Source organism: Rhipicephalus microplus, chromosome 4, assembly GCF_043290135.1.
Source record: "Rhipicephalus microplus isolate Deutch F79 chromosome 4, USDA_Rmic, whole genome shotgun sequence".
Taxonomy (NCBI): Eukaryota; Metazoa; Arthropoda; class Arachnida; order Ixodida; family Ixodidae; genus Rhipicephalus; species Rhipicephalus microplus.
The window spans coordinates 138,388,174-138,460,262 of NC_134703.1; positions in this window are offsets into that span (position 1 = coordinate 138,388,174).

Consider the following 72,089-nt stretch of genomic DNA (forward strand, 5'->3'; position numbering starts at 1 on the left):
CAGTGTCTGAGCGGGCATGCCATCATTGTTCAGTATTCGCAATAGAGTGCGGAGACACAATGTAGAAGCCGTGACGGAAACGTCGGGGAATGCAAAACCGCCTTGATCTCGCGGTTGAGCTAACGCTGGACGCGATAATAATTCTGTGCCACCAGACCAAAAAAATGAACTGATGCAGCTTTGCACTTTTCTGCAAACGTGAAGCGGTGGTTTACCAGAATGGCAAAGGTACCAAACTTTTGCTAGGTACACCGTTTGAGTTAAGTATCGGCGTTCCAAGAGGGAGAATTCGAAGTACCTGGCTGCTTAGATACCACTTCGAAGAGTTTGTACAACGAATGACCAGATGCTATCCTGTATACCAAATGCAGTGAAAGTAACTCCGAGTATTGAAATCTCAGGAGACCACTGTAAAGGCGACGTGATGTTGATACGACCGCTGGGGTTGCCAATGAAATAATACTGGGTTTCAAAAAAGTTTAACCTTGCACCGGAAATAATACCAAACTCATCAAATGTATCAAGAGCATGTTGCAGCGACTATTCATTATGTACATATAGAGTAATATCATCTGCATATGCAGTGACCTTTACTTAAGTGTTACCGGGTAGAAGTAAGCCACGAATCTGCGGGTGATGTTCAACGGCCCTTAAGAAGGGTTCTAATGCAAGGATAAATAACACTGGGGAGAGGGGACACCTTTGACGGACGCCACGCGTGACTCTAAATGCGTGACTCTCACGGGAATCTAAGTGAAGGGTACTTTCTGAATTAGTGTACATCGCGTAGATGAGGTCAATGAACTTATCCGGGAATCCGTATGCACGTAAAACATTTAGTGTGTAGCCATGTTCTATAAAATCAAAAGCTTTCTCTTGATATAATGAAACCAACAGTCCTTGCACACATCGGCTAGGGGTGTATTGAATGATGTCACGCGTTAACCACGTATGAGTGTGTATTTCTCGGCCTGGAACAGAACAGACCTGGTGGGGAGTGATTACTGTTGCAAGAGATGGACTGATTCGGCACACCAAAATGTTGGCCAAGAGCTTGTAATCTACATTGAGCAGGGTAATAGGGCACCAATCTTCTGGTCGCGTGGACATTGGGCCTTTCTTGGGAACTAGTGTTATACGGCCTTTGCGGAAAGAGGTTGGAAGTGTATTATCTTGGAAACACTTGCGAATGACGCGTGACACAGTTGGACCAATGATAGGCGAGAACTGTACATAAAACTCTGCAGGGAGTCCGTTAGGCCCTGGGACCGATCCTTTCTTCATTGCGTCTAATGCGCCTTTGATTTCTTCATCGGATGGCGGTGATAGCAGGACGTCATGTGACATGTTGGAATCATGAGCTAAATCTTTCAGCAGAGGATGCGAAGAAACGGATCCTGGGTTACTGACATTAGCACCAGATTGAGCCATTGACTGAGAGTGTTGAGTGAATTCCTGAAAGTCGCGCGTACCCGCAGCAGCTGGGGCAGGAGAGTTCAGCGAGTGGGCAGGTGAGCCTGGTGGACGAAGCAGAGCTCTGCGTGCATACCTTAGCACCTCAGTGTGCGCACACGGTGCATGTCTACAGCGCCAAGCTGCAGCCGAGAATAGAGAAACGCACACAATACCTTGGTACCGTTCAACGAGCTCCTCTTGCCATGCCCGCACTACAGTGGAAGGACTGGGATCTCGATTGGCAATGCATATTTTCTTGATTAACACTGACGCATCTTTGGACATACGGATGCAAAGTCCTCTGCCCGACGCACTGCAATGATGGCGCCACTGTTCTTTGAGGCAATCCCAATCAGCTATATCCGCCCCAATGAGCGATGCGCGTAAAGTTCGGGACAATTTCTCCGTAGCCTGAGAGTCCTGGAGGACGCGGCAATCGAGACACCATGGTCTGTGAATCGTTGGCGTCCTCACTTGCAGGTGGAGAGAGAACATAACCGGCCGATGTTCGCTAATGTACACTAGTGTCGGTGGCAATGACATTACCCCGGTATCGTGAACGTAGGTAATGAGACTTGGGGATGCATACACGCAATCAATTTGGCTGCTCGACGCTGCTCGTCGCCAAGTATAGGCATAACTGCTGCCATGCACACTTCATGAATGTCACTCAATGCCAATTGCTGCACAGACGTTCGAGTTCTCTGGCATTCCAGTTTGATCGGCTGCGACCCGGACCTCGAACGTCTGCGTGTGAGTCTAAGACACAATTTAAATCCACTAAAAGTACCACATGTTTGGAATTTAAAAGGATCGCATCAAGAGATTGGAAGAATGCGTTAGAGTTCACACGCGCCGATGGGGCATACACGGCAACAAATCTTATTCTTAACGAAAAAAAAGTGCAGTCGAACGCCAGCACGCGTCCAAAGGCATCGAAGGAAACATGATGGTCACGTAAAAGACCTCGGTCAAAAATAATGACTCCGACGCCAGTCGAACGCGTGCTGGCGTACGAAAAGAAACAATCAATGTTGAACGCGCGCTTGAACGCGAGTACATCAGAAAGCTTTAAAAAATTTGTTTGTTGCACGAACAGCAAATCACAGTGCACTGAACGCGCAAAAGCCAATACCTCAGCTTGTTTTTGTGAATTGCGAAAACCTTGAACGTTAAAAGTAATAGCTTTTAAAGTAAGAGCTATGGGGAAAATTAAAACATAGTATAGGACCACGCAAATGCAGGGATACCTTTATCAGGCGCGGGAGCCGGTGCCCCGCAAGTGGCTTAGTCAATTTTTCCAGCCAGGCGATCCACCGGAGGCTCGGGGCTTCCGGGATCGCGTTGAAGTCCACAGGGGACTTCTGCGCTGGTGGGGGCTTCTAAGTCACGAGTAGTTAACCAGTGGTGTTTGGAGTCCGTGTTCTTGAGCGAGGATGGTACAAAGGCGTCTGCACTGTCCTGGCTTATGTCACTGGGGCTGGTGTCTTCATCAATTTGTAGGGGCGCCTCACTCGCGGTGCTGTTGGAGTTCTCGTAGATGCAGGCGTCATCGTCTTGAGATGTAGACTCCTCGATGACACCTGAACCTGTGGTCGACAAAGCAGGAACGCGAGGAGCGTCAGATGCAATATTTCCATCCGAGACGCCTTCCTCACGAGGCGCCTCGTCTGACGAGGGCTTGGCCTGCGATTCCTCAGAAATGGCCACGGGATGCGGGAAGCTTGAGTTTTCAGTACCTGGAGAAATTAACTGGTCCGGAATTGTTGGATCGCAGTGGGCGTCTGTAGCAGCGTCACGATTGGCGCACCTTGGTCGTGGTCGGTTACCGCGGCTTGCGTTGACGAATCGTCGCACCTGTTCTTAGATGGCGTGCCTGGAGTAAGTAGAGGGAAATCCTTGAACGCCGCCTCGGAATACGATGGCCTGATGGTGCAGGCGACGGTGGCATGCGGGTCCCCACAATGGCGACACGGCAGCGAGCAGCCTTTCCCGTCGTGGCCATAAACGCCACACCTTCCACAAAACGGAGCTGTGAAGTACATGCGGAAGTGCCCACTGCCTCCACATCAACGGCACACTCGCTGGATGCCTTTATAGTCACAGGTTACTCGATGGCCCGCGACCTTGTGGTAGTTGGGCACCGGTGACGAAGCCTTCATTTCCATGCGGAGGTATCGTGTCCCAGTGTTCACGGTTGGGCGCGATCTCATGAGTCCTCTGGTGATCTGCGGCACCTTCCCGTAGGGAGAGAGTTCTTGTGCGAGGACTTCGCTGGCTACGCGGCACGGCAGGAACAGGAGGTCACTTGGGTCACTTGCGGTCCCAGGGGTACGATGGTGACGCGCTCTCCTCGGATGCTAAGGTGCGACGCGTCCACGATTTGGGCCAGTGCGGCCTCACTGTTGACGGTAACTTGGTAGTTCCAGCCTCCAAAGTGCTGAACGCAGAACACTTCGTCGATTCCTACTATTGAAGACGTCGCGTCAACGACGTCTTTGGGACTAGTCCCCACGGGGACGACTACGTCGAAGGCTAGTGCCTTTTTCGGGGGCTGGCTTGCCATTACGTCCATACTATCCTAGTGACAAAGCGAATGGCATTGTCTCACTCTTTTCTTTGTGCAAGCTTTATGTTTCTGAATAGACATGGTATGTGACCCAGTTTACTATGCATGCCTTCACAATACGTGGATCGCATTGCTTATAAAGCCCGTTACTTCGGTGTACGTGATTAAATGGAATGGAATTGAATGAAAAATCTTGCTTTCAGTCCTGCAGGACGCGCTTAGCGCGTAGCGGGCGTCTCCCACGTGGAGACCAACAGGGTGTACCTGGCGGCCGCTTCGTGGGCCTGCTGGACGGCCCATTGCTGGTCGGTGAGAAGTGAGCTCCTGAGGGACCTCTGCCATTTGTTTGAGGTAGAGTCGGGAGGAGTGGTTCTACACTCCCAGAGCATGTGTGCGAGTGTCACTGTGTCCACATGATGGGCATGTGTCGCTGGGGTATGCATCAGGATAATAAACGTGAGGCGTGGCAAGGTTTAGGTACGTCTGTGTCTGTAATAGGCGTAGGGTTAATGCCTGCGGTCTGTTAAGTTTCAGATCTGGGGGTAAAAGAAAGCGGCGTTCCAGGTAAAAGTGCTTTGTTATGTCATTGTGCGTAATGGATGCATCCCGATTGGTCTCTAACTCAGCAAGATGGGGTTGCCTTGTTGCGGTACATTCGGTAAGTGCGCGCGCTGCACCATGGGCGATCTCGTTGAGGTTGGATAGGGCAACCGGCACCTGGCCGAGATGGGCGAGGAAGCAGATGACAGTGTAGTGCTTCAGGGCACTTGGGTTCGCTTTGCGCAGGATACGTAACGCCTGGTCAGAGATGACTCCCCGTTCGAAGTCTTTGATGGCCGGTCTGGAGTCACTGTAGATGAATTCCCGTTTGCTGTCGAGCATAGCTATAGCTATACCTACTTGCTCCACCACTTTGGGGTTTCGGGTGAGGATTGTGGGAGAGTTAAGAGTCTGCTGCGCGGATAATACCGCGGGGAAGGCTTGGTTGTTGTGATAGACAGCGGCGTCCACGAACGAGACGTTGTCCGCTCCCATGTCTATGCGCTTGAGAATGGCGGTCGCCCGCGCAAGGCGCCTGCCTCTGTTGTAATCGGGGTGTACATTTCGTGGAAAGGGAGCGATCGTGATAAGGTTGCGGATTTCACGGGGAATTAGAGTCAACTCTGGGGGGTCCCTGGCCCTCGAGGAGAAGAAGCTGAGCTCGCGCAGAATATGGCGGCCCGCCTTGACGTGGTGGCGAGTCGGGTCAATTGCACGCGTTTCTGAGCTTCCGCGATCTCTTCTAGAGTGTTATGTACGCCACGCTCGAGGTGTTTGTAAGTTGGAGCGGTGATAGAGAGACCAAGGGCTCGTTTGACAACCGTGCGAATAAGCGCAATGAGTTGATCGCGCTCAGAACGTAGCCATTTGTGTATAGCGGCCACGTAGGTAAAATGGCACAAAACAAACGCGTGTACGAGACGCAGCAGGTTGTCTTCTTTAAGGCCTTTGTGCCTGTTGGCTACTCTACGTACGAATCATATGGCATTCTCAGTCTTAGTCCTGAGCTTGTGTACTGTTTGGGTGTTGTTTCGGGCGACTCGATGATCATGCCGAGGGCCTTGCTGGTGTCTACCCTGGGTATAGTAGGACCATCTCTGGTGTGGAGGGTGATATTGCGTTCCGTCGGAGGTTTTCACCCTTTGGCCTTGGCACCCCGGCGTTTGGGTATATATTGTTACGTTAAGGTACACGCGAAACTAGGCGTCTGAAGATATATTTACACAGCGCCAACGCACAAGCCAAGATGGAGAACAAGAGCTGTGCCCTACACCAAAAGCACGTCGTCTTTCTCCGCACATATTTAACCACTATTGTAGGACACTGTCTAATAACATAACCTCCGGGTGCTGAAGCACCGTCTCGGTGCTTCCTATGAAGTTGCCGAGTGGTAAAGCCTAAGGCGAGATGCATGAACAATGTCTGTAGGCAGTGAAGGAGAGGAGGAGGAAGACTCGAGCGGGGCCTATCTCGTAGGTCACATCTGTCACCTGGCGCAATACGCGGTAGTGTTCCAAATAGCGGGAAAGCAGTTTTTCAGAAAGTCCAACGCGCCTAGTCGGAGTCCACTATAGCACAAAAGAACCCGGAGTAAAGGAAACTTGATGACGATGGGAGTTGTAACACTGCCGCTGCTGATATTGCGATGCTAAGAGACGCTGACGTGCAACTTCTTGTGCTTTTCGAGCTCTGGTGATAGCATCACGGGCGTATTCGGTCGTTGAGTCGACGGCTGTCGAAAAGATGGTGTGCAATGGTAAAGTTGGATCATGGCCAAACACGAGATAGAAAGGTGAAAAACCAGCTGCATCGTGGCGTGAGGAATTATAGGCGAACGTAACGAAGGGCAATGCAACTTCCCAGTCCTGGTGGTCGCAGGATACGTACATGGCAAGCATATTGGTCAAACTCCGGTTGAATCGCTCAGTCAGTCCGTTAGTTTGCGGGTGGTAGGCTGTCGTAAATTTATGTTTTGTCTCGCAGGAGCGAAGCAGGTCGTCAATAACTCGGGAAAGGAAATACCGCCCACGATCTGTGAGGAGTTGGTGTGGTGCGCCATGATGAAGCATGACGTTGTGCAGGAGAAAATCAGCAACGTCCGTGGCACAGCTGGTTGGTAGAGCCCGTGCAATGGCGTACCGGGATGTGTGATACGTCGCAACAGCTATCCACTTATTCCCAGAAGTGGACGCAGGGACAGGGCCTAGGAGGTCAAGACCAAGTCGAAATAACGGATCAAAGGGAAAGTCAAGAGGATGGAGGAACCCAGCAGGGCTCACCGAAGGTTTTTTTCGGCGTTGTCACTGGTCGCATAGGCGATGTAGCTGTGGACCGAGCCATAAGGACTTGGCCAGTAAAATCGACGCTGTACACGGTCATACGTCCGAGACAGTCCGAGGTGATCGGCAGTGGGAGCGTCGTGGAGCTGGCCGATCACGCTCATACGTACTCATACGTAAGTGGGAAGGTACCACAAGGAGCAGTTCGTGTCCATCAGGGCGGACGTTGTAACGGTACAATGTGCCATCCTTGAGCACGAACAATAGAGTAGACGGATCGGGTGCCGCAGAATGAAGCTTCTCGATGATGTTACGTAAGACAGGATCGCGGCACTGTTCCTCACGGATGTTGCTTAAAGCAGAGAGAGACAGGACTTATGGCGTTTCATCGAACGCCTCAGGTGGGTCCACCAGATTCCGAGATAAGCAGTCAGCGTCAGGGTGTAAGCAGCCAGATTTGTAGCACACCGAGTAGTTATACTCTTGGAGTCGTAATGCGAATTGACCTAGGCGTCCGGTGGGGTCCCTCAAGGATGCGAGCCAGCAAAGTGCGTGGTTATTGGTTGTGGCGGTGAAATGTCGACCGTGTTAATAGGGCCGAAATTTCGCTACTGCACAAACGAGAGCAAGGCATTCCCTTTCGGTGATTGAGTAGTTCCTTTCCGCCTGTGAGAGGAGACGGCTGGCATATGCGATGAAGCGGGCGCAGCCACTTTAACGCTGGACCAAAACAGCACCAATTCCGTGGCCACTGGCATCGGTGCGGACTTCTGTAGCGGCAGCATTGCCCAAATGGGCCAGAACAGGTAGTTCTGTTAGCAATGCAATATGTGTGGAGAACGCTGCAGCCTGTGCAGCACCCCATGTGAATGAGACATCTTTTCTCAGAAAGTTTGTGAGAGGACGGTCTACTTCCGCATAGGTGTTCACAAAACGTCGAAAGTACGAGCACAGACCGAGAAAGCTGCGGACTTCCTTGGTGCAGGTCGGTATGGGGAAGTTTCGCACGGCTCGCACTTTATCGGGATCAGGGCGTACACCAGAGGAGTCGACAAGGTGGCCCAACATGGTTAGTTGCTGGCGTCCGAAGTGGCACTTTGACGAGTTCAGTTGGAGACCGGCATTGTGAAAAACAGCCAGTATTGAGGATAGGTGGTCGCGGTGGGTCTCAAAGGTCGGAGAAAAGACGATAACATCATCAAGGTAACATAGACAAACTAACCATTTGAACCCACGCAAAAGAGAATCTATCATCCGCTCGAAGGTGGCCGGAGCGTTGCATAACCCGAAGGGTATGACCTTAAACTGGTAAAGACCATCGGGCGTGACAAAAGCGGTCTTTTTGCGGTACATGTTGTCGACAGCAATTTGGCAGTAGCCTGATCTTAGATCAATGGACAAAAAATACTTAGCGCCGTGAAGACAATCCAGGGCGTCGTCTATGCGCGGTAGCGGGTAGACGTCTTTTTATTAATCTTGTTCAGATGTCGCTAGTCAACACTGAATCGCCAAGTGTTGTCCTTTTTTTACAAGAACTACAGGGGAAGCCCATGGACTACATAATGGCTCAATAATGTCTCTGGCGAGCAGTTTGTCGACTTCTTCTTGAATTATGTGACGCTTGGCTGGAGATACGCGGTATGGCCGTCGATGGACACGGGAGGCATCGCCGGTGTCAATGCGGTGCTTTACAGCAGTGGTTTGACCTAGCGGACGATCTTAAAAGTCAAATACGTCCCAGTATGACTCAAGGACGTGAAGGAGTGCGTCAGCTTGAGGCGGCAAAAAGTCTGACGCGACCGTTTTTTTAACGTAAGCAGACGAGCTTGCTTGCGAAGATGGAGCATGAGTGTAGCTACAGTGTCCAGCGTCGTTTGAAGACAGAGCTGAGATGACACATTTGTCAGAAAAGGTCAGCATGGCGAGGGCAATTCCACGCGGGAGCACTTGTGGACACAGGACAAAGTTGAGCACAGGAATGGAGGCACGGTTTGCACGTAACTAAATAACAGTGAGTGGTAAGGTAGCACTGTGAGTCAAAAGAATGGATGTAATGGGCGCGAGCACATAGTCGCCATCGGATACAGGCGCTGAGGGCATTACGGTGATGCAGGTCACAGTTTGCGGTGACTAACGGACATGCTCAGCAGGGCACATATGAGCTTGGAGTGGACTGGGCGGATCAAGCGGACACGAAAGGTCAAGTTGCCCAGTACCAGCTGAACAGTCGATGAGGGCGGAATGAGTGGACAAAAAGTCAAGACCGAGAATCACATCATTGGTGCAGTGAGAGAGAACAGTGAAGAGAACTGAAGTTTGACGGCCGGCGATAGTGACGTGTGCAGTACAGACACCAATAACAGAAGCCGTACCACCATCAGCAACACGAACACTGCGTGAAGGGGCTGGAGTAAGGACTTTCTTTGAGCGGTCACGAATGTGCAAGCTCATCACAGAAATATGGGCGCCAGTGTCCACCAAGGCTTGAACAGATAAACCGTCCACTTCGACGTCGATCAGGTTCTGATTGGTCAGCAGTGTCAACAGAGAAATTGGAGAGCAAGTCGTATCAGCAGCGTCACCTCCAGGAGCTGCAGCCGTTAGTTTACCGAAGAAAACCGCCAGGCAGAGGATGGGGGACGGGAAATGGGGCGGCCGCGGAGACCGGGAAAATCTACGTCGAGGTGAAGGTGAGCGACTGTACTGGGCAGTGGTCATAGTGGTCGGGTCGTAATTAGCTGAGCCATCATGCCGTGGTAGTTCCTGGCCATAGAGATGGGCTGGAGAGTGGAGGTTGGAGAAGCTTGAGTTCGCCCGATATGCTGAGGTCCACGTGCTTCGGCAGTGGTGGGAAATGTGTCCCACTCATTCACATCGAAAGCAAATCGGCCTGTCGTCAGGCGTCCTCCACGCATTTGGGTCACGCTTACGTGGAGCAGGGCGGTGATGATGCTGTGGGTGGTTGGAGGTAGATGAACTGACAGCGTCGGGACGGTGCACAGAACAGACCGTGTGAATACCCGCGTTGGCTAGTTCCTGGTGAACAACGGTCTGTATTAGAGATATCGTCGGCTGAGGATCACACGGTGCTAGTGATCTCAAGGGTGTGGGTGATAGGGCTTTGATTTGGCAGCGTACGATTCACGTGCTGTCACCGGAGTGTGAATTTGGCTTGGTCGCTATACGAAGATCCTCGCAAGTTGACGTCGCAGCAGTGTTGGGAAGGCACGTAATATGGTGGGCAAAGCAACAGCTTTTAGCCTTTTGAATTGGTTGGAACTCAAAGATAACATCTTGCACAGCGGAACAGCCTTTACACACAAGGAGCTTAAATGCATCGTCTGCGACGCCCTTGAGCACGTGCGCTACCTAGTCTGCTTCAGCGATGGTTCGGTCAATATTACGGCAAAGGGTCAGCACATCTTGTATATACGCCAGGTAAGACTCCAAGGAGGTCTGAACACGTGTGCAAAGTTCTTTCCTAGTGGCCTGCTTGCAGCCGGCAGCTTGGTCAAACAACTCCCGTAACTTGGTCTTGCATACGTCTCAACTCGTGATCGCGTCTACGTTGTTATGAAACCATGCCTTGGGCGTTCCTTGCAAATAAAAGATTATGTTTGCCAACATCAAGCTTGGATTCCTGTGGTTTTGGCTGACAAGCTCGTAGAGTTTAAGCCACTCATCCACGTCCTCGCCTTCCGTTCCCGAAAAGTTGCCAGGATTGCGGGGTGGAGCGGCTACGAGAAAAACAGGGGACGTCGGCGCCGTTGATGCATTGGGCGCGGCAGTTGGCGAAGCGTCGCTGCCACTGTACATGTCGGAAGCAGTGACTAGGCGTCCGCTGCGTAACTTCGTCGTGCGTTGTTACCCAGCACTTTCCACCAAAATGTTACGTGAAGGTGCACGCTAAACTAGGCGTTTGAAGACATATTTACACAGCACCGATGCGCAAGCCAAGATGGAGAACAAGAGCTGTGCCCTACACCAAAATCACGTCGTCTTTCTCCGCGCCTATCTAACCGCTTTTGTGGGAAATTGTGTCATAACAATATCAACAGCTCCGACTTTGTGGGTGCGCACCTGATACCGGTGTGGTCGAGGTAGGACTCGGCAGTGTCGATAGCTTCTTGACGGGCGGACTCAATGAAGCTATCCGACCCTGTGGAGCACCATATGGTTACATCATCCGCATAGATAGTGTGGTTTAGTCCGTTGATTTTCGAAAGTCGTTCGGAAAGCCTGATCATCACAAGGTTGAAGAGCGTGGGCGACAGGACAGATCCCTGAGAAGTGCCCCGCTGTCCAAGCACCACTTCCTCTAACACTAGGTCTTTTACGCGTAGGACGGCTCTGCGTCGAGTGAGAAAAGAGCGGATAAAGTAGTAAAATCGATGACCTAGGCCGAGGGCTGCCATCGCTTTCAGGATTGACGAGTGCGGTATTGTATCGAAGGCCTTTTTTAAATCAAGACCGAGTATTGCACGAGTGTCCCGAGTGTTTCCACCATCTAGAATTTGATGCTTTAGAAGTAACATGGAGTATTGAGTGGATAACCCTGGTCGGAAGCCAAACCTGCGGTGCGGGATGCAGTCGTTATCTTCGAGGTATCCACCAACCCTGTTGAGGACGACGTGCTCAGCCACTTTGCCCACGCACGACGTGAGAGATATGGGGCGTAGGTGACCTAGGCTCGGCGTCCTTTCCAGGTTTGGTGTGAAAACCGTGTGAGCTAGTTTCGAGGCATTTGATATCTCACCCTTTTTGAATATTTCGTTGATAGTGTCGGTGAGGTAAGTGGCGAATGGATCGTCCAGGTTGTGTAGGAGCTTGTTGGTGATGCCGTCGGGGCCAGGGGTTGAGCGGCCATTGAGCTCATGGAGTGCTCGGCGCACATCTTCAATAGAAAAGTCGGCGTCTAGGTTGGTGTTGTCGCTGCCAGAGTAATCGGGGTGAGGGTCACAGGGCCCATGAGAAGCGAGAGATATTTTTGGACGTGGTTCTTGACAACATCTTTCGGTGACACTGTCCATTTAGCTTGATGAAGTGTCTTCACGATCGAATGACGCTGATTTGTTCGAGTGTTGCTTTCATTGAGGAGGTGTTTGAGTAAGTTCCACGTTTTGCCATTACGAACCTGACCATCAATCGAGTTACAAACTTCGTCCCACTGCTGTTTTGAAAGGATGCGGCAGTGATCCATCATGGTCTTGTTCAGCTGAGCTATGCGTTTGTGTAACCCCCGATATAGGCAGTGGCCCTTCCACCGGGCAAATAGAGACTGTTTTGCCTCAAGTAGGTGGGCGAGACGACTGTCCATCTTTTCGGTTGGAAGGTCTGTACTGATAGTTTTGGTTGCCTTGTTTACGTCAGCTTTGAGCTGGGACGTCCACGTGTCGAGGCTCGGTGGTGTATCGGGAGGAGGTCATTCTGCGCGGGCCTTACGAAGGAGGTCCCAGTCAACCCACGTGTACAACTTGGTCTTCCTGCTTACTGTGGGGAGGTTTACGGCCAATATGAAGTGGTCGCTACCGAGATCTACCGCGAGGTTGGACCAGCGGGCGTTGGTGATATTTTTGACGAAGCAGAGATCCGGCGTAGTGTCTCTTTGCGTGGACGTACCGGTGCGAATGGGGAAGGCCTTGTTCGTAATGAGAATGAGGCCCATGTCATTCACATTTTCCGAAAGCTCGTTACCTTCGGTTGTGTCGTACGTGTAGCCCCAGGCGCTATGCGTGGCGTTAAAATCGCCTGCGATCACTAGTGGATTAGGTCCTGCGAGACGGACGGCTTTCTGGAACAAGCGTGTGAATCTTTGTCTATGATGGTTGGGGTTACTGTATACATTGAGCATGTACACGCTTTGTTGTGACATGTTACCAGGGAGAATTTCGACCACAACATGTTCAATTTCGGGCACATTGAGACTTTGCGCTGTGCAGGTAATCTTGTTAGCGACTAAGGTGGCGGTACCGCGTCCTCCTGAGGGGCCGGGCAACCACTGGTATCCGGAAAACGTGGCGGTTGGTACTACAGTCTCTTGTAATAGCATGATGTGAGTTCTGTCTTCGTGGCTACGGAGGTATTTCTGCAGGAAGGCTTTCTTGTGGGCGAAGCTCCTGCAGTTCCATTGCCAGATTCTCAACTCGTCATTTGGCCTGGTAATCTTGAAGCATGTAGGAGTCGGCCTGAGCACCTGGCGGTTGCATGAGGGCCGCACGAAATGGTGAACTGGGCACGGCTGTACGTGGGCCGCGATTACCGTGGACCGCGAGGGTAGACGGCACGAGAACCATGCTTTCATCAAGAAAGCGAAGGCTTTCCTTAATCGCCGATAGCGTGCCCCTAATGTCATCTAACTCTGCTTTTAAAGCTGGCTGGTCGTGGGTGGCCGCGTGTTTCTTGGGTGCGCTCTCGCCGTCGACGTTACCGGCGCCTACGGGTTGCGGCTGCAACGGGGTGACTGCTTTGTCGTCGTTGTCGGTGGTGGGCGTAGCAGCGCGTGCATTTCTGTGAGTTTTCAGTTCGGCAATTGCGAGTGTGACTTTGCGTATTGCTTCTTTCATCCTGGCATTTTCATGCTTTAAGGTCACTATCTCAGATGTGGTGTGTGTATTATGCTCTGAGAGTGAACCCGACTCTACCTTTGATGTAGTGTTTCCTTTTCCCCGGACGGCATCCGCCCAAGTGAGAGTTCCCCGCCTATTGTTGTTGGCGTCGCCTGGCGATGGTGGTGCCGATGGGCCCGGCGATCGTTGACGCGAGACCCCGGTGAGACTGGGGTGAGGCCTGGAATCAGCGTGAGGCGCTTAACCGGAGTGGGAGCCGGAGCGTGACCCGGAGCATGACCCGGGCCAGGAACCTATATGGGAACCGTGACGTGAACCGGAACGGGACCTGGAGTAGCCTCGTGATATATATCCGGTTGGGGTCCCACTTCGCGCGCTGCGGGAATGGGTCCGAAGGTGGCTCCGTGACCTCGATGCACGCTTGGTGAGGTTCTTGGGATGACTCCAGGATCGGGACTGGGATCGGGACTGGGATCGGGACCAGGATCGGCTGCCATCGGTACGGACGTCTGTAAAAAGCTTCGAGGCTTGGTCGTCGTCAGCGGTTGCGTGAACTCGTTCATATCTTCGTCACTGTTGTGTCGCGTCGAGGGTGCTCGCTCCCGTCGTCGTCAGCGCACCACGTATGGAATGGGGTAGCGTCCTTTACATTTATTGTCGGCAGTGAGGTAGGCTCCTCCGCAAAGTTTGCATGTTGGTGTGCAGTGGAGTTCTTTTTCGGGGTTCGGCATGCTGCAGCCTCTGCAGATAACGTCTCCAGGGTTCGGGCACACGTCCGCTCGATGGCCGAGCTGACCGCAGGCGTAGCAAATATCTATGTGTCTATGGCATAGTGTAAATTGAAGTAGCACCGATCCGTATCGCACAAAATTGGGCACGCGATGTCCATCGAAGGCCACGATCACTGCGGTGGTACTTCCGATGCGCTTGGCAGCTAGAGCTAGTGGATTGCAGTCGTTGACAATCCTCGAATCAATGTCCACCGAACCGTCTTGCACAGGAATCCCTCAAATGACGCCATTGCATGTAGAATGTGGTGCCGCTTCGTAGGCCCTAACTTCATTGGCCTTGTCAGCGATGCGTATTACTTTAACACGCACGTATCGATTAGCATTTTCTCTCATCGGCGTGCTTGCTACTAAGATATTCTGTTTAATGTTGGGGCAGAGCGTGTCTGCTTGCTGTTCCAATGGGCTGATGCCTGCCGAAGTCGAAATGGCTTCAGCTGTTGTCGTGGGGCCAACCCTAGCGATGTTAAGACCCCCTCTGGGCCTAATTATAATGTGGATGTCTTTCTTTGGTAGTTGAGGCATTCGGCTTGCTCAAATAATTTTGTTCTTCAAATTTTCTCTGTCGCGGGGCTTGTGCTCGTTGCGTTTCGAAGCGCTATATCACGGCGCACATTTGGAGCCTTCATTTTGGTCTCGGCGACACGAGGCGGTCTGCCAGCCTTGGTCTGGTGTGATTTCCTTCGGGTCATTGTTTTCTCCTGTCATTTGGTACTCCATCGCTCAGCGAAACAGTGCAGCTACGAGGCGCGTGCACGAGCACACGCCACGTTAGAGCGAATAAGACACTCGTCAGGGCTATCTATCGGCGGGCAAGTGACGATGGCGGAGGCAAAATAAAATGGAAGAAGCAAGCACTCACTGTGCCCAAATCGTGTCGGCAAAGTCCTTGTGTCTTCTAGAAGTCGTCGCACTAATATAACGATGAAATCGCAAAGTAGCATCGCGAAAACGTTGACTAAAACAGGAGCCGTAGTGGAAGCGTTTGCAATCTTCAGCTTGCAATGAAATATAAGCGTGATTTCAGAAACTTGAAATATTTCTGTGATGTACGTTGCTTCGAGATTCACTTGAATATAAAAGACAATGATGCGGCGTTTATTATGCGGATGCTTACGATTTCTTCTAATGTGGCTGCGACTTGCGGTTGTCGGAATTTCTCTGGGATGAAGAATTAGAATAGAAAGAAAGAGACTTCTAAACGTCAAGTCACTACCAAAATACTTCAAGAGCTTCGTCAAAGATGGAGGTTTCTCTCCCACCATGGAGGGCAAGCAGTCTGAACAATTGCAGCGCCAGCGCACGTTTGTCTTTGAACGCTAGCATTACCAAAATACTAATTAATAATAAATGAAAGTGAAGCGCCAGTGCAGGGAGTTAGAGGCTGATCTACAGATATAAAAACGCAGGCTAAGCACGAGTGATTGTACTCCGAGGCAAGCAGAGTGCCAGCAGCGACAGGCAAACATTTAGCCATGCTCTGATTGTTGTACAGTTTTTCACGGTGTTTACCTAGCGCTATTTATTTTTGTTAGTCCAAACTTCCAACTTAATCTATTGTACCCGAATTCCTTATCTTCACTTTGAACAGAGGGCTCACGCTGTTAAGTTTATGCATTCTATCGGCTGGGGCGAGTTCCCTGAAGTACCGAGTGATAGATGAGCTGCATGCCTCGCGTGATAGATAAACGAACGCTCTGATATACTTACCTACAAAACATTCCGGTGAGAATTCCTTATAGAAGCTTTCTGACAACATCGATGGCAGCGTTGCATGCTGATGAGCGTGCCTAGACAGTCTCAAGGGAAGCGTTCAATGAGGGGCGTCTCAACAGGCAAAAAAAAAGGTAGAAGCGGGCGAATAACAAAAAAGGAGCTCACGACAACAGAACCAGCAGAAATGTTTGATGCGAGATGTGCCGCTTTTTGTGAGAAATTTCACTGGACGTGAAGTAAAATGCTTTCGTGATATTTGAGAACCTTTCCAAATAAGTGCTATATTTAATGATTGCATTCCCAAGTGTGCGGTACGTATGAGAAGTGTTGGGTATTCTCAATGCCACCCTGGGTCATTCCATGCCAAATGAACCAGCGTTTCTTCGACCGCAACAAATATGGCTAAAAAATTTTTCCACATATTTTTGAAAGTCCATAGGTCACCCTGTTCATTTATTTTGATTGCCAAATTTTTTCTGCCTAATAGTGAGAGCGCCGATTGGCGCTGACGGAGGTAGAGGGCGTCAAATAAGAATTTTTTTCAAAAGACATTTTTGATGCACAGAACAATATGATATTTGTCGCAAGACAATGCAGTGATCTAATTGTAAAAGTGTTGAATTACGTATGATTATCATTTGTTCAAAGCCTTCTCGCACAAGGAATACTGAATAAAACTCCCAATTTGAGATTTTTCAGGGAGCATGGTAAGTTAAACGACACAAATAAAATATTTGATGGTGGCCTGTTTGACAGGATACAAATCCAAAACAATTTGGGTGCGAAAGATATAGCAGATATTCTGAAAAAAATTGTGCATTTCACTTGTTGGGGGAAAAGGTCTTTATTCAGCGTCCAAAAACCTGCCTTTATGGTCGGACTTAAAATACGCACAATATTTCATTTAAAAGCGCAGGTATTACCTAAAATTAGGGGAAGTTACTAGATGATATTGTTTTTTAAACATGAGGAATATTTATGGACTATATTATCTCCACCAATTTTCTGCCTACGTAACTCAAGTGGCATGACGCACCCGCAAGGGCAATCCTCAGCAGAAGTCACGGTATGCGGACGGCAAACTTGGAGCTCATTACAGAGGAATCGAAATAGGAATAGCATTATAATCAACGTTTCATTGTCATCAGAAGCGCACTACATGAAATAAAAGAATAAGAAAAGAGTACCCTAAACAAAAACCGATACCGTGCATTCTCGGTCTTACAAGATCTATGTTTTCTTAAGTAATTGTTTCACTTTCACTGAAAATTCAAAATTTAGGCCTTCTTGTCGCGAATACACTTTTTTCCTCCAAAACCAGGCTACCATTTTGAAATCTTGCCTGTTTGCTTTAATAAATTATTACAACGCTTGACTTTCCTCCTGTCATTGTGAAAGTGTCATTATGTTCAAAAGACACGATTGTATTTGGTACCTACATCTTGATAATTATTTTCTTGCAGCGTGTCTTTTCACTGACATCACTGATTGAACTGGTCCGCCAGAAAAAAAAGACGAAGGAAAGAAATCAGCTGTATTCATTTTGTGTGACATCTAGTTTCAGCTTTGTACTGTTGTTCCGCCTTTCGTTCTACGCATTAGTCTTTCGTAATGATCTACCCACTCCGTTAGCCTTCCTTCACGTTAGTTTGCGACCGCAGTCCCAAGATAAACTGTAGGCAGATAAGCAAAGAAATCATTATGATCAACGTTCGATTCACTTCTCAAAGGATGGCGAGAGAGAAAGAGTTCGCCGAATGGTCTTCACGGCACACGAGAAGCCATCAAAAGTACGTTTTCTTGGAGGTTTGCCAATTGCAAGGATCATCAACATTCCGAACAGGCATCGACGAGACCAATACATAGTGTCGCAAAGTAGAAAAGAAAAGACTAAAACAAAACTTTTTTTCTTATTTGATTAGTTCAGTTTGAGCGGCCGATGTCAAATAACCCTAGTGTTATTACAGTGAATAGATATACGTTGCATTTGCTCAGTATACGGAACCACAGTATTTTTTGCCATCTCGGCAAACGCAGGAAGTCCTACAAAGTTATACAACGCCTTTGGGTAAAAATGATGCCAGAACGTAGTTGCAAAATCTGCGTGTAGTGCCCCCTAAACTATTATACGGGCACTCGACGCAGCTGCATTAACAAGTGTCGTCGTATTTTTATCGACTATATGAATATTCCTGGAGTTTGTTTGACGTCAGCGAAAAAGATAATTCTGGAAGTGGAATTCAAAATGCGTACTGCCGATCCGACGGCGAACGTCATAACCACTCCACTTTTCATGCACGCAGTTGGAGCATAGTATAGTCTTGCACAGCACACTACTGATTGATATCTGTGGTTTAACGTCCCAAAACCACCATATAATTTTGAGAGACGCCGTAGTGGAGGGCTCCAGAAATTTCGACCACCCGGGGTTGTTTAACGTGCACCCAAATCTGAGCACACGGGCCTACAACATTTCCGCCTCCATCGGAAATGCAGCCGCCATGGCCGGGATTCGAACCCGCGACCTGTGGGTCAGCAGCTGTTGCACAGAACAGTAAAAGTGGTATTCACTTACGACAACCCTGTGCTCCCGCATCCAACGCCTCGGCATGTCCGCACAGTATGCGGATAATGTGGGTAAGGCACTACGTTCGACCGCCATGACGAGGGCCTATATTTGCCTCAGAGGGACGTAAAAGTTGAAGCATTTTTATTGCGATAGCAATTATGTGAACATTTTTGGCTGGAATTTGCCGCCAGCGTCCACGTCGGTGGCGCTGTTATTCCCCGTATTTGTAGACGTACATATATATATGAAAGCGCAAAAAAGACAAAAATAATCTGGAAGATACTCTGGCGCGCGGAATTGAACGTCCGACCTCTGAATTAATAGTGCGAGGCATTGGCCGCTGAGCCACGAAGGAGCACCACCTCCAACGTTCGAAAGGCAAGCTATCTATATCTACCACTTACCACTGGCAATGGGCATCTCGGGGAGAAGAACTATCGTGTTTTCAGCATTACGAGCGAGATGGCGCAATTAGCTTGCGTCGCCAGATGGTCTCGACGCGGCAGCGCACGCTCTCATCTCCCACGCGTACTTTGCCTCGTGGAGAGGGGGCAAAGTACGTGTTGGGGACAATCTCGTGGTGGGAACAATCGTATGCCTTTGGCTTTCAGGAACGATGCTGTTGTAGTTATCTGGCGCACAGATGTCACTGCAGTCATTGGACAATCTGCGCTTAAAAGAAGTGCGCGCTTTTCAAGACAGGTGAAGCAACAACTGAGGCGCTTGTTCGCGTTCATCTGTTCCTGTGAATACGTTTCCTACGTCATTTGCGCGTGAGAACCATGGGGCACGTTTCGATCTGCTTGCCATTTTTCGCGTAACCTTCCAATTTCTTGCTATCGTTTTCATTGCTTCGCATTCGCGGAAAAACTGTCACTCTTTTCCAATGTGGAACAGCCTGTACACCATCCTTCTGTGTCCCCGAGTGGCTCACTTAAACAATAACAAGCACGGGATTTTTTTATTAGAGCCATTTTTGTTTCACTAGGGCAGAGAAACGTACCGCCAGAATTCCCGCGCGGCTCACTCAAACAATAACAAGCACGGCTTTTTTTTATTCGAGTCATTTTGTTTCACTAGGGCAGCCAAACGTGCCACCAGAATTCCTGCGCAAATTTGAATGACCCCAGAGAAACATTATATCATCCCACCTCAGGTGCCACTTTCATACGTGTTTGTCCTTGCTTCTTTTTTTGCTCAACACTCCTAACAATGCTTTTCTTCCTTATTCATTCCGAAGACATCTCTTTCTTTACATGGCTCCTCTCTTTTCTTTAATTACACGTCCATGTCTGCCCATGCGATGTTGTCTTTCAGTTCGTAAACCGAAGTCGCAGCTTATGCGGCTACCATGGAGATAGTATACAGCCGTATTTGAGCATCACTTTACTTACAATCCTGGATTGTAACCACCTTAAGTCAATTAGGCAATCGATTTCCCAGTTTCATTGATGTACGAGGTAATTATGTCACAACTTTGAACTCTTTGTGTGAATACCAATTACCCGTATCACTGTGGCTTTTGAGAGCTTTTTAAAACAGAAAACACCAACCGAATAATTCAATAAATAAATGAATAAATAAACAATCGAATAAATAAATAAATCTTTATTATTGTCATTAAAAACGTAGTACACTTCGTTGCAGGTAAATAAGTAGCGGGAGAGCTCAAGGTTAAACCGCAGGTGCGACTTCTCTGTTAATACAACGTAGGAACTAAATTACAGACTTGGAATAACAAGTGTGTTTTTGGAAGTAATACAAGCATCAATAAATTTTTGAAGTAGCACATTAAACTTCTATACATACAAAGCGACGCTTTTCTTCAAAATTAATGAGGCGTGGCAGTTTTATATTGAATAAATATTGTTCAAATCCCCCTTAAAAACTTGAGTTTCGATTAACTTTCATTACAAGTGACAGTGAGTTCTGTAATATTATTGATGAAACAACAATGCTCATGTTTAAAATAACTAGTGTCAACGTTAAGAATAAGTTATTAGAGACCGCAAGTCTTGTTCTATTGGAAATATGCAAGATGGCATAAACTAAGTTTAGAGTGAGGGTGCGATGAAAAACCTAAAAAAAAAATAAAGACACACGTTCTAAGTATACATGTACACATTTCGGAGACTGGCAGTATTTCAAGCTGGACAAAACTGCTATGCGATTGCGCCTAACGTGAAGCAAGAAATATGAGTTGCATTACTTGCTTGCGCAGTATTTTTAAAGGCCGAATGTGCGCTGAATATGAAGTACCCGATGATCTATTGCAAGAACTGACACAACTGTCTATGAATGCATAATAGAAAAAAACCAAAGTCGCAATACTGATACACTGCAGCAGAATGAGCTCCATTGAGTGACCCGATAATGCGCAGCAGCCTCTCAGGGTGTGTTTAGTTTGATTGCTTTTTACCTGGCTTAAGTTTCTGGTCACTCAAATCTCGCAGCTTCAGCAGGGCAGTGGTCATGTTGCTCATCCCCTGACCTGAACGGGGGGGGGGGGGGTTCAATCTCCACAGCAGCCACGTAATTGAAATGGTTTCAAATTGCTGATCGCCTATGTACTGTGCAGTGTCCATGCACGTTGAAGAACTAAGAATGTTAAAACGTTTGCTGAGCACTAGGCTCAGGTGTTCCTTATACTGATATCATAGCTTGGCGTTCGTAAAACCCCAATACTTATTTTAACTGTAATATATTTATTATCATTATGATTATTTATATTACGTCTGTGTTGTAATTTGCCACGCCACTTCAGTTATTTGCTGCATATTATTAGAAAAACGTGCGTCGGGAATTGTGGGCACACCCAGTCTAATCTCAGACCACCGCTATGCCGTGGCATGAAAGGTTTGCAGACTTCGAAATGTCCTAAATATGCAGAGGACGACACCTCGTCTACTGTTGTGTCTCATACTGAAAGCTGCGCTCTCTAGGAGTTTACATGCTAAACTAAAAATAGTGTTATCTGCTACTTGTACTACTCTATTACCCTTGTGACTGTACCTGACACGAAGCGAAATTGATCTTCGATGGCTCAGTGTGAAAGCAGGCAATTATCAAGTAAAGTTTTCACGGCCTATAATACAGGCGTCACAAAATACACTCTTATTCTTGATCACGGTTGACCGGGATGAAGACGATTGCCATTTGTGCATTGCGATCTGGCTTTGTGTCCGTGATTTGACGTCGTTGTCAAAGTAGATGTAAATTATTGTGCACCTTGTAGCAGTGACTAAATTAATTATATAAATTAAGAAGTATCATCCTTACTGGCGCTAATTACTATCAAAACGGCTCATGAGACATCGGTACAATTTTACCAGGCCACAGCATTTAGTTGAAGATTTGATATCACTTGAACAAAGCTCCTCAGCGATAATGAGTGAAATACGCAGCTAGACAATCAGTATTGATCTCATGCCATCGACTATCAACATGCACCGCTAGACGTTTCTAAAGAAATCAATTGGGCGTAGCGTCAGTTTCCAAGAGACGAAGACTCGTCTGGTCAACATACAGAACTCTCTCGACTTCTTCTAACGTGCTTTCAAACACTCTTCAATACACTAGTGCTGGTTTACACTAATCGTCCAAATTCGCCATTGTACTGTACGCGAAAGCCTGTCCATCAAACGATGCTATTTCCGCTCATTTTTCTGATACCTGAATATTCGTTTCAAGATCAGTTAGGAAGTTCAAAATATTTTCTAGGACATTTGGAAACGACGTTCGTACCTCTTCTTTTCTTCAGAGGAGTAAGATGTTTGCGCCTCGACTTTCTCGATTTGAAGCGCGAAACTATTTAGGGTATTGGTAATTTGCGCTCCGTAGGCAGAGCTCCAAACGTGGGTATGCGTTCCAGGAGTTAGTCAAGCCCCGAAACGTGTACAGCGGAGGCGAGCGTTGAACAAAACTTGGGCTCAGTGAAGTGGTTTACGTGACACGTGCGACAGAAAGTGGAAAGAGAGAAAAGAGAGAGGGTGGGAAGTAAAGGGGTGGAGAGAAAAAGAAAGCAATACTGAGAGAAATAATGAAATTGAGAAAGAGTGAGAAAGAAACATATATGGAGAATTTACTTGTCATCAAGCGCAGCGCACGCACCACCAACTTGAAGTGGTGAGTTCAGAGTTCTCAATAAGGGAAACGCAAGCAACCTACTGTTGCGGCGAGGCGAAAAAAAATGCTGAACGACAAAGCGCTCAGCTAGTCTGTAATTATTCAATATAAAAGGGAGGGCGTGCAAGCTCAGACACTTGAAAAAAGTCGTGACATCTTGAGGTTTCACGAATTCTTTCTTGAGTTCGCTTCGGCCCTCCATGTTTTTAGGGAAAAAAACACCCTGATCATTTTCTGGCGCCACATATTGCACGTACTGATTGATTTGATTGATATGTGAAATTTAACGTCTCAAACCCACCTCATAATTATGAGAGACGCCGTGGTGGAGGGCTCCGGAAATGTCGACCACCTGTGGTTCTTTAACGTGCTCCCAAGTCTGAGCACATGGGCCTGCAGAATTTTTCTATATTGCACGTACTACCAGTGCTTCTCGTTCAACCAAGTACGCTGGCTAAACTAGTTTTATTTTATTCTTGGCCCACTAAGGAACACTACGCTCACTTGCTTAGTGGGGTGTTTCCTACGTCCAAATATACTTAATTGCTTATAACAAACCACAATAGACCCCGCTGCGGTGGTATAGTTGCTAAGGTACTCGGCTGCTGACCCACAGGTTGTGGGATTGAATCTGCACTTTTGATGGAGGCGAAAATGATGTAGGATCGTGCGCTCTGATTTAGGATCGTGTGCTCTGATGTAGGATTGTGGATCGGACTTAGGATCGTGTGAAATGATGTAGAATCGTGTGCTCAGAAAAACCACAGGTGGTCGAAATTTTCGGAGCCCTACACTACGGCGTCTCCCTTGACCATATGATGCTTTTGAGACGTTAAACACCACATATGAAACCACGATAGACGCGCTGCTGGGATTCCCGGCACGCACATGCTAAGCCATCCATGGTCGCCAGCGAGACAACCTACAGTCTGACACAACGATAGTACTTCAAGACGTAGGTGCAATGATGACGCTGATACCAAACTTATCTGGAACCCAGCGGCCATCGCTAGACGACGTTTGCGCAGTCCTGAGTGAGCTACTCGTCCCGTCTAGCCAAATGTGATTCTGATTCCACAAAATGGCAGTGTCTTGTTACCGGAGGAATGTGCAAGGGGCAGTTAATGGTCGTGGTGGTTTTCATAATTATCAGATGATGCACTAAAGCGACTGCTGTTCGGCGCTTCTCATGATCCGTGCGACAATCATGTAACGCGACACGTGTGTTCACGTATACAGGTGGCTGGTGGAGCATGTGCTGAACATGGCAGGCGAAAACCCGAGCTGAGGCACTGCTTGAGGCGAGGGTCATTTGCATCGAGCTTCTAGCGCAAGGCGAGGGTGACACCCAAGGGTATGTAAGTGCTCGCCACGCAAAACCTTGCTTCGTCGGTTCTCGCGACGTTAATCCTTGGGTTCCAGATTTCTCGCTACTTACCTTGTAACCCAACCGCAGAGCTCTTTTAAACAAATTCAGTGGCTTTGAACGCCGCACATTAGTAGCACTACAGCTGACTGAACGCACGTTTGTCCCAAAGAGCGCCTTGCTGTTAGAATGTATCAATAGCTTGTTCCTACTTGGGTGGGCACAGTCCAAAACCAATATCGCCGTCATTTTCTCAATTTTTTCTCTGTTTTCGTCTTTGCTTCAAAAATTGGCGCACATGAGATCCTGTTGTCTGGTAACCTTAAATCATCATGGCACCTCGAGAGCACAGTGCATTAAAGCGGAGAGGGGCGCAAATGCGTTTAAACAGGGCCTATCTTGACGTAACTGGTTTAAGCTATCAAAATCGGCAGGGTACATTTATGGTAGCACCATTTTGCTATGGAATGCTCGTAGATCATAAAGCAGTCCTCCCATCCTCCCACGACCCATGATACCGACATTCTTTTGATTTGTAGCAGTGTATTTCTCAATTTATTACACGTCAGGGTCATTAATTCTATCGAGTCCAGTGTCCAGTCCTTTAGTAAAACTCTGTCCTTCTGCACTGTATGCGCTCGGCTCTCTTGTTATTGAGAAGTGCGGACCAGCATCGAGGACAGCCGACACGTTGTAAACGTTAATCGTAACACTATATTAAACGGTGACGATACTGTCTCGCATCAAATATTTCGGCTTTTTCGGCTATTTTTTTTGATAATTTAGAATGACCGGCTTCTCGAAAATTAGCAACATTGCTCCAACAGTCAAGGTTTTGCTTCCCCATCGTATATTTGTGGTAAGTTCTCTTCTATCGCCGCATACATGGTATTCCATCCAACAAAAGGGGAATAATATTATGTCAGGGGATACAAGCGTGGGCAGCAGCCATCAATCTCATCCCATATTTGTATAGGCATTGGCTTGAGCGCTAGGAGGACGACGAGGGAGAGTTGTTGAAAAGTTTCGGTGCCCCGCGGTGCAATTACGTCAATAAGAACAGTTGCGCGGCTGTGCATAAACTAGTGCGAAAACAAATGCATTCGCTGTGAGGACACACCAACAGTACAACTATTTCATACGAATGTAGGAGGCGCTCAGCAAACGCCCTCCCTCCACTAGCCAAAGACTCGATCGCAAACTTGTCATGAAAGGCACGATTATAGGAACTGGGCTTTGGAAGCCATAGCTGACAAACCTTGACCAGGCCCTGTGATCTGTTGAAACCAGTGGGAAACTATAGCATAACGGATTCACCTCTATGCACCAGACAGCATGTAGGCATACATAATGTTCTTCATGTTGCATACCTTACCAAGCGAAGTTGCGGACCTTCCACTTGCCGTACGAAATATGCGTGATCTGTGGAAAATCATCACGCATAACACGGTACCACTGCCAAAATATTACTGCAAAAAGGCCTGGGTGACGTGGTGTAAGCATCACTATGCTGCCAGTGTCGCGGTCTGCATGACAAAAAAAAGTGGGAACAAGCACTTTTACTAGCATCAGATGGTTTATGTTTTATACGTGATAATGAAGATAACAGACAGTCGAAGAGCACAAGATAAGCAAGTTCGTCATACGTCTTTGCTTTCGCCAATATCTGGCTCATGAACCAACAACTTGTCTAAGCGAGCACTTTGAGTGCTTTGCATTCCATCTATTCACTCCGTGCGTGGTATCTTCCGATCTTGGGTCATTGCAACTTCAGTGGAGCGCAGGCACCAACTGGTACGCACCTGTGAAGAGGACCGAGAAAAGACCCGCTGTGCGATTTCGCGAGAGCCAACGGGACCTTTGTCAGCAATGAACTGTTTTACCACAGAGTCTTGCTTCGTTACGACCTCATAACATAAATAAACCTCATCATATTTTGTGGAGGTCTTACTCTTTTGACCAGTTCAGTGGAACATTTGCATTATATATATATATATATATATATATATATATATATATATATATATATATATATATGTATATATATATATATATATATATATATATATATATATATATATATATATATATATATATATATATATATATATATATATATATATATATATATATATATATATATATATATCAGTATTCCATACAGCCAGGCTGACCGGTTTAAGCGAATCTGCTCTAGAGACGCTGAATTTGACACGAGCTCACAGAGGCTAAAACTTATGCTCGAGAAACAAAAATACCCCAAACATGTAATTAATGACGCTGTTCAAACAGCGAGAAAGCTAAATCGTGAACACTTACTTATGAAGCGACCACCACGAGACGACCCACAACGAACAAACCTCTGCTTGACTTACAGCACAAACTTCCCCAATGTAAATAAAATCTTTAAACGGCATTACAACATTCTGGAACAAAGTGAACGTCTGAAACACGCATTCGCACCCGCGCCTGGCGTCTTTTACCGACGACTACGTAACCTCAAAGACACACTTGTCCACTCTGAAATCAATACCTCACCCCCTAATAATTCATGCCGATCTTGTTTAAAGTCACGATGTCTTGTATGTAAAGCGATGCAAGAAACACGCAAAGCAACCAGCAAACAATCCAAGTTTTCGATTAACATACGAGGAAATCTAACATGCGATTCCTCTAATGTGGTATACCTACTCGAATGCAACGTGTGCAGTTTGCAGCACATCGGACAACAGAAACACCATTCAGGATTCGCTTCACTAATCTCAGCGCCCATGTGAAATAAGCTTCAAATCTACCCCTATCAAAACATCTCAATCTTCCCGACCATGCATTCGACAAACTATCAGTAACGCTCTTAGAGACGGGATTTAAATCAAATCGAGAACGTGAAAAACGAGAGTCATACCTTATTCACCGATTTAACACCCTCTATAGAGGAATAAATGAGCATCCTGGTAACTTGCAGCAATTAAAGCATTAGAAAACAATAACGGCAACAATGAAAATAGTAACTGAGTTAACGGCACTGCAGCTGCGAAGGGCACTGGACAACCCAAAACAATTCCAAGTGTAACTACTCTTCCAAAGTGCAGCTGTCGTCTGTTTTCTGTTTTATTTTACTACCCAATCAATTGTGCCATGCATGACATGCCCAACAGCAACCCTGTGCACAGCCGGGAGGCCCCACTACACGCCTAATCCCGAAGCGGGCAAGGAATTCACATTGCACCCGCTTGCACAGACTACCGCAATACGGGGCACCCCTCTTTTTACGACGAAATGTTGACAGGGCGCGGAGTAGTTAAAGGCTTAGAACTTCCTAAAATGCCCTCTTACCAGCCTCTGCCACAATACGCGGCACCCCTCCTTCTACGACGAATTGTTTACGGGACTCCGAGTAGTTAAATGTTTAGGACTTCCTAAAAAGCTCTTTTTTGCCCCAAACCAAACCACTTGTGCCAGGAGGCGCCGTCTGATCGGGAGGAATGCGTTAGTGAAAGGAAACATACACAGACCGCTGACACCAGAAAGGTGAAGGGGAGAAGGGGGAGAGAGATGAAGGGGGAAGTGGAGGGAAGAGTGGAGGGGGGAAGTGGAAGGAAGAGTGGAAGAGGGGCACCCGAGGGGAGTCCACCGTATATTTTTCTCTTCTTCTTCTTCTCTTTTTCTTCTTCTTCTTTTGTTTTCCTCTTTCCTTGCCCTCTGATTTGAGATTGTATAAAGCTGAGCACCAACAAACTGTATCTTTAATCCTGATAAAGGCCAGACTCTAGGCCGAAACGTCGAAATAAACCACGTTGTGACCGCTCACGGAGGATCTACTGGAATATATATATATATATATATATATATATATATATATATATATATATATATATATATATATATATATATATATATATGTATATCTTTTTTTCAACTTAATGGCGCGAAATGGTGGTCGTTCTGCTTTTGAGGCCCGCCACAGGTTGCCTTGTGACTACTGTATTATATAAACATATGCAGGTGACTTCGAAACCTGCGAATAGCATTTCAGTGGTTGGTAATAGCACGGATATGACCACTGAGAGTTTGATGTCTTTGCATAACTCATCCACCTGTCGACGTATCCACTTGTTCTTGTATACCACATTTGTCTTTGACTCCAAAAAACAAAAACAAACGAACAAACAAAAAGTTGTTAGAAACTGACATTGAACGCTCAGAGGCAAGTAATTACCTGTCACTTAAGCAGCTCTTGACTTTTTGGTCTGCCATTTGAACGTATTTTGACCAAGGATCACGGATAAGACGAATGCACTTCCCTTCGAAAAACACCTTCCGTGGTACACGTTTGCGCGTTAATCCTTTCCGATACCTGGTTCATGCAAGCGGGCCGCTGTTAAACTGTAATTACGCTCCCTCGGCACGAAGCGTTCCTCTGCGGCGAAACTGAAACTAGTTCGCGGCATGTGATCGTACCTTCCCGCCCACGAGAAGATGAAGCTTATACGCTGTGCGGGAAATCGGTTTTCTCGTGAGACCGCACACGCTGTCCCATAACGAGAGAAGCTGCTGAGCTTGCCCTGTGATGACAACGTTCACTCATGTCTGCCTCCTCCGACAATTAACGTTGCTTCGGTGCATTGTTTTAGGTTCTTCACGCGACAACTCATCATGGTCACATCAAAACCATTAGCGAACTTGGTCAGCTAAACTGCCAGTCACCCGCCACTCCCCCCCTTCCTCCCACCCCTTTTAACCTTAAGCCCGCGTGGCTAATGAAGCGTTGCAGACCAGCGTGCTTCCTGAAAACGGATGCCTGTGGCGACGAATCTTTCTTCTTTTCCACAGACAGTGCCCAGTCCTGCGGCAGTTAAGCACGGTGCTAGAGTTTTAATATTGCACGCATCAACCCTCAATGGCGTTTCGCTTTGTTACAGTTTGGGCTTACGGTGAAACGTGTATAAACGAAGTTTTTAGCTAAGCACACTGCGCTGCGCTTGGATTGAGGCGAGACGAAGTGTGCCGAGATTTGCAAACAGAGGTTTTGTGTAATCTGAGGTTTTTAGAATCCAGGTTCAAGCTGAATATGGAAATCAAAATAAAAAAGACGGTAGTAATATGAAATATTATTCAATATATGTAAAATATATGTATAAAACATATATATGAAACATGTATAGTATATATATGGTCATATTATGAACTTAAGTGCGACCTGACTGTAAGAAGCTGCTTGAGTTTAATTACGATGCTCTACAATATACACTAAAGTGGTTTATTGTAAGCGTCATTTGGTTCATTAAAGAAGTTGGGGGAAAGAACAAACAAGTAAAAGACCAGTGCTTCCCTCCCTCCAATTAGGGAAGTACGAACATATACATATATACTAAAGCAATTGAACACAGCACCATGATTACAGTGGACAAAAATATTTCATTATGGATTAGCGATGCAACCGCTTATGGATGGAGGAAAAAACAGGTACAAGAAATACAGCGCTGAACTAACAACTGAATATTTAATTTCAGAAACTGCATTTGTAGGAACCACCGTATGCCTTCCGTATACAACAATGACAGAAACGCATAAATCATAGCGCATCAACAAAAATTCAAGCGAACGAAAAAGTACCAACTAGCCCAAGTTTGCCTTGACACACGAAAACGTATATTTCTTTATTAAAGTGACGTGCATATTGGTCGTGGAAAAATGCAACCAAGGTGTTTTATGAAATAATATACACTGTCCAAACCAAGAAAATCTTAAGTAAGGACGTTAGAATACTCATAGATATGGCGAAAATACAGCTTTCATCATTCGTTGCTCAATTCGACTCCTGCAGTTTGCAGTACAGTGTGTCACATTGTGCCTGAATACCGATAAATACCAATGACAAACGGTGTGAGTGGTACATGAGTGGCAACGGGGAGCAGACGATGCGGATTACATTTGAAGGCGAGTGCCTTCGTCGGTATCTGCGCAATATATGTGCTGTGCAAGGATGCAGTAATAACAAACGTATGCCTGGCCACCCATGTTTTCTAGCTGAGAAACTAGGGTAATGGTTTGGTACACAGCGCTCGCCATGTCATACCAGTTAACTAGCCCAAACTGCAACACTTCTAAGTTATCTATCACGCTACAGTTCAGATGGTTGCACTTTGCGTACGTAGCGGTAATTTATCGGAGCGTATTGCAAAAAAAAGCATAACGGAAGTAATGTCTGCTGACTTTTTGTGCTTATAATCATTGAGTGCAGTGTAATACATTTGAGTTACAGTGACTGCTGAATAAAACGGAAATGTCATAATTTTTGCGTGACTAGGCGTGATTTTTTTCTGTAAAAATGAAGAACACAAGCGTTGTGCATGATAAAGAACCCGCGTATGCATACAGCAAGTAAGCAAAGCTGCAGATATGACAGGCATACGCTGTTCACTGTTTTAATTTATCTGAGGAAGATGCCAGAAACACTGAATAAAAGTTCGAAAAATACATTTTCTTGTTAAACCAAGGCAAGGTAAATGGCACTGCACTTAAACACCACTAACTAGTCAAGAGTTCGTATTAGATTATAGCTGGCGTTGACTTGAAGCGCACTCGTGGAGGACTTGTCGGTGATCGCCTTAGCTCGAGTCCTTAACAATCAGGGGCCTATTGAAAGTAGCTTCAGTTCCAACTTTGCGCTAGTGAACACAAAATATTGTCACTTGTTTACCCGCTATTGCGTCACATTTGGTTTATTTTTTGTTCCGCCGGACGTGTTCTCCCCCGTGACAGAGACGGCGCTAAGCCCCATGAGCAGCTGATAAGCCACCATTTTCTGAACATATGGGCTTCCATGGAGGCTTCGCTACCAGTTGTGTCTACTTTGCAGGGGTTTTAACAAAAACGACCTGATGATATTACCAACCAGTTGCTGTGCATTCTAAAAAACGTCATATCTCACGCAGTGCCTCCATACAGACGGCTATCGATTTCGATGTCCTTGTCTGATATGTAGCGTTTAACGTCCCCACACCACCATATGAATATAAGAGACACCGTAGTGGGGGGCTTCGAAAATTTCGACCACCTGGGGTTCTTTAACGTGCCCCGAAATCTGAGCACCCAAACCTACAACATTTCGAACTGCGTCAAACATGCAGCCGTCGCAGGTGGGATTCGATCCCGTGACCTAACATGGCAATCCTGACATGCGCACCATGTAAAACATGACTACATGCTACGATCTTAGCGCCCTCGCGGCCAATTCGCAAGCTTCGCATTTACCCAATTTGGTATTATCTTACGTGAATGTACGACGAGCACAAATGCCAGGCGTAAACATAATAATGATGGCATGGAAGTCAGGTACAGCAAAATTTACGTTCATATTACAACGTTGTGCTGAGTTTGTAGTGACATATGAAGCTTTCTCATTCGTGCTTCGCCCATCTTCGCTTCCCGCTGTACGTGGAATCTGCCAATTTTCGAAGGTCCGTAATTCTTGTACCTCAGAAAAAAGTGTCACCATTGTGTCAACTTATGCTGTTTATGCTTTACTGTCGTAAATATGGCTGAAATAAACTTTAACGATGGTCAAACTTGACTCTGGTGAGAAGTTTTTGACATTTTTGTAAGGCAGGCAGATAAAAGTTTCAAGCTTTGCTACTGATATTTTCGTGTACGCTTTCTCTGTAATTTAAGGGCAGTAATTTTTCAAGATGATAATCCCTCTTACAAGTCAAAGAGCACAGGTAGTATTCTTCTAAAACTGCATCGCATGTAGAACAATTTAAAAGCATTTTGATAGTCAGCGATTTAGCACGCTCTCAATGAGAATCAATGATGGGAGAAAAATCACATACCAAAAAAGACAAAGAGTGTTTAGTTTGAAGCAGTGGCTTTCGGCTGTCTGCGAGTATTCCTTGACTGCTATGAAATTGATGCGCAAGTAATGGTCCTGCTTTAGAGCCATAAAAATTAGGTGATGTCATAATTTTCAGTAGACCGTAGTATGCAATGTATTTTTTATTACATAGAACATTTCTAGGCTGGTAGCCATGGTGTTTCTTTTGTGTTGTAAATGACTTTTCTCAGTACTTCTTTCAGGTATTGTACAGTGAAGCTGTTTCATTATGGAATTTGAGAAAAAAAAAATTTTTCAGAGGCTCTCTCCACTCATGCACGGACCTTTCGTTGAAGATATAGATAATTTTAGGCTCGAGTTCGGCACCATATCCTGCTAGTTCACAACACAACTACCAGCACAACTACAAGCAGCAAATGGTAGCAGTTTTTTTGGGTCATATAAGTTGATCATGAGTCACGAGTAGCAAATAATTTCCTATTCCAACTTTTTATGAAGTGAAATATCGTTCGGGTATAGTGGGTACAGCTCAGCGAATGCAATATATATATCACGTTTGTTAATACTATCATTCATGTTTAGTTTAATTTGAGAAGAAAGTAGACCAGAGCAATTTATATCACATTGTTTTAAATAAATTGTTAAATCAGCAGGTCACATCACCTCGCTAACAGTAATAACTGCAAATGCAGGTGGCGTTGACTACGAAGATAACTATTGGTTGGTTATCGGTCTAGAGCAAAGTGGTGCTCTAACATTCTCATTTATCAACGCTAAGAGACAGAGGTCAGTTTAAACAATCATCAGTCTTGCTCTGTTACTTGTTTTTGCCAAAATAGAGGTTGCCAGAACATGCCGGCAAGTTTTCGCAACATCCGGTTCCATCATGTTTCTGTTTCTGATTTCTGTAGCAAAGGTGTCTAGCTAAACGCAGAGCACGTATTGTTGTTCATAATCAAATGACCAATCAGCTTCCCTGCTGATAAGCGATGGAGTAACTTTGAGTCCCAGCACTCGCTAGGCTTCGTGTATTGGTGCTGATTTCATTTGCCTAAATGGTCGAAAGCACCATCCTTCCCTCAATCTCGTTAGCGTTAGACGTTTTGATGACAAAACCAACTAATCTACAAAAAACTTTCATTTTCGAAAGAATAGGTGGGGTCTATAACAATTGTTTCGATAATTTTCTTCTATGAGGTTACACCTGCATCAGTGTATCTGCCCAAGGGGCGCCAGATTTTATACAGGTCACGAGAGTGCTATGCGGCCTTGGTGCCCTTATCTTTGCGTCAACTGATTATTCCAAATTTTTTTCTAAAGCTGAGCGAGTATGGGCATTTCGCATAGCCCACGCCTATATGTCCGGAGCAGGTATGACGAGCTCTGTCAGACTGGCTAGTCCGGCACAAACGGCACAGTTGCGTTTTTCTGCGTCAACAACTGGTGCGTGCAGGGCAAGTTTCCAGGCGTCTTCTGTCTAAACGTACGAGGCCGTGCACCCATCACCAAAGTCGAAGGGCTCACACAATGGCAACAAAAAAAAAGCAGTAAAAGAAGCGAGTTAAAGTACAGAGCGCTTTTTTCACGTTGAAGATACATATATAAATGAGGGTATCTGATGCTTGAATTTGTTTTATTTTGAGTAGTACGGAGTCAGCTTAATCTCGACTAAAACAGGTTGCGCTGAGTCGATTGATATCTGGCCGCTCGTGAAGTATAGCGAGCATGGTTTTATAGCTGCACTTTGCGCGATTGCATTTCGCTGTGAATGGTTGTAATTTACAACGTCGCGAAACGGGCGCACATGAGGTTAACTATGCCGACATTGCTTGTCTGCAGGTTGTCTAGCGTATGCTTCAATGCATGTAGTTGATGTTTCGATCACGGCTATGGGCGTCGGCTTTAGGTTGTGCCTGAAATGGTGCGAAAACGAGAGACAAAACATGACGGTTCACACTGCAAAAGGGCTCAAATGTAATGTTGTTCAGAATGCCCTGCATGGTAATTCGATTTCGCGTTTGACCTAAAATTTCGCAAAATTACTTTTAGCGCTTTGTGTGCAGGGGAAAGCTGATGAATTTATTTTCTACAGAAAGTGATGAATAGACTATTCTGAAAAACCAATCCTTTTTTGGCTCATAATTGAAGTCGTGTGAACACACATGCGTTCTACTTTTTAAGAAGATACTTATTGAAGATGAACGTAGCAGGAAACGGAGCTGATGCGTATGTTTGAGGTTTCAATAATTCTGATGAACGTGGAATTTAGACAGTCACGTAATGGGTCTTTTTTTTTCTTTGACACTGCAGGGTCAGATGCCAAATCTGAGCCAGCCTAATAGTAATTAGTTCATCTCTTGGCACATTTGTGCACAACCGCCGAGGTTGAATGAAAAGCAAACTCACGTAAAAAACACTCTGCAATCCCCGATTCCACTGATGTGCATCAGGACGAAATTACTCGTACGCCCAAACCTTGGTGTAATGCATCATGATTACCTTCAGAGAAACGCGCGAGGTATTGGAACTGTTTTAGACGCTGTTTCACTTGATAATGCTCAATTTGTTAGGCGCAGGTTACGTTTGTCTTGTATTTTTACTACTTGAAATTCGTGCACTATACACCGATTCCATGTTAAAAAAGCCTTCTTTGTTCGCTATGCCAAGTCTCACTATGCCATATTACATTTGATTTTTTCATGCTTGAGAAAATGTTTTGTGCCAAAGCGTCTCTATACCGTGGCTTGCCTCTCCAGGAATAGTGCCGCTAGCCTAGCGAGAAGATTTCTCTCAGTATTCGATGCGCCCCACATGCATTCAGTTCTCTTTCACCATTGTTATCTTTCACCATGGTAGATCGAGTCATAACTATTACACCTCGAGTATAAAACTTTCGAGCATCTCGCCACATGAAAGAAATCTGGTCTCATCGCTGGTCATCGCATCTTTTTCTACTGGTGTTTCATCTCAAAATTGTTGCAGGAACTGACAGGTTTTTTCGCTTCCATCGTTGACGTTTTTTTCGAGTCCCTTCTATTTACAGCTGTCCCTTATGACAGGCGGTTGTGTGTTCACTTGAAAGCTAAGCGTAGCACCCTGTCGACGGCTTTGATTATACGCACTAATCTTAATATAAACGCCTTTCTTGATTCCCTGCGTCTGCCTCCAAGCGTGGAGGTGCAGGTATCAGTATAGCTTGGCTAGTCTGCACATCAGGCTCCAACAGCGTTTTACCGGGCAAACTTTGCAATGAAGGTTTCCTATGCCATCTTATCTACTGTTCAGAGGCAAGCACACACACACACGCACACAAAAACGCGATTGAGCCGAAGGCAGCAAAAGCTTTTTTCACATTCTCATCTTTGTCAGTTCATTTTTGATCTAGGTAACCTTAAACGAATAAAACAACTACATACAACGTTGTCTCAAAATTGTACAAAAAAAGATACTTTCACGCATTTTGCTATAGCAACAGGAAACGAAATACTGAGCGGCCGAGATGTGGTCTATGGGGTGCGTCCAGTTTTCCAATGGCTTCTTGCACATGTAGTCAGCGACACGTATTGCCTCTGAGATCACCTTCGCACGCTGTCGCTCAGTAGCGGCAGAGCCTGTAACGAGAGACTCACCAGCTGGAAGTGAAAAGTTTTTGTGTGTTCACGCCTCATGCTTCGAATTCTATCTATAGCCTTACTCAATCGCTGTGTTCCCCAAGCGCAAGCTTCGAAGAGATAGGGAAGCTCTAATAGCCAAGATTCGTTGATGCGCTAAGCAGCCATCGCGACGTTAAGCGAGTTGTAGCCGAAGGTGGACACGTTTGTTTATGGTTCGCGCCTATCTATATACCTACCGTATTTTATCTTAAGAATTATGCCCGTATCGCATACTGCATTTTTAGAACAAAAGTGGAAAGAAAGAAATACTGCGAAAAGATAAAAGAATACAGTGCACAGAGCGAGTGCGAAACATGAGCTGACTTTATTTCGGCATTACACCATGGGTAGCGGACACCCTGCGCGCGCGTGTAGACCACTGATGTCACTTTTATAGGACGTTAGCTGTTTATGTCAGTTTGTCCCCCTTTCCTTTACAGATCATGCTCATCCTGCTAAGGTTCCATCCATCGGGTACTTCAACATTGATTATTATTTTGCTCACTGCCTCTCTCAAAGCCTGCTTAGACTTCGGACCTAATGTCTTTATCAGCATAGTTGGAATGCCATCTGGGCCTGTTGATGTACTACTATGAACCTTGTTCTCAGTCCTTTCCCACTATCTATGTGAAATTGGAGATACTGCGTCACTTGATTCATCCTTGTCTATTGTGGTGCATAAAGCACTTCTTTGTTGAAATTTTTCTGTTACCCTTGTTCTTATATACTCAATCACTTCGTCCCCGTGAAGTCTAGCACCTTGAGCTGTAGTTATAAACCTCTGCTCTAGGCTCGTCTCATTTCTTAGGGAGTTTAAATGGTTCCAAAATTTTGCAGCTGCCTTTCTATCTTTTTTATGTACTTCTGCCAGCCACTGAGCTCCCTTTCTTCTAATTTTTTCATTGATCAGAAAGGATGCATCCCTTCCACAGCTTAGAAAGATTTTCCATTTTCTTTCAACATCATCTGTCGGTTCACCCCGCTGCTTAGCATGTCTGTGTTCCCTAGAGGCTTCCTGACGTTTTGCTATGGATCTCCTAACTTCCTCATCCCACCAACACTTGTGTTTGTGTCTTCTTTTCCGGGATGACTTGTCACGTCCGTTAGCAACCTCTATCTCAAATAGTCTAGTTAGATTCCTGTATGTCCACACTGTTTTATTATCCTCACTGATTACTTTCTCAATTTGTTTAGTAGCTACTTCTATTTGCCTTTCTGAATAAAAATTTCCCTGTAGTTGCTCATTTTCTCTCCTTCCCACTTTCACTGGTTTTACAAAACTTAGCTTGATACGTTTGTGATCACTACCCAGACTTCTGGAGCGACAATCATCTATGTGCGTTCCCCTGAGCATATCATACATCCTATGTGACATCAGTGCGCAATCTATCGTCGACTGAAGCCTGCCTATCTCCCAAGTTATTTACCCTTCACACTTCTCGGTACTGTTCCAAATGATCGAATCATGCCTTTCACACATATCCATGATCATTTTGCCTGTTGGGTCGGTATTCTCATCTATATCTTCTATGTGCGCTTTCATATTTCCTAGTATAATTATATCGCACTCTCCTTCTAATTACTCAATGTCCTTTGATATACACTTTACCATTTCCTGGTTTTCCTCTCTCGCGTTTGCTCTCATCCACGAGTACACCAAACCAAAGAGAGTCATTTGCCCTGCCACTTTCCCTTTTAGCCATAAATGTTGTTTGCACTGCTGCTTCACCCTTTGCCAGTCTGTACATTTATGAATGAATGGACCAATACTACCCCCCTTTCTGCTGCCTTCTGTTTTGTTACAATATTCCCACGCGTAGACCGGATTGTTAGGAGGTTGTTCCATGTGCCTAAGATGTGTTTCTACAAAACCGTATACCATCGGCTTCTCATCCCTTAGCTGCTCTTCTATCTCTTCTCACTTCAGCCTGTTCCTGCCACTCTGCATGTTAATATTGCCGCAGAGATTGCTCCTACTAATTATTTTACAAAGAGGACCAACGGGACGCCATGTGAGCGTCCACAGTGCCTCGCAACCTACGAGACGCTATATGAGCGTCTACAGTGCCTCGTAACCAACGAGACGCTATGTGGGCGTCTGCAGTGCCTCGCAAACAACGAGACACTATGTGGGCGTCTACTGTGTCTCGCGCCTGCTCACGCATCTTGGGCAGAGCAGCTCTTGCCTCGGGTGGAGGAGCACAAGCCGGGAAGACTGACGGAGTTGTTCAGAAAGGGACTCGTCGGCGGAACGCTTTTAGCGGACTCTTTTTTGTGACATAGCTACTTTTCTGGGCACAAGTTCGCCCTCAATAAATCATTGTGCGTGTTCCCCCTCTTGTATTACGTGACAATATACCCTATGTCTGGATTGGCTCGACCCTCGTGGCTACGACTATTTCTACCCCGGACTCTACATATCTTAGATGCTGGTGCCACTTTGGAATCGTATCTGTCCATACCATCTGTCAAAGAGTCTCCCAGGTTGTTTTCCTCGTTACTATCTATCCTGCACCCTGTAGGGTCCGCGTTGTTCCCCAAAAAATCTACTGCGCGTCCAGCAAGTCACCAACCCACCTCATGACCTAGCCACCCATCAAAGTGAATTCTGTCTCGTTGAAAACCACCCCACCCATGCACCTCTCTGTTTATTTCAACCACCTCAAAGCCTTTCTCTCGACTCATCCGCCATATCTCTTTGTTTGCGTTGACAACCACCCTTTGCAGGTTGCGTCAAGCAGCGGTACATCCGGTATCGTGCATATCAATACCTGTACCTGAAGAGAAGTGGTGCGCATGTCATCGACCCCTTTCGTCAGTGCGGTCACTAGTCTTAGGATGGATGGATGGATAAGGCTGTACCCCTTAGATCGGGCGGTGGCTATAGATATAGCGCCACTAAGCCGTAATACTTCATGAATCAAAAATTAGCTTTATTGATTTTTTCTTTTTTAGGTGGGTTAAGTATTCGTACTTTGCAGTGAGGGGTTTAATTTTCACTCGTGCCTTGACTTTAGCCACCAATCAGATAACGTCCTTCTAGTTAATTCTACCCGCTTAAAGTCTATTTTGCTCTCCCTGTCCCTAAACCCCAGTGCTTTGAAAAACTCTGCGCCATCATCCTGAACTATAGGGTGAAGCCCTTTACAGAACATTATCAAGTGTTCGGCAGTTTCTCTTTCCTCTCCACACGCACTGCATACTGTGTCTACCCCTTCGTATTTGGCCCGATATGTCTTGGTTCGCAATACTCCCGTCCCGGCCTCAAAAAGTAGAGAACTACCCCGAGTATTATCATAGATCCTTTCCTTGGCAATTTCCTGCTTAAAAGTTCGATAGATCTCTAGTGCGTACTTTTAAATTATGCCAATTCTCCACACATCGGTCTCAGCTTCCTTCACCTTTTCTTAACCGATAATTCTTTTTGGTTTGGCCCCCTGCGGTTTTCTAAGTATTTACTAGTCAATTTTCTGGTTCTCTTCCTCCATTTTGTATCGACAATCTTCATGCAAAAGTAGGTGAATACCTTCCTAGCCCAACGCTCCTCCCCCATTTCTCTCGATCGCTTCTTAAATTTTATCTTGCTATTAGCTTCTCTGCCCTCAAGTGATGTTCATCTTATATCACCTGCTACACCCTGATTCGACGCATTCCGGTGAGCTCCTAAGGCAAGCCTACCTATTCCACGTTGCTTGATTTATAATTTTGCTTGAACTTCTGATCTCATGCACAAGACCAGATTGCCGAACGTCAGACCAGGAACCATGACCCCTTTCCATATTCCTCTCACTACATCATACCTATTGTAATTCCACAGTGCCCTGTTTTTCATTAACGCTGCATTCCTGTCACCTTTAGTCGTCACGTATATTTTGTGTTCCCGTTGGTACTCGGCCCATTGCTTATCCATACGCCCAGATATTTGTATTTCTCTGTTATCTCTAGCGTGACCTCGTGTATTCTAAACTCACTACCTTCATTGTCGTTACAAATCAAGGCTGCTGAATTTTCCTTACTGAATCTGAAATCTAAATTATCTCCATCATTACCACAGATGTCCACCAATCTCTGCCAATCTTTTTTGTTGTCGCCCATTAGTACTATATCATCTGCGTACATCAATGCTGGTAGTGCCTGTTCAATGAGGTTTCCCTGTTTGACGAAAGAGAGGTTAAAGCCTAGTCCACTTCCCTGTAATTTGGCCTCTAATCCTTGTAGGTACATCATGAATAATAAGGGTGACAGGGGACACCCCTGCCTAAGCCCCAGTTTTACCTCTGCAGGCTTGGATACCTCTTTTTCCCTCATTATAACTACCTTGTTGCCTTAGTAGATATCCTTTAAAAGATTAGTGACTACATTTTCCACGCTTAGTGTGTCCAGCATTCCCCACAATTCCTTTTTAACCACGCTATCGTACGCTCCCTTGATATCCAAGTATGCTAGCCCCAGGGGCTTGTGTTCTGTTAATGCTATTTCAACGCACTGCTAAAGTGAGAACAGATTGTCTTCCAACCTCCTGTGTTTCCGAAACCCATTCTGCAGTTCCCCCAGCACTTCCTCATCCTCTATCCATGCGTACAATCTTTCCTTCATAATCTGCATCGCCAGCCTGTAGACCACTGATGTCACTGTTATAGGACGGTAGTTGTTTATGTCAGCTTTGTATATCCACTTGTACAGCGCCCTCTGTGGGGCCCGAGAACCAGTTTCGAAACCGGAACCCAAAACCCGACACCACAATGTTAATTTCTTCAGTCACCATGCTTTTCTTTTTCTTTGCACATGCGTGCTCACATCCTACGCATGTATCGAACGGCAGACAGCACGACGGGCATGTCGTGCTTAATGACAACTTTTTAAGGTTGTGGGACAACCTGAAATCGTGCGGCGCCGCTTCAGGTCCCCGCCTCACTTGTGCGTTTCTGAAGCTTTGGGACTGAAGCTTTCTATCTTAGATCCTGGAGATAAGATCCTAAGATTAATGTCCAAAGTATAACCACTCATACTTATGAAGAAAAATGGGTAGAAACCTATTACGTCGAGATCAAAAGCATGAAATTTATTAGCGGCACTACGGTAAATTTATTCAACAGCGAGCATAGCCTGTTTGTGTCCATGCTCATTTAGTGACACAGCGGTGGCATGAATGAGGAGGCGCTCTACTTAACGTGGCATGTTTCTGTAATAAAGTCACTTTCAAATGAGTTCTCATTCTGTGGCACGTTTTTTTTTGGTCTTCTAATTCTTTTCTTTTCTACTTAGCCCTCAAATCGTTGGCCGTGACACAGAACGAAGTCACCCTACAGAAAGTTTGATTGATGTTCGTATTCGTCTCGTGAAGCTGCACGGATCTTGCGAAACAGAATCACAGTTATGGGGGGTGGTTGCGAGAAGGTTGTCGAAGAAAAGAACAGAAAAATCAGAACTAAAAAAGATAATAACATACTTATAAAGACTGCTTTGTCAGCCGGTCAGCGAAGCCCCATCCACGGAACCATCGTGATCTCGCACCGGCAAGGGGACTTTGTTTCTTCGTTGCTGCGAACGCCAAGAGCGCGCACTTGCTGCTGGTAAAGCTTTGACTGCATGGTCTGTAAAGAACCCATAGGATGCTTACTAGCAGCTGTGTATCTTATTTTTTACCTGTACCAATTTCTATAAAGTTTTTCCCTATTTAACCTCCACAGGGGCTTGTTCTGAACTCGAGTAATAAAGATTTAATTCAGGCAGACATTGGTCTTCAATCATAAGGGCTGAGGGAGACTTTAGCGGCTGCCAAGCTGTCGTGTCATGGAAGGCTTTATTAGGTATGGAGGGGTCGCATCGATTCTGGCTTTACTGACCACGGTGCTTTCGTGTCCAGGAAGGCTTTACTGAGTATAAAGCTGTCATTTCGAGTAACGCTTTGCTGAGCAGTGATCTATCTCATCACGATTACTAGAGAAGCAGACAATTCGAATAACCGAGGGATCAGCGTTCAATTAAATTGGCATAAAATACGCGCTACTTTCATAACGCTGGTTTTCGCGTAAGTGGTAACTGGTCATAGACATAATGTTTTAAATCCTGTTATAGGCCTAAATTTAACGTTACTACTAGTAACGTATTCCAAATGAACAGGAACACACTGCACTGTGTGTTGTCACGTGATAACATGTGAGCCAAAATTACATTGAATGTTGTAAACTTCCCTTGTACCACTGCTCCTTTTAAACAGCACATGTACAGGTAAAATGCATGATTATTTATGATAACACGCAACACCAAAAAATTTATTAAGAGTACGCCCTTGCTTGACTAGCCAGATTTTATTTCAGTTATGCAATTTGCTATCGAACTACGCCTTCTTTCATTCTGTTCCTATTGGACTAGAAGCTCCTACGCTCATTAAGCTGCTTGCTAGGCTGTTATAGTTCTTTATTGTTACTAGTGATGCCGGTTTTTTTACGTGGGAGCGCGCTGAAGCATGTTTGAAACAGCTGTAAGTTATCTTGGTAAGTTAGTTGTTATGCGTTTGCATGGCTGACAATGAGGCTCCAGGCACGACTATTGGCTACGCCGGTGTAAATTGTACGGGTTGAGAAGGAAAAGCCCCATCGTAGTTACAATTATGTGCACGTGAAAAAACTCTAAATGGTAAAAATTGTTAGCACCACCCTGGTTAAAATTACCGACAAGCCCTCTGTACGGCGCGTGTATTAATCATGTTGGGTTTAAGAAATTGTTATTCTAGACAACAACATTTAGGTGACATGTTTACGTAAACGATCTAGGGCTCGCACTTGACATGTGTTCTGAGCACACTTCTAACTGACATATTTAAAATTTCTTTCTCGTTTTCAAGTGAAATATTTCACATTTTCCAAAATCGATTTGTTTATTTAGACGTAAATGAAACGCTAAAGGCCCGTGTAATCTGAATAGGGCACACGGTAAACCCCGCCTTGGTTGTCTAGTGACTATGGCACTCGGCTGCTGACCCGCAGGTTGCGGGATTGGATCCCGGCTGCGGCAGCTGCAGTGTCGATGGAGGCGGAAATGCTGTGGGCCCTTGTGCTTAGATTTGGGTGCATGTTGAAGAACCCCAGTGTTGTAAATTTCCCGAGCCCTCCACTACGGCGTTTCTCATAATCACATGTTGGTTTTGGGGCCTTAAACCCCAAATAAATAAATAAATAAATAAATAAAACCAGGTGCACGTTAAGGAATACCAGGATGACGAAATTTCCGGAACGGTTCAATACGGCGGCCTTGTTGCTACCGTATACAATTTTGGAGCGTAAATACTGTACATGCCTTCTCCTGTTCTTTGTTGTAATTGTTATATTATTTACTAATACTAATAACTACTTTCATTACTTGAGCCGCATGTCCACTACCCTTATTACAACACTAATACCAATTGGGTTTAATATTAGTGGTGTTGCTTGAGAGAGATGTTACATGCCGCAAGAGCAGCATGTCTCCAACTGGAACATTGCTCAGTCTAATGCATTAGACTGCATTGCTCAGTCTAATGCAGTCTAAGTCATGCACTTTTTCATATAACAATAGTTTGTTACAAACGGGAGAAGCAGCCGAAGGCGGGCCAGCTTTTGCATAGCACGAATTTTGAAAAAAACCATCACAAAGACAGGAAAAAGGAAGGCGTTAGGAGGACGGGCGCTGACGGCCAACTGCAATTTTTATTGTCGAAACCAAGAATATGGAAATCGTTTTTCTTTCTTGCGCAAATTACAAATTCTGGGTTTTTTCAAATAAAAGTTTCACTTGGCAGTCAGCGCCTGTCCTCGTATCACCTTGCTTCGTTCCATCTTCGTGTAATTTTTTTCAAGTTTGAATTATGCAGTCTGTCCACTTTCCAGACAGACCCCCATCTGAGCACACCCATTACTGGTATTCCACTGCAGACACTGGCTCGACTGAATTACCCCGTAAAAAAATGTAGATTGCCAGAAATCTCGTAAGAGGCAGTGTTACTGTGCCCCCTTTCAATGTCTTAGCTGCTTCTTCGAATCGGCTTGTTCATCGATCTCCACAACCCTTCCAGATGGGAGTACTTATCCAGTCTTGGCGAGTAGCCTGTCATAACCATGGCGTCAGTGATAGGGGCAGGTTTGGGCTATTGCTGGGCTGGACGCCATCTCTTTGCTATGTATCTGCTTTGTTCTCTCTCTCACGTAGTCTCCGCACTCTTGAATTCTTAATTTATTTCTTGCACTTTGTGGAGAAGAGGGGCAGGGCTGCCGTCAGTCACGACGAGAAGGCACCTGCGGCTGACAGGTGAAGGACGTCAAGCGTGCGCCAAGGTGGCACGGTATGTGTGATAGCTCGCTACAGTGAGTGAGGGCGTGGCAACACCTCTGCGGCGGTAGCGACCGGCAGACGTCGTGCTTATAGAGCATGTGGCAATGTGTGCTACGAAAGAAAAAAAAAAGGCTGTACACCCTTCTCGTCATCGTTTATATTTTTTAATAGTCGGTAACAACTCGACATTTTCACAGATATGCGATTATTGCGTTCAAAGTGGTACGAATACGTTTTTGGTCCTCGTTGACATTTTTTACTGGTATTTCTCATTAAAAAGATCGTTCTAGAGTACCTCAACTTTTTTTTTTGCTTCAGAAAGCGTTTGTCGTAAAAATCTAGCCTTGCTTGTGTGAAAACTTCTGCTAGGCGAAAATATATAATCGAAAGCTATAAAAAAAGTCACGCAGAATGCAAAGAAGTTGCTTCAATAGAAAGTTATATAGAAAAACAAATACATAAAAACGCATGCTTCAGAATAATTTTTGAAGGCCCCTATATTCCTCGTGTTTACCCTTTATATAATAAAGAAGTATTGCGTTTAAGCGACAACTAAAACAAAAATATTTTTTTTCGAAGACTTGTTCAATCCAGAAAGAAGATCTTGTATTTGTATGGCACTCGTCATACAACATAGTGGAAGCTGGTCACTGCGCGGGCAAATCATTTTTTGCAGAGGTTATCTTGCACCCTACCAACGCAACCGAACTAATTTTGCAAATTAGGCATTGGAATTCGAATAGCCTCTGCGGGAACACTGTAGGAACACTTGATTGATTGATTTGTGAGGTTTAACGTCCCAAAACCACCATATAATTATGATAGACACCGTAGTAGAGGGCTGCGAAAATTTCGACAAGCTGGTGTTCTTTAACGTGCACCCAAATCTGAGCACACGAGCCTACAACATTTCCGCCTCCATCGGAAATGCAGCCACCGCAGCCGGGATTCGATCCCGCAACCTTCAGGTCAGCAGCCGAGTACCATAGCCACTAGACCACCACGGCGGGGTGTGGGAACACCTCCGAAGTGCATGCTCACATAGTAAAAAAAGTTGTACACCTTGCTTTCCTAAATTTCTGTCGCTTATGTGACTGTTTTTATTGCATGAAATCGATTTTTTTTTTCGTGAGAGCTTTCATTTTTGCATATGGGTACTGTATGATTTCTTTTTTTTTCTCAGTCTGAACATGTGTGCTATCGCTGCCTGCATTGTATACATGGCTGCGGGGCTCCGTAGAGTTGGTTGAGTTTCAAACGACTTTGTTGGCATCTCTTGTCGTCATGATGTGCCATCTGACCACGGTGTGTCACGTGGTCTCAATCTACCATAAAACGTATATACGCGACAGAAACAAAGCGAAACCCGTGACTCGCAACCTGTCCACTAAAAATCAGCGAGGTAACTCTCGTTCCAGTGAATAGCCAATGACGTCAGTGCAGCTTAAATACCCTCCCCTACAGGCTGAATAGAAGAAGAAGGAGGGAGAGGAGGAGCAAAAGTGCTAGTGGATGAGCTGCATCCCGATGCAGTCTTCTCTGTCAACGTGCCATGACATAAATCTGTCTCAAAACACTGCATGGTCTCTCCTCCCCAGGTTTGACGTTAGCAGAGTTTAAACACCCTTCCTTACATGCTTCACTTCTCCTTTTGTTTTTCCTTCAATATAAACCGCCAAAGATTTGTTCATTTAGAATCTGCCAAGTACGAGGAATGTTGCAGAAATCAGTCAAACCTATAAAGCCCTTTCTTTCATAACAGTGCGGTATGTTTGGTAATTTGGGGTATTTTGCTCTTTTCCTACAAGTCATTCGGTCGGGCTCCTGGGTGGTAATGTGAAACAATGTTTCCGGTAGAGTCTGGCTTCGGTTGTCTGGGCTTCGGTGCGCAAGCTGGAATATTGGCAGGCCCTCTCCTATACTTGACTTTGACAGCTCAAATCTCGCCTGCTAAAAACTACGAAGGGAAGGGAAGGCAAGGAAACAAGAAGATGCGCCCCTCCGTCAGCACGCGTCATCAACGTGACCGCTTTCTTTTCCTGTTTTCTTTCGAATCAGGGCTTACATTCAGTATGATCGCGTGAGTGCGCTCACGAACACGCGGTGGAATGCCACTGTGGTCACACCGAATAAGCAGTTCACGATATTTAAACCACAAAATTGCGGTGGACCTTGTGTTTATGGCGCCGTCGTTCGGGGTCGTGGCATTGTTTCTCGAGAAAGAAGAGAACGACTTATGGCTGATTTTGAGCATGAATTGTAATGCGTAGGACGCGTGTGGCACTGTAAAGTTCGGCTCACCCGTTTTCAGGGGCCTCGAGTACCGATCAGCTGCGTTTTCTTGCAATCCCGGAGAAGTGTTGCAGGGCGCCTCTAACTTTTTCTCCCAAGGGCGCTGTATAGCCGTCCGGTCAAACAACGTACAAACGTCAATGCATGTCAATTTATTCATTCCGTCCTTGCGTGTAGAGTGTGTGTGTAAAACGGCTACGTGTGCAACCCTTGCATGCTAACCAGCCTATAACTACCACAAAACTCGTGTTTCTCTGCCCTTCATAACAAAAAAATACTAGTTACCTACGCAAAACATTGTATAAGAAGTGTATCTAAAGCAGGTTCATGCACTAACGAGCAGCGAATGTTGTTGAACAAATATTTTTATTATTGCATATATACATTTTAATGGATCCTTCGTAGCGCGCTTTTGCACACCACTGGCTCTTCTGCGTCAAAACAGAAAGACGAACTGTCTCGCTTAATTGTTGTTCGAGTTCATAGTTGCTCATACCAGCCTCCCAGTAGAACAACTTATGACTTCGACGAGGCATTATGCAGATGAATTGCTGTTATTTATTATTCTCCACGGCATGCACTGCTGAGTTGCCCTGTGCCAAGCTAATACCGATTGTATATGTTTGCCGCTACCACGTATATGCGCCAGCTGTGCCATACTTTTTGTGTTCTTGTTTACATTAACTCACACGTATTTTAGGAAGTAAATTAGTTTCCTTACCTATTTTTTGTGGCAAATTAGTAAATGTCAAGCATCAGACATAGCACACTAAAATATCAACCTGTAGGTACGAACGGCATGTGTTTGGTAATATAATAAAACTTTTGCTACTTAGACCTAACAGAAATGCGCAGAAGTGACAATCGGTACGCGTGATCTTGAGCGAGCTCCTTGTACAATGTTATTATCTTAATCCAGTAGTACACTTGCGTAAACAAAAAAAAAGGTTGCTGCTTTTTTTTTTCGGAATACCCGCGCCACTGATGCACAGCCGGTAGTTTTCAGAAACGTAGAAAGTGAACTTGAGGTAGAAAAAATAGTAGAGATATACACCTCATTATTTTAGCAAGGTACCACACAGCTATTAGGTTAAAATCTAAAAAGTTTCCTTTGCACAGTGTTCAAGCGAATATTTCCTGGTTCTACCTTGTAATTTAGTAGGGGTTAGTTGTCATAATGACGAATGTTTTCCCAAATAGTGACCGTTATGGCTACATACCCACCAGCCCAAGCTTTCATTCTTGCAAAGTGGTTAGTTGATTTCGCACCACCGATGCATACGAAACCAAATGCTCCCTGCCACCAGTTTCTGCAAAGCGTTCATCGCCGAATCACAACATCTACGGCTGCTGGTGATGATCGTATTTTCCTATAAATCGTAATTGTTATCACCATGATACATCTCTCCACCTTAGTATTTCATCTTGTGGCTGCAGCCTGCATAATTTCGTAACAATGCGTGCTGCCTATCACTGTTCTTCTCTTCCTCCGGCACCCGTACCGTCGCTTTAACAAAGTTCTGTTTAGGAGGCATTTGCATCTAATGGCTTACCCAACCTTTATTATTTCCTCTTGATACCAACTCGATTACTGACTTCCACTACTTCATCTCTAATCAGCACCACTCTGTTTTACTGGCTTTCAGTTTTACGTGTTATAACATTAAGTGCGTTACTATTTGCAAGGCTCCAGTCTTTCTGTCAAGCGTCTTTCTTAACGTGATTTACTGCTTAATACATAATTATTCTGCACACTCCTTTTTAAGCTAAATAGCAGTTAGTTGGCAGCCAGTATCACTGAAAACATGACGTATGCCCTGTAGCTCTTTTTTTTAGGGGCGAAGCTCCTTAAAGCGGCACCCGTTCGTCCCTTGTAGTATTGCGTAACCTGTCTTACGCTTTGACCTGCAACGTGGTGCTGGTGGGAGATTTCTCCTGTGCGTTGTTGAACAACAAAAAAATTCGCAGCGTGCGCGTTAACTAAAAGCCGAATTCTCCTGTCTCTCATTCCCTATTAGCAGCGATTGCCATGTACATTGAGCACTATCTGACGAGAAAGGGTTGCTACATTATACTCGCTTTGCGTAACCTCCTTGCTTTTAGAAAAATTTAGCGAGCGTTGGGCAGCAGTGCCACGAATACAGTGAACCAGTATATGCCATGAACTCGAGGCGGTTAAAGGTGGGAAGTAGACACGAAGCGCCAGCCGTAAGAAAGTGTGCGTGTGCCACCTCTCGTTTAGTCCTTGGAATGTCCGCTGGATGGCGGTGCTTCTATATGTGGAATTTAGAAGCACCGCCATTTTTTAAGGAAAAAAATAACTTTTTAAGGAAAAAAACTTTTTAAGGAAAAACCTTTTTAAGGAAAAAAATAAATATAGTTTTGGGTTCATTAAGTATTACGGCTTGGTGGCGCTAGCCACCGCCCGATCTAAAGGGTACAGTCATATCCATCCATCCAATATATGATGAAAAGATGCGAGATAGTGGTACTTGGAGTGTTGACTAGATAGACGAACGGACAACAGACAGATGCATGGACGGACGCGCGGATGGCTGCACGGACAGATGGACGCATGAATGGACGCAGGGGCGGATGCATGGACGAATGCAGGGGAGGACGCACGGATGGACGTGCGGACGCTAGAACAGACGCAGGGACGGTCACACAGATGGACGCATGAACGGACGGAAGCAAGAACGAATGGACAGACGGATGCTTCGCCCCACTCTCCATCACTCACCCCGTGAATATGCTGCCATTTTTTTTCTCTAAAAACTCTAGGTTTTGTTAGGGGCATACCATTTGGCTATTTGGCTAGAAAAAAAAACGTACTCTTGCGCGTATATTAGGAGCAGATTTCATATAGTGATTTCTGCCCTTGAACGGCGTAGCATTTAATTGAACTTCCCAAATTTGAGGCTTTGTCAGCTCAGCTCGCCAATAACTCGCAGTAAGTGATCCCTAATCACCACCGAATTCACTAGTGCAACCGCACTTAGGTGTTATGTTTTCCACTTCTTATCACTCTAATACCAGCTTAATGAAATGGTGCCCTAAAAATCATTGGACAGATTCTCTCTCTCTTTTATCATTTTTCGGCTTTTCTGCTGAAGAACTTCAGTAGCCTCGGAATGCTTATGCTCATGAGGTAAAATGTTTACATGGTTCCTATTCTTCACAACCCAATGTATCAAAGACTGCAGCAGTCTTTAGTAAATGAGACGCTGCGTATTAATATAGTAACATAATCGAGAAAGCTTTGTTAGCCTGCGCAATTACAGCACTTTTGTGAAATGCTAAAAATAACGGCTTCGTTTTTTCTGGCAAATGAGAGAAAAATATAAAGTACAAAAGTTGCTGAGCTCTTACGTGCCAGCACTTTGGCAAAGCTTTTGGCTTTTCAGTAGCGTTAATGTGTTAAGGTATTGATGGTCGTTGTTGATGCTGTCTGAAACGTTATTATTGAAATGTGGTCGAAGTGATTTATGCTGCATGATATAGAATATCATTCAATGACAAATTCTTGTGATTACATCTTCATGCCCACTCAACTTTTCAACAGCCAGTGCACAAAGATTGTCAGTACAAGAGAAAATTAGTGTTCCTGTTGTCATGCATTCCTATGATTGTTGGGTCTTTCTCTTCATGAATAAAGACTTCAGGATGTTGATTATTATAGTACTGAAGGTTCGGTCCACTGCAACAATGCGTGAGTGGACGAGCGGCATACCTGAAAACCATTCGGGCCGGTGTTGCTTAGCCACGTTATTATACTCCTGAAATGGGCATAGCGGGCGCGCGCGCCACCGGAGATCATCCTGTTACGAAATGTTGCAATTTCGGGACAGCCCTTTTCAAGGTCGCCGGTCGTTACATTCAAGGCCGCCCCCCGTTCGATACAGGCGCTCCGAAGACAGCGCCATCTCTACGCTGCGCATCACTCGGGCGAGAGGGTGGCAAAAGCCAGGGAAGGGAAGCTTCGCGGAGGGGAATGCAAGGGTGGGAATGTCAAAAGGGGATCGGAGGGAAGAGGTGCGCTGGTCGAGGAGGAAGGACGGTCGATTGGAAGGGAGGAGGCGATGCAGAGCGATACAATGTCTTTTTCATCGTTCAAGAGAAATAGACGTGAATTTGGGTGATGCCGCACATACCGTGGTGCAAGAAACACGAACGCGGAAGAAAAAGGGAAGCATGTCACTGCGTTAAGAGAAAGAAATACGCAAGTGCGATGCCCTTTTTTGGACTCATGCAGGCACAGGCCAAATTGCCTTGGAGCTCTTTGGGAGCCATTAGTGTCCGAAAAGGTTGAGGCCCATTGTTCGACGGGTGACGAGGATGGCCGTAGCAGCAGCCCTAGCGAATTCTACAGACGACCTCTCTAGCAGACGGTGGAAAAGAAGGGAAAAAAGGGCACAACCAGCCAGAGAGATCTGTTCATAAGAAAAAAAAAACACCACTCACCAGCTTTTTTTTGTTTTCACAGTACACGTAAGCTCTGATTTTTTTCGCCCTCCTGTTCACGGATCGATGTGGCGAGAGCGCCAAAAGGAAAGCCCAACGTGACGTCGGGCGAGCCCTGCGACAACAGCAACACCCGACTCCTTAACGTCACGAGCGGCGTCCGCAAGCTAGACTGCGCGGATGGCATCGCCCTCTTGAGCTTGGTTGCAAACATGAAAGAGTCTGTCTGGCAGAAAGAAAGACACGCATGCTTGAAATAAATGCTACACCAACTGTCTGCTTGTGAAGACGCGTTGTTTAAGTGCTACAAGTAGAGAGGCGTGCTGAAAACGGAACTGGGAACAAACTAGAGAGAGTAATTAAAAAAGAAGAGGCGTATTGCGTAAACTCTACTTGTTACAACAGACCACATAGCGTTATAGTTGGCAGAATGAACTCGGTGTAATGTAGCGTTTTCTTCATATTATGCTCAGTTTTCAGCTCAGTCTCACACATTAATACCAAAGTCGTTAGCCAAGGCACTAGCATGAGAAAGTTCAGTTTTGAGACTAATTCTCATATTTCTGAATATATCTCCTTGAGTAGCTGTTTATGCTGCTGAAGGAGATATCTTGTTTATTCATGTTGTTTGAACTTATGGCCAAAAAAAAAACAAAACATACATTGCTCTGACTACGCTTTGTATCGCTCCGTAAGCATTCTGTCGCGATTGCTGTGCATCGTTCACTTGCTTTGCGCATTCTGTAGCCCGCCAAGGTCCGTTTTTCGCTTGATGTCAGCTATAGAATATCTGACATTGTTTCCTGTTCTCTTACCCAATCTGTTGTCCCCTAATCGTTAAATGTTGTTCCTATTATTATGCGTTTTTTTCCGAGCATGGTGCGTGATGAAGTCTGAATGGCTTTGTTGTTTTACGTAGGTCTTCGTTTACACTTTGCCGAGCGGCAAACGACATTTTTGCCGAGGAAGCGTGAGTGTAAAGACACGTATAGACTGCAGAGGTCTCGTACTGACGGAATGCACCCAAAAATTGTGAAGAAACGTGGTTCTAGGACATTGACCACCTGTCGAATAACGTTGAATCACGTGCTGCCAGGTAAGCAGGCCTTCCCGTTGTGTATAAAACAAGAAGTACGATGGTCTTTGTTCCCTGTTTCAAAGGCGTACGCTATATTTGCCGGAAGCCTTCTGAATATATTGTATGAATGACATCAAATGTTCGTCATAACAGTAAACTACAAAAGGCTGAAGTATTATCTACAAACGAGTAGCGCGTCTCCAACAGCTATTCAGTATGCCTAATAAAGAAAAAGAAAACTTCACGCAGTACACCCTCATAACACGCGAGTTAATTCAGCAAACAATTCTAATAAAATGTACATGTATTCTTTCAAGTTATTTATATTGTGCGAGTTTATTTCATGTTGTTATGGACCAAAATAACCTTCTATTGCAATAGCGATTATAAGGACACTCTCGGCTGGATTTCACCGCTGGCGTCACGGTTATTTGTCGTATATATATATATATATATATATATATATATATATATATATATATATATATATATATATATATATATATATATATATATATATATTGTAGTGAATCTGAATAACGGACGCTCTGCTGGTAATGAAAAAGACGATGGTGATCGGTGGCTGTAGTAGTAGCTCGCGCACGCCGCTCGCCATTACCCAGACCTGCCTGATAAAGCACATTTTGCCAAGCTGCGTCTGAACCTTTCTCGACCTACAACACCTCTATTTTAAGTTATGGAGGTGCTGAATATATATATATATATATATATATATATATAAATATATATATATATATATATATGTGTATATATATATATATGTATATATATATATATTTATATATATATATATCTATATATATATATATATATATATATATATATATATATATATATATATATATATATATATATATATATATATATATATATAAGGCAAGAAAGATAAATAATCTGTAAACAGATGCTGGTGCGGAAAATCGAACGTCCGACCTCTTCCTGTTGAGTGCCAGGCGTTAGCCACTGAGCCATGAAGGAGATCCTCCTTCCACGTTTATATCTACCATTTACCGCTAGCGATAGGCAATGGCTCCTCGAGGGAACTATTGTGTGTTCAGCGTCACCAGCGAAATGGCGCAATGAGCGCGCGTCGCCAGATCGTCCCGAGGTAGTGGCGCGCGCTCTCATCTTCACGCATACTTTGTCCCGCGAAGAGCGGTGAGTGGACGCTCGCGTGCGCTTGCTTAGCTAGCTGTAGGGACAATCTTACGCCTTGGGCTTTCACTGGAACAATTCCCCTGTAGTTTCCGGGCGCACACAAGGTCACTGCACTCGACGCACTGTCTCCGTTTCTGAAAAAGGCGCGCTTTTTGGACAGAGCGAAGTAAGAGCTGAGGTGCCTATTCGCATTCATCTGTGCCTGTAAGTACATTTCGTGCGTCTTTTGTGCGTGATAAACGTGGGCCACGTTTTGATCTGCTTGCCATTCGTCATGTGACCTTCTAAGTTGTTTCTATGTCATTCATTGCTTCGCCTTTGAGGCAAAGCTGCGACTTCATTTCAAATGCAGGGCATTATTACAAACCAAGAACACTATAATCACTCTGTCTGTCTGTATGTCTGCCTGCTGTAATTTTTTATTTACTCAGGGAAGCTTAACAAAGTGACGCTAAAATAAGTACAAATGCCCGCACATCGCCATTTACGCGTGATTATACATGGGGTTTAACGTCCCAACACTACCGTATAATTATGAGAGACGCCGTAGTGGAGGGCGGCGGTAATATCGACCACCTGAAGTAGTTTAACGTGCACCCAAATCTGAGGACACGGGCCTGCAGCATTTTCGCCTTCATCGAAAATACAGCCGCCACTGCCGGGATTCGATCCTGCAACCTGTGGGTCAGCAGCAGAGTACCTTAGCCACTAGGCCACAGCGGCGAGGCGACACCAGTTGAACAGTCGCATATGTTTTCTATTAGCAGTTGTTTACAGCTGCGGAACGATCCCAACGGCAACATGGATATTAGCAATACTAGAAGCAGATGAAGTATTTGTGCTTGCGAGGATGCTATCCCTGGACACTGCGACATTAAACAACTTCAGCGCACGGCACCTAATTACGATTGACGTTAACCCGTCGTGACGGCTGTATCATAAGAGTAAATTGTAATGCGTACAAAGTTTGATAACCAGCACGGCAACAGTAATTGACGTTTCGGAATTGTTATGGTCTATGTGAAAAGTAATTGCGAGAGCTTGCTCGCCTCATATGTGCAATACTTGATTGCCGTCCAGAATACAGGAGTTATATTTCTGCTAGGAGCTTGACATTTATTCTTTGCACTCGTCGGGCCAACGCTGCCGATGTCAGCTTTTTCTTCGTGCTCGCACGTTAAAATTACCCATGTATGTTCTCGCCATGCCTGAATAGATATAGACTGTCAATCACCTGTGGCACACACCCATCCGCGCGTATCTGTCACAAGTCTATCGTGAAGGCTTTGACGACGTGCGCGACGGCATCTTGATAGTATTGACCATCGAGTGATGATCGTCAAAACACCTTACTCTCCATACTAATATTGGTTCACCCCAAGTTAAGAGGGGCTCACTAGAGCACCTGCTAACTGACATAGATAGATAAATAGATAGATAGATAGATAGATAGATAGATAGATAGATAGATAGATAGATAGATAGATAGATAGATAGATAGATAGATAGATAGATAGATAGATAGATAGATTCTTATTGAAGAAACGTCCACCGTAGGAATGGTGAATTCAACCATCCACCATTTTGGTGGATTATGGCGGTGGAAATGGTGGTACATGGTGTATGGTGGCGTATGGTGGAGCGGATGGTGGAATGCTGCTTCGCGCTCCAGCGGGCATTGCTGGAGCGCGAAGCAGCATCAGAGCCACCGTGACTTGCTGCCGCTAAATAAATAATAAAAATAATTGTATAAAAAAGAATATACAACCACCCGTAAAAAAAGGGTGCGCCCGCGTGGAATCAAACCTGGCACCTCCGAATTTCGAACTTAGTACACTAACCACTGCACCTCACCAACAGATGGCGACACGGGCGGTATAGAAGTAGTCAACTCAAAAAGTCACTGTTTAACTTCAGTTCTGTTTGTCGTTTACTTGGGAGGAACAGGATCTGCACCTGCTACTAAAATTTGCACATCTGATAAACGCGAACAACTGCTGCCTGTAACAATTGCCACTGTGATAATGGCAAGAGCGCTATGTTTTTCTTACAATTTACAACCCCAAGGAAAACAAACAACTCAGTGGACTGAGGAGCAGGTAGAGTTTATCGGCGGTTACTGCCAAGTTATTATCCGTTTTTACCTTCTTCCAAAGGGCGATATCAGTTCAGGCTTTATGACGCTTCTATGCTCAGTCAATAGATACGCCCACACGATTGATTTTGATGTTTTTCGCGCAACGCATACCGCGGTCGTGCTAGCGCACCACTGTTGCTCTGTCGCTAAGAGCAGCTACATAATGGCTTGTCCAAAACGAATGCAGTGTGCCAAAAACATTATGCTATTATATTGGTTCAGTAAGCGTACGAATTGACGTGTCTATGTCCTCGCATAAGAGCCAGTGGAGAGCTGGCGAGTGCGACCAGCGGCTGTCGGTGAAGGGAGGCGTACCTTTGGTGGAAGTGTTGATTGATATGTGGGGTTTAACGTCCCAAAACCACCATTTGATTATGAGAGACGCTGTAGTGGAGGGCTCGGGAAATTTTGATCACCTGGGGTTTTTTAACGTGCAGCCAAATTTGAGCACACGGGCCTACAACATTTCCGCCTCCATCGGAAATGCAGCCGCCACAGCCAGGATTCGAACCCGCGACCTGCGGGTCAGCAGCCGAGTACCTTAGCCACTAGACCACCATGGCGGGGCAGGTGGAAGTGTTGCAGGCGCGTCGCATCGATGTTTGTCGCTTCTTGCGTGGACACCGTGCCCAATAAAAAAAGGCTTCATTTAAAAAAAATGATGCCGCAGCTGTGCTGTATTGCCATTTTTACTAGTCAAAACCGTGTATTCTGAAACCCAAAATCGCTGATAACACTTGTATGTGCTCGGTCGGTATGAGTTACCTTTGGTGGAAATGATGGCGATAGAACAGAAGGGTGAAAGTAAAATTCACTGGGGCTCAACTTGACGCATGTCGAAAGTGAAAGTTTATGCACATTCGCATGCACTTTGTTAGCTTGAAGGTACGGCTCAAACAATAGAGTGTGCAAGAATTACCAGAGTTGCGCGTGGCGACATCAAGTGACCGCTTTGTTCTTCTCTAACATTGAAAGGGGCAATTGCGAACTGGAGCCCATTTATTTGTCGACAACTGCTCGCCGATGTAAAACATTTATTGTCATGTTCACAGTGGCAACTCTAGTCTTCTAAACATCACAACAAAAAACACATCGCGGATCTCAAATTGATGTAAGTAGGTGCGCGAAATGTAAACATACTCCCAGACGTATAATCTATGTTCCACAAAAATTGAAGCGTTGTTGACACCACAGAAATACTAGAAAGCATAATGAGCAGCGTTGGTTTCTTTTGACCGTAAAGATATATCTCGGCGTATTCAAAAATGAAACACTACAAATAAGTGATTTCACATACTGTCATGTTCTTTTCATTATACCACCGTCATCCACCAAGCTTCCATCATGCTACCGTCATCCACCTTGCTCACCAAGCCTTCCACCAAAACAGTTTTGCCTCGCCACTATGAGCCGGCATTTGCCACCATCACCACCATTTTCTCGCCACCACCACCACTATCTGCCACCATTTTTTCCACTCTCGCCACCGTCATCCATTATGCCCACTGCAGTTCCCAACGTATCTACTATTGTTTCCACCATATCCACCAACTATTCAAGCATCCACCAACCCAGGATATTCAATAGGGATAGATGCTCGTAGTTCCTGCAGAACGCAGAAAATGCTTCGCATTTAAAATTGGCGGGGCATGACATTAGTTAATGGCAAACATAAGTTGCTGTTGATGAAATACTATCATATTGTGCATTCCATGTGTACCATTTTACCGAGAGCCAGTTGTTGGTGCTCTCCTGTGCACTTCTTGGCTTGGCATATGTCAAAATCAGTATGGTGTGACATCACTGCAGGAGAAACAAGAATTGTAGTAATAACTAGCATAGCATTTCTCGTGTTATACATCATTGCATTCGCGACAAGATGTCACCGTGAAGTCATTGTCGTCCTTTATATATGGTTATTTGCACATCCATGATGTCCGTGTCTGAGAAGCATAAATGACAGGCCGTGATGTCTGGGTGCTTTTTGTGCAAAAGCAACTATATGATTACGAAGCAGTGGAAGGCTCCAGGTATTTAGACCACCTTGTTTTTTTTTTTGAGTGCTCTGACAACGCCCTTGACACGGGCATTTCTTGATTAGCCTCCACTGAAGTACGATTGCCGTGGCCAGCACTGGACAAACGACACTCGGGTGAGAAGCTTAACACCGTAACCACCGTAGCAGCTTGGTGGACTCAATTGATAGGCGCGGCATGAATGCTCATGAAATGCAAGTGATTCATGAATAACGCTACTGACGTGTTGCGCGCGTCCTGAAGCCATCGTACTTGCTTTATTATCCGACCCCCCGCGGTGGTCTAGTGGCTAAGGTACTCGGCTGCTGACCCGCAGGTCGCGGGTTCGATTCCCGGCTGTGGCGGCTGCATTTCCGATGGAGGCGGAAATGTTGTAGGCCCGTGTGCTCAGATTTGGGTGCTCGTTAAAGAACCCCAGGTGGTCGAAATTTCCGGAGCCCTTTACTACGGCGTCTCTCATAACCATATGGTGGTTTTGGGACGTTAAACCCCACCAATCAATCGATCAATGAATTGCTTCATTATCTTAGTGTAATCCATAACGTATGTACTTGTCTGTATGTGTGACAAACATGTTACTTATGAATGATTTGTAGGATATCAAAACATTGCGAATTGTGATGTGTCGGACTTTTCAATGATGATGGTGACAGTTGCGTTCGCCATTTACGTATATGTGTTTCCCATTGGCGGTGGCGATGATTTCTTCTTAAAAGCATACCCTTCATCTTTGCCCAATTATTTTTTTATTCGTGGTAGGGTTCTTACTGGTATCTAATTACTGGTAAAGGTGTGTTCTCTAGAGGGAGTTAGTGCCTTTTTTTATATACTCGCGTTTGATAGAAATATTGTTATTTCAAACAATCAACCCATAACTTTATCCACTAGACTTTGAAGTCAACACCAAGCTATGCCTTTCTTTATGTGCCCCTTAGTATACCCCCGTGTCATGGAAACAGGTTGCAACGCTGCACTGCTTTACCACTGGCTCATATATACGCAGCCATGCTTTTACTATGCGGACGTTCACCAAACATGTTGGCCACCACTACAGGATTAGGAAGGTTCCCTCGCTTAGTCACTCCCCTTTCAGACCCTGTTTCATGTTCCGGCTACCCTGTCTTTGTTATGAGGCTTAGGGTGCGGCATTATAGTCTTCACCACGTAAATGTGGATCAGCCGGAAGGCGGGATTGGCTCGGATATGCCAGCTTGAAGTTGGTGGAGATGGAATCACATATTTTTCTCAGCAGCAGGTATTCTCGTCGGCAAAAGCCTTCAGCTACTTTGCTTTCCCGACATAGTGTGCGTTCGGGCCTGTGCGTGTCTGCGCGTGCATTGCATGGTAGACATTTCTGCATGGCTGTACAAGAGGCAAGACCAGACGTACACGCGGGGGGAGGGGAATGCTTACCAGTCCTGGCTGCCTGATAGCTGCTTCCTTTTGTTTATTATTCGTTTCTTCACGTACCTCGGGGAAATACACAGGACTAAAGAACATCACCACGTACCTAATTACATGTAGCGTATCGACAACAGTGTGCCCTGGAAACTTACACCTAACTGCTGACAAAAAACGGCCCTTGTAGAATAGAACCAGAAGTTGCACTGTTGGACCGATTTGGTTAGCATCGACTTCTGAGGAACGTGTCGTCATCGTCAGCGACTGAGTTAAATGATGCAAACGCGATGCACGCGCATCAAGAACTTCGAATCGCAGACATTCTGTTTGGTGCGCGTCACATCGATTGGTCCGGAAAATCTACATGTGCTTTGTAATTACCACGCCCTGAGCGGAAAGGCAGTCATCAACTTCGACTCGTCGCAATCCCGTTACGAGGATGTATACGAGTATAGTGGTTGTATACAACTTCGCCCACGGCCATGGGGGGACGGCGCTGGTGGTCCCACGGCTGCCACGACCACCCCGCGGCGAGGTGAAACAACTATATAATCAAATATAGGTTACTGGCTGCCAAAAAATTATAGTGCCGAGATCAAAGACAGCATCAATGACGATATGCGGCTTAAATGCATACGAGCGTCCCTTGAGCGCTCCATGAGCAGATGTAATGCTAGAACACAAACTTTAAGTGGTGGTTAGAGGGGGGAAGTTGGGAATCGCGGTAAGGTTACTAAATACCCGCAAGCAGGCCCCAACAATAACTGTAATAATTCACATGTAGTTAGTGAATATCGAATTGTAATAGAAAAATATTCAATTATTTTATTTTACTAGAGAGTCCTCTCTTAAGAAGAGTCCCCGAATGCAACATTTTGAGAGCTTCAGAGCTTTTTAATGCTAATCAAAGATGAACGTTTCAACAGCGGTCAATTTTTTCTGAGTGTATGTGAGAAAACCTAAATTCACCGAACGATGATTTTTAGCTATGCACTTTGCCACTGAGATTTACGTTTAAAACTGCCATAAATAAATAAGTCAGAAAAAGGCATTCTGTTTCTTTTTGATGAATAAGAATGCCATAAAAAATAGAAAATGTTGGAATTTTGCGATCATTATAGAATTTTAAACCCAGTCTAGATAATTATCGAGGCATAAAACATGCTCGCGTGGATTAGCTGATCATCGTCATTTATTCACCTTAGAGGCCATTTTCAGGGTGATACTTAACGAGGGTGGGAAACAAAAGTATCAATAACTGCATGTCATTATATTACAAACAAAAAGAAGACAGGAGACAAAAAAATAAAGGCTGGAAAAATACAGTAAATGGGTTGTAATTCGAAAAACAAAACATAATGAATGAAACAGGAAAAGGAAAATGCTCAAATACCTTCAAAAAGTACACTGCGTAAAATAACAGAGAACAGAAGCAGAATGTGGGTTAAAAAACATCACAGCATTTTCACGGAGTGAATGATGATGAGTGCGACGAAGTTCCGGAAGAAATCATCGCTTAACAGTGAAACTCTTCCATGTGATTCGCCCAACACCTATTTATTTATTTATTTATTTATTTATTTATTTATTTATTTATTTATAGTGTACCTACATCGCCATATAGCAATACGTAGAGGGGGGGACAAACAACTATCAGTACGAAGAATTTCCTAGCAAAATACATGAACGCAAGTACGAAAAATTGGCAGATCCCACGAACAGTGGGAATCGATGATATGTGAAGCACGAATGAGAAATGTTGATATGTCACTTTAAAATCAGCACAACCCTACGAGGTGAACGTAAATTATGCCGTATAAGACTTCCCGTCATGATTATCATGTTTGGATGGGTCCTTTACTTTCACCATCTATTCACGTAATGTGATACCAAATTTAGTATACGTAGAGCTAGCGATACGCCCGCGAGCACGCTATGAGCGTGGTATGTTGCCATGTTCTTATATGACACGCGTGTCGGGATTATAACGTGTACACCAGTCTCATATTTCGGCATTCATTGACGTCACGTAACGCCAAATTTGGTATATTTGTAGCTAGAAAAACGGCCGCGAGCGCATCATGGAGGGCCCATCATACTCTAACGTAGAGTTGACGCGCGCGCACGCCTGGCTCAGTGATGCTACGTTAGCAAAACGCGAGCACTCTATGGTCTGACGCCAGGTGCGACCAGCGTCCGTCGGCGCGGCCCGACGGCAACCGGCGTGAATTGCGACATGCTGCATTTCGCGCCGATGCGTTACCGAGACAACACTGCGTCTCCCTCTTTTCGTGGCGGAGGGACGCTGGACGCGCGCAAACGCGCATGCGTCAAAGCAACGCAGCGCGGCGCGCGCCTGTGAGTGTACATAGCAGGACCGGCTCATGGCGTGGTGACGCCGCCGTGACGCGACGAAATGAACGCCGGTGAACACGCGCACCGCGTCACGTCGAAAAGCATTGGTGCCTTGAAGGTGGCATGTAGTCATGTTCTCACATGGCACGCATCTCATGATTATCAAGCTTGCACCAGTCACATACTTTCGTCATTCATTCGCGTCACGTAATACCGAATTTCGCATATGTGAAGCTAGTGAAACGGCCGCGAGCGCATCATGAGTGTGGCAGTAGTAATGTTGTCACATAACACGCATGTCGTGATTATCATGTTTGTATGTGTCATTTGCCTATTTCGTCCGTTCGCGTAATACCGATTTTCGTACGCGTGAATCTAGCAAAAAAGTCCGCGAGAGCATCATGAGCTTAGCATGCAGTCATGTTGTTACATGACATGCATCTCATGTTAATCATGTTTGCACCAGTATCATACCTTCGTCATTCATTCACGTCCCATAATACCAAATTTCGTATAAGTGAAGCTAGCGATACAGCCGCAAGCGTATCATGAGCGTGACATGTAGTCATATTGCTACATGACACGCATCTGAGGATTATCATGTTTGCACCAGTGTCATACCTTCGTCGTCCATTCACGCGCCGTAATACCTAATTTAGTATATGTTACGCTAGCGAAACGGCAGTGAGCGCATTGTGAACGTGTTACGTAGTCATGTTTTTACATGACACGCATGTCATGATTTTCTTGTTAGGGTCTGTCTTTTTTGTTCGCCTTGCAATCATGTCATACCGTAGCAGTTCTGCAACATGCCCTGTGAAGGAAACCACCACAAGAGCTGCAGGACCATGAAACGTAAATCATAAAATTCATGACATACATCTCAAAGTTTTCATGTTATGACACGTCAAATATGTGCTTCATATACTCATGTTATGCCACACCAAGTTTAGTATCGATACCAATATCGAAACGGCGAGGGGATCTAAATGTAGTAGATAGATAGATAGATAGATAGATAGATAGATAGATAGATAGATAGATAGATAGATAGATAGATAGATAGATAGATAGATAGATAGATAGATAGATAGATAGATAGATAGATAGATACGATTAATGTCGCCGAAGTTTGCTAAGAAATGCTTCGCTTTTAAAAAACCTTCGTCACATTTATCAAAACATAACATTGCTAAAAGTGAAAACACTCCAAGCGTGCGCCAACAGCGAGCTAGTTTTATTGCACCACGCCCCCTAGCGTACGTCGCCGAACAATTACCTTCCACCAATTAGACGCGCCATACGAGACATCATTCCTATTAACATCTCGCATCTTTTATCATCAACTACAAGTACAGACATTTAGCGAAAACTCGAAGAATTAAAGTCGAGGTGGCTACCTACTACAACTACTTACATCGGGGACGACTGACTCGTGCCTTCAGAAGCTTCGCCCCTTAAAAAACATGAAACTATGTTCCTAAATTGTCAGGGTGCTCTTTTAGCCTGGTAGGCCGCGAAATTAGCCGACTCACTTCTCACACAGAGCGTGTTGTTCTCGTTTTCGCAGGCGACGGGAGAGGCCACGGTCTCCGGGCAGGGTCTTCCTTCCTATGCAACATGTGAAGAGATACAATATGAAAAGAAGAGAAAGTTTTTGCGCTTCCTGGAAGCTCCGGAAGCGCAGGGACGACCTGCGTATGTGGAGAACCTCTCGCTCTCTCTCGGTGGGCTGTTCAATAAATGTGTCTTCGGGTAGAACGCGTTCTAAGATCTGTAGAAGTTGGTAGGAAGGATTTGTGGAAGGCTTTGGTGGTGCCTTGCAAGCGTTGTACACTTACATAATTAAGCAGGTCGTGTGAAGAGCAGTAGGGTGGAAGCAAGGTACTGTTTCTGAGATTGAAGGAATTTATAACGCAGGTTGTGTAAGAAGGAAAGTTCTGAAATCTTACGATAGAATTTTAGACTAGATATGCTTTGGAATTTATTTATTATTGCGATAGCAATTATATGGACAGTCTCGGCTTGCTCTCGCCGTCATCACTGCCACCGCCACCACCGTCATTCTGGCATATGTATATATATGTATTTAGATACTGGGAAGGATGCGCTAGTCTCCTAATACTGCGGAGCGAACATCGCCTTTTCGGCCGGGGTCCTCTGCACACGCGCTTATCAATTGAGCGAACAAGCGGGGGGGGGGGGGCACCTATGGTTGCCACATTATCGCGGCAACGATGAGCATACTCTTTGTGCCTCCCCCCCTCCCCGCCCCAGCACGTGAGAGCTTCTATGGGTTGCTGTTTTAACAAAAAAAAAAAAAAAAACAAATGGTGCCAAAGTGTGCCTGGAGCGGCCGTGTTCTCATACACCAGCGTTTCGAAGAGTTACGCGACATCGAATCTCAATGAGTTGACTACCAGCCTCACTTCGTATAACATGGTGATTTGTCACTATCGTATTCATTGCTTTGCTCTTTTGGAGAAACTGTGACTTTTTATTAGATACCGCAATCACAATTCAGTTACGTTAGCGAGATTGTACATGAAATTAGCAGTGAGAAAAATGAGAAGTGCAGGGGTGTTTAATATATATGGGTTATATCATGTGTATAGGGCCGAGACATACTTCCGTGGGCAAAAAACATGCAATAAGAAGGCATAAAAAGAAGATTGCATATATGGAATATATAGTACAATTCAGATGGTCAGAACACTTTCTAATTCCAATGAAAATAATGCCAACGAGGGTGCTGACAGACAAGATGATTTTATGTAAGTGATACTTGAGGACTGGTCATCGTTTTAGGAATAAAACGTGTTGCATGATGCTGTACTGCTTCGAGCGAATTCATAAGACAAGAAGCTTCATGAAGGTTCCAAATTACTAAGACACAGAAAAACACAAAGAAACGGTGATGGGGTGATAAGCTTCCACTGCCTTCGGTGATGCATCGCAACGTCTATTGCGGTCTAGCGAAATAAAGAAAAGTACTTGTGTAATACAAACTGCGACAAGTTTTTTTTGCAATTTTTTTTTCACATCTCTTCAGCGGAGCCCCATTCGATATTCAATCAGTAAAGTAGAATGCAAAAAGTCTAACGCGCCATTGTTTTGAGGCACCTACTGGTTATGCCAGTGCAATGTTCAACCAGGCATTGTTCAATTGAACCTAATGTATGTTTTTTACTAATATAGTTCTCTAATTACAGATTTTTTTGAAGCATAGCTGATATATTTTCTCGAAGTTTCCCATACGGAGTAAGTTGGGATTGCACAGCTTGGTTTATTTCGAGAGAGATTATATGGACACTTGAAGTAAATTTCTGCCATCGCCGTTATGATTAGTAAAATAACACAGGTGTCATAATATCTCCTTTACTACGTACACCAGGTTTTATCCAGTGGGAGGGGCTGGAAGCATGAGAGGTATAACTAAGCAGTACGATTGCCTCATTCTAGCTGTATACTCATATGCATACGTTTACTAGACTGAAAAAAGCCGTGAATGAAGTACCCAGTGCGCGGTTATGATGGTATGTCGCTTCTCCGGAAGCGAATATTTACTGCAAATATCAAAATGTCTCCTTTCATTACCAGTCAATGGTAAACAAGCTTTATTCGCCTTTGACCAAGCACACGCTACGCTATGCTTTTTTGCTGGTTAACGTATATACCTAGAAACTTGTCATCACATTAGTATATTAGAACTAAAAAACCTAGATCATTACGTGCTAAACCTCTGAAATAATTTGTTGACCTCTGTGGTCCCATCATCTTGCGCTAGAAACCGCGATCCACGCACGCGTGCGTGCTCGTGTGTGTGTTTGTTTGTGTGTGAGAGAGAGAGTCTGTGTTTGAAGGTATACAAATCTTAGCACGCTCTGTCAGCGCAGAAGTATTGTTGAATAATTACGCAATGACTCCCAATTACTCAATTTACTCACACATTAGGCGCACGTGAGTTGTCACAAATTTCGGCCGACTGATAGCTAATGACACTAGTCTTGACAAACATTGTCTGAATTATGACTGATGTTTGCTACAATTGTTTAAAAACTGCTAATATTCACAAAAGATTGCGCACCATTGGCAACGTTGGCGAGTATTGGTATACGGTATATCGTCTTACCTTAATATGGTAAATGTTGGTCAATGTCTATGAGAAAGTTGCAACATCAATATAACTTGATCCTCGCGTGTGAGTAGCCAGGAACAACCTAAATCTGCTGGACTTGCATTTTCGCTGAACAGACACCAAAATCAAAGCCACTAAATTATCTCATCGAAATTTTCTGTACCATTGCCCTAGGGTCAGTTCTATGCTCACTTCTTTGAGACCATGGTGAAATTTAAACAATCTTTCAGAGCGTGTTTTCACTTTTAGGCTCATACGCGTCTCGAAAACATTTCACCCACAATCAATGCTAGAGGTGAAGTAAGAAATGAAGCTCAATGAGGCCCTTTGCTTTTACAATCAAACGTCTTCTGCATAACATCTCAGTCGTGGACCGAAACAGTCGCATCACCACACGCTATATGTCGCTGAAAAAACACGAGGGCGGCTTTGACGGTCGCTTAGTGTGTAAGTATTGCTGAAAGGGGAGTGAGGGGCAACAGCCAGTTACTCTTTCCCGGCGTAATCTTTTTCTCGACACTTCCGCGGCTCTTCGGGCTGCTCACTTGCAAAACACTTGCACCTACGTGAGTGCACGTGTTACTTGAACAAATTATAATGCACAGGTTACAAATAACTCGCAAAATCAATGAAAGCACTAAAGTCGGGTGAGTGTTGGTGTGACCTTTTTTTTTTTCTACATGCACGCCGTCCGTCGTCGTGCAGGGCAACACGCCCGCAAGCGTTGCACAGCAGCTGCGACCTTTCTACAGTGCTTCTCTTTGTTCATTTTTTGACATGGGACAACGTGTAGCAACGATGGCTTCGCTCAGCCCAATGCGTTATTTATTTCTAATGCTTTTTTACGCTTTATGAACGCGGACGACGGCTTTTGGTATTCTATATTATTCTCACATTGCTCGCATTGAGGTCCACGATTGCAGGCAGTTGATGTAAAGTGTGCGCGTCCTTGACTCATAACGAATTCCCCAAAAATTTACGTTCCACAGTTTCGGCTCAAAATGGCGATGTATTTGGAAACATGTGGTGCATCTATGCCCCTTATCCAATTCAAAAAACGAAACTAGTACTTGCCGAGCTGGTGTTCTTACTTTTTTAAGATAATTCTTGAATATTTTCAATGAGTTGAAAGAGAAAAACTTAAAATATGGTTTTTGAATTGGAAGTTCAAATTGCAGTCAGTAAACTTCAAACTTCATTTTATAAAGAATCATGCCATGGGCCCTACTTCGATAAGCAAATACGCAGTCCTTAAAAAACAAATCACTCCACTTTTTGGCAGAGTGCTTCTTTAGCGCCAACTTATCTCTATAGTTCGCGCATCAAGGCCGCTCTTTGGAAATCTGATGGTGGCACAGATTTGAAACGCAAATAAAGATAGAAAGTGTGGGTTTCACACTGCATTGAGTATGTTGTTGCAGAAATTAGCGTTTTTTTTTTCACTCGCTACTCGCATTGATAATTTCATACGCATCTTGTGCACGTGGCCATCCCTCAAGTATGGCACAATTTTTCTTTCCGAACATGTAACGAGCATTTCAGTGCCCAACTCTGGGGCACGGAATTAGGAGCATTTTTTCTGCTTAGATTCGGCAACCTGGCTTCCGATTTCTGACATTTCATCATACATGCAATCGATATTCGTAGTGTTTAACACAATGGAGGGCTGATTTGTATAACCTTTCAGAAACAAGTTGGTTTTATTGTCCTTCCTTTTTAGGAGCTTACTCGGCAAATTTCTTATGCTCACGCCCTGTCAGGCAGCGTCAGCGTCTACACCGGTGTTGCCAGTTTACACTTCTCCGGTCGCCGCTCAAGCTCGTCGCTCCAGTTGCCTCTCCGGTTATTCCAATAATGCTCACTAGATGGCGCGCCGCCACACCTGGGGTTGATTTTCAATGGCCCGCATGCTTGTCTCCTCACGACTACGTCCCCTTCGTTATCTTCGCTATAGGCACGGCAGCACGTGACAAGTTCCTATGGTGAGTGTTACTCACGGGTACCGATATCTTCCCAAGCTCTTTCACCTGCCTGTTCTCAACCGCGTCGAAGAACGCCTGATAGCTCCACGTCTGCCATTTATGAGCATCGGGCATTTGAATCAAGAAAGCGGCCCGTTTCGTATGAAGGGGCCAGTGGTTAACATGCCGATCGACGTGGCCAACACTGTGCTGTGCCGGCCGCGAACGTACCCGGCAACGCTCCCCAGGATGTCCACATCATACGCCGGCTCGTTGACAAGCCTTTGCACAGAAATGATCTCGGCAAGGAAAGCTCCGTTCGCCTCCGAGGAAGCACCTCTAACCTCATTCACTTTTTCGATAGGGTGGTGATTTTTACCCTTTGGGCTGCGTGATCTACCTAGTCCTGTTGAAGTGAAAAAAGCTTACACGTTGGCAGGGGGAAATTAGAATAAAGAAGGTGTCTGTGTGTGGATAGACGGGAATGACAATAAAGGGCCTATCCATCTTTGGCCGGCGCGTACTTTGTTGGTCAGATGAGGCAACTTCTCACTCATTCACATGAGCCAGAAATAGAGAACGTAGAGGTGGGAATGTAAGGACTGCCTTTATTGTTCAGCAAACACGCAGACATTGTTCAAAATGATTGAGAAATAAAGACAATATGAGTTGTCGCCAATAAGAAAATAAACATTGCAGGGCTAAGAAACATACAGGGATTGAAATTGGAGAAATAGTAGTAAGGAGCATCACAAAAAGATAAGCTCAGTGACCAACAACAAAAAGAGAACAAAAGAGGCACACAAAAGAAAGAAAAAGAAAAAAATATTAGTGGATCACGTCGTCTATATTCGTCCAGACCCTTTAATGTAGCTGCTGGAAGACAGAAATACTGAATAGTAGTTTAAGTTTTTTAGAAGTAAAGCTCCTCAAGGTCGACGCTTGACTACTGGCGTTGTTGTCAGCAAATTTCGACCACCTGGGGTTCGTTAACGTGCACCAAAATCTGAGCACACGGGCCGACAACATTTTCGCCTCCATCGAAAATGTGGTCGCCGCAACTGGGATTCAATACCGCGACCTGTGGCTCAGCAGTTGAGTACCTTATCCACCAGACCACCATGGCGGGGCCACCTTAAAAATATAAGAGACACCGTAGTGGAAGATTCCCGAAGTTTCGACCACCTGGGGCTAGCTATTGCTGAGGGAGGCGACGTTAGGAGCCTCACAAGCGATGTTATGCACGATGCTAGATTTTCTTAAAAAAATATTTTTTTCTTCGTAGGACTCATGTGTATGCAAGAATGTCAACTGAGCTAGGTTCTTATTGCTGAAGGCAAGGTACATTCTCCAATGAAACGAAGCTTGTGTTTTTCTTTTTATTCAACAAACACACTGCGCAGTATTGTCGCGCTTGCAGCTGAACTCTCACAATTAAGCAGTTGCCGTTTAGTGCCACTGAAACTCGAAAAAAAGTCAGTTATCACGTTGCTGCCATACAGCTCATACTAAGGAGCTTTTACGTTGGTTTCGAATACAGCTTTTGCGGTCACTTACCTAACGGACAAAGTTGGATGGACATGTGTACCGGCGTCTCGAATAATAGTGTCGTAGTGGAAACAGGATTATGATGCTGATATAAGTCCTTCATCAGCCACTAAAAAACATGAAACACTGAAAACTGTGCACAAAACTCAATTGGCCAAGTTGCTGGAGCCAAGCCCTTGACGTTTTAGTTGGTTGCTGTTGCTCCAGACAAGTACGTAATAATCGGCGCAATTAACAAAAAATAAATAATAAACTTGTTTCGTAGAATATTGTGATTTGTCTGAATAAATAGAATTAAATGTGTGGAGGTTTCTTTCTGTCAATGGATGAATTCATACTTCCAAAATTGTAAAAAAAAACTCGAAAGCACTGGACGGAAAACGCCATTTACCCGGCTTCATATACACTTCCAATGGCACTGTGCCTTACTATAGATCTGCAGGTTTTCTACTTGCAGTAACGTCTCACAGTTTGATTTTTCTAAGTGATGCAGTTATTACGAAATATGTTTAACAGCAGGCATTCACTAGAACAATAACAGGTTTTAACAGGTTTTTTTTCTTACTTATCAATATTTAATCACTCTTTCGTGCTAATACGGAGCCAGAAAAGTGAGCCGCTCTGCTGCCGCCTGATGTCACCAGGAGCTAACGCTATCGAAGCATTCACGATTCACGAGTATTCATCCCGGTTCAACATTCTTTTGTAGCAGTGTGCCAAAACGGGTAAATGTGAGAAATGTCATAAGAACTTCTTGTGTAAATTAATAGGCATGCGTATAGGCCTCCTTTCTTCATACTTTCTCTTATAAGCCGCACCATAAGCCGTGGCACGTGACGCCTCATGAGTAGTCCAGTCTTTTTTTTTTAATTTGCTATGGTGCATTCATTGCCGATATCATCGTAGTATAACAGCCGTTCGGGCTAGTTATTCTCTTCCGTAGTCCCTTTTCAGTACCACGCTCAACCTATGCACTTGACATGCATTTATTGGCTTTTTACCAGGGCGTGTATACATTTCGTCAGAGTTCTTTCATTACTCGTGCGTCAAACCGGTTCACATTCACGTATGTGTTGAATGTAACTCTGGCGTGGAACTAAACGGTCTGCACAACACACGTGTACTACATTTAGGATTAACGAATGCTTTGTAAAGGCAATACTTTAGGTGAAGGCGAGGTCCACAAAAGCGTAAAATTTAACAGCGTCTGTATTTGTTCGTGAAGATAAGCAAGAGTGGCGAATGAGAAGCTCGGTCGACTGCAAAAAATAAATAAAAAAATTGAGGGGACCCTCAAGCTTCGCCTTTTAGAGTTGAACGCGATAGTGATATTGTCTTCCTAGTTGGTTGGTTGGTTGGTTGGTTGGTTGGTTGGTTGGTTCCTGAACACCTTGGCGCAACCCACCTAGGGGGATAGGCCATGAATGAGACGGTGCCTTGTTTTTTAAATTAATTCACTTCTTGAAAGTAAGGGTTGGAATAATGAGGTAATATAGGTAATATAGGTGAACAAACAAAGAGAACCTTGAAAAAAAAACATATTAAACACACAAAAACAATAAAAAGAATTCTATACATAAAACAACTGAACTTATCTACTTTTAGCATTCTATTCTTTTAGATTCTCGTAAGAAATTTGTAACAGCGGTAAAGACACTCCTGTGGCTGAAACCAAATGCAACTGCACAAAATGAAAGAATCACCGGAAGCGTCAAGTTTAGGTCCAACTTTCGTAGGGGTTCTGCTAGTAAATGTTTCCTTTGACTTTTGAATTTTCGGCATGACAAAAGAAAGTGCTCCAAAGATTCACTCTCATTACAATAAAGGCACAAAGGGGACTGTGCCAGACCCGACCTGTGAAGGAAAAGTTTCAAAGAAGGGACTCGACAACACAGCCTTGTAATAACTATTACTTCCTTTCTTGATGAACACCATTTGTTCTTCCAAGGGAAGTTTAGCTGTAGATAGTCTCATAAAAACGAAGGAGATTTTCGAAGTTATTGGCCGTTGGGCGTTTTTCAAAGCGTGCTGCTGTGATATATTCCGAAGTAGGCAAAATAGGCAGAACAGGACCATCAAAGGAAGATACAGCTAGTACATCTGCATGCTCATTGCGAGCTAAACCTCTATGGCCTGGTACCCAAACTAGTCGAACGAGTCACGCATGTCTAGGAATAAGCGAGTAGAAAGTTTCTAAGGTACGCGAGAAAGTTGGTGAGCTTAAGGTAGTACAGACCGAGAGACAGGCTGTTAGAACAATCACCGCTGATATATCTTGGGACACTTTACGCAATGCTAGGACTATTGCCAGTAACTCAGCTTGGTAAATAGGGGTAAAGTAGGGTAATCGAATTGAGAAAGCCCAATCTAGAGAAGATGATACGATTACTACGCCAGCCTTCTCTTCATAAACAGAAGCGTCTGCCACTATCACAATGGATGTTTCTAGATTGGCCATATGATCTTCCGAAATGCCATCTATATACTGATATGGTAATTTTTTTGCATTCTTGGGATATATATCATCAAATTCAATCCTAGTTGCATCTACAGTGTTGAGCACAAGTATATCCAAAGGTTAACTCTTGAGGGGTGCAAAAGTTTCTGTGTAAGTATTACTTGAAGGCACCCTAATTTAGACCATTGTTGTTTGAAAAATAAAGTCTGCTGGCTAATGAACACATACTGTGACCTCCGCTAAGGTAATGCATAGATTTTAAGGAAAGTTCGTACTTTTAGAATATGAAATCTGTTGATAAGAAAAGGCAGGCTGGATTCTTCGTATAGGATAATATTCGAAACATATTTAGGTAGCCCTAGGCATAAGCGTAAAGATTCGCGTTCTAACAGAATCAGTGGTCGAACCTTGTAAGCCGGAGCGCCAGGAAACAAAACACAGCCGAATTCTAATATCGGTCGAATGTACATGCATTATATCATGACGAGCACGTCTCTACGCAAACCTGCACGATAATCACTGAGCCTGCGCAGCATCTCTACGGCACGTGCCCCTTTAGCAGCCATGTTTTCTATGTGCGGACTCCAGTTAATTGTTTCGGTGTATGTTACCCCCAAGTACCTAACGGACTCGACCTGAGGTATGGCGTCTTGTCGGTACATTAGTGAAATTCGCACTGGCTCATTTTGTGCGAAAACTATATGATTGTGGTTTTGTTTATATTGAGGCATAGGTTGATGTCCTCCAACCACGTTTCCACGCTATTCATTTATGTGTGCAGAATCAGATACAGTGTGTAAATGTCCGCCGAAGCAGCAAAAAATGCGATATCATCGGCACACACATAGACCTGTACATCTTGCTGTATAGGAATTGTACCTATAGTAATGCATTAAATAATAAAGGTGATAATACTGACTTTTGGGGTAGACCTCTCGTTTGCCTATATATTGAAGAGTTGACACCAGATTGCGAGCAGTAAAATTCTCTTTCACCTACGAAAGCATGAATCCAGGCCACAAAGTATTGAGGCAGTCTAAGTTCTGAAGCGAATCTAGCAGTTTCACATGCTCCACGCTGTCATAGGCTTTTGTAATATCTAAGGTTACCAAAGCGGAGTATTGTTTCTGATATCGAGCAAGTTGAATTCTGCTTTCGAGATCCACCCGCACACACCAAATGGAGCATCCACGCTTGAATCCAGTTTGACATGGGCTCAGAGTCAATTTTTCTGACATCCATCGATCTATACGTCTATATAAAATTTTT